This window comes from Nicotiana tomentosiformis, chromosome 10 (genome assembly GCF_000390325.3).
Source record: "Nicotiana tomentosiformis chromosome 10, ASM39032v3, whole genome shotgun sequence".
Lineage (NCBI taxonomy): Eukaryota > Viridiplantae > Streptophyta > Magnoliopsida > Solanales > Solanaceae > Nicotiana > Nicotiana tomentosiformis.
Window position 1 is genome coordinate 66211022 of NC_090821.1, and position 72089 is coordinate 66283110.

Consider the following 72089-nt stretch of genomic DNA (forward strand, 5'->3'; position numbering starts at 1 on the left):
TGCAACCCGATCCTTCAATATAGACTTTTAATAAGTCCATTGCGGCATGCAACCCGATCCTCCAATATATTCATTATAATCAATCCTGTTGCGGCGTGCAACCCGCTCCTCCAACATATTCATTTACCAATTCTTATAGAAGAAATTTTCCCAATAAATGTAACAATTAATATAAAATTATAAGACAACAAGCATACAATAATTATGGTTTAATTATGAAGCAAACAATGACAAATAGCAAATTATTATGGAAATCAGGGAGCAAATAGGCAGTTTAATATTTAATATGCTAAATGTCAAATAACAATTAAGGCACATAATTCAATTAGCATGTAACAATTAATACAAGAATTCAAGAATTAATATTTGACAAAGAATAAGAGAGAAACTATTATTATAATAATTAATTTATGATTAAAAACAATTTATGATTTTTTAAGTAAGCAGGCAAATAATTAATTTGACGACGTATATATACTCGTCACCTCGCCTATACGTCGTTCACATGCAATTCACATAACAAATAATTTAAGGGTTCTATTCCCTCAAGTCAAGGTTAATCACGACACTTACCTCGCTTTGTAAATTCCAATCAATTATTCAACCACAGCTCTTCCTTTTAAATTTGCCTCCGAAAGCTTCAAATCTATTCACAAACAATTCGATATATTCAATACGAATCATAGGAATTAATTCCATATGAATTTATAAAGTTTTCGGATAAAAAACCAAAATTTATTAAAATATTCGGTAGTAGGACCCATGTCTCAAATACCGAAATCCAAATACCCGTTCCGATACGAGTTCAACCATACAAAATTTGTCAAATTCTGATATTAAATAGACCTTCAAATCTTAATTTTTCATTTTTGGAAAGGTTTACAAAAATGTCAATTTCTTCCATCTAAATCCGAAATAAATGATGGATATAGGCTTTGATTTATGAAATACAATCACCATATGATAAAAAACACTTACCCAGTTCGAAATCGTGAAAAACTCCTTTGAAATCACCCCTAAGACGAGTTATAATTGAGGGTTTGTGAAAAATGGGAAAAATCCCGTTTTGGTTCTGTTTTAAGTCACAGAGGTCAGGCCTTCTTCGCGTTCGCGAAGGGCCTGTCGCATTCGCGATGAGTAGCAGCCCGTGGCTTTCACGTTCGCGAGTCCTCCTTCGCATTCGCAAAGGCTTTCCCCCCCTGGCTTTCGCGTTTGCGAGGCATTGCTCGCGTTCACGATGAAGGAATGATCAACCCTCCCCCAGGTGTGCCTAACACTATGCGTTCGCGAGGAGCTGGTCGCGTTCGCGAAGGGTAATGCCCACATCGCTTCGCGACCAAGCCTTCGCGTTCATGAAGAAGAAAACTTCAGCTGCCCAGTTTACTCTTCGCGTTCGTGAGAATGCCTTCGTGAACGCGAAGAAGGACATGCTGGAACACCTGCTGCAGCAAAATACCAGATTTTCAAGTCCAAAACATCTCGTTGCCTATCCGAAACTCACCTGAGCCCTCGGGGCTCCAAACCAAACATGCACACAAGTCCTAAAATATGATACGAACTTACTCGCGTGATCAAATCGCCAAAATAACACCTAGAACTACGAAGCTGACACCAAATCAAAGGAAGTTTTCAAGAAAACTTTAAAACTTATATTTTTACAACCGGACGACCGAATCACGTAAAAATAACTCCGATTCTCACCAAATTCAGCAGACAAGTCATACATATTATAGTGGACCTATACCGGACTCCGAAACCAAAATACGGACACGAGGTCAATAAATCCAACATCAGTAATTTCATAGAAATCATTAAGCTTTCAAGTTTTTAATTTTTAATCAAAATTCCATATCTCGGGCTAGGGACCTCGGAATTCGATTTCGGACATACGCCTAAGTCCCAAATCACGATACGGTCCTACCGGAATTGTCAAAGCACTGATCCGAGTCTTTTTGCTCAAAATGTTGACCAAAGTCAACTTAGTTGAGTTTTAAAGCTCTATTTCACATTTTAATCCATTTTTCACATAAAAACTTTCCGGAAAATTGTACGGACTACGCACGCGAGTTGAGGAATGATAAATGGTTCTTTTTGAGGTCTTAGAACACAGAATTACTTATTAAATTTAAAGATGATATTTTGGGTCATCACAGCAAGGTGTAGAAGTGTAGTATGAGTACAACCGACCCCATGTACTCAATAAGTAACAAACCTAACCTTAGGTTGAAAGTAGTGACGAGCTGGGACAAGGGTCAGAGTCCAACTCCAATAACTAATAACATCTTATAACAACACAATTTATGGCAACACAGGTAATAACTCAATAATAAAATGCTCAGCTCATATAAAATTCCGAAAAAATAAATATTTTATTTTCAATATAATAGTAAAACTCAAATCGTTTTCCGAAAGCCACCAAAAATATGAGTAAGTCTGAAACCTGTGATTTTTCTCAAAACCTTTAACGACATATAAGAAATCTCATTATCAGATGGCATGAGGAAAAATACTTCTCTACACCTACATATCAAGTATGAATGTCTAATGCAATGCAGCACAATGATGAACTCATGTACTCACACTCTCTGAAAACTCAATCTCACAGTGGGAAGATCCATCCCAAATATATACATAATAACTGACACTCAGTCACTCAGTACTGTACAGGGCCAATCCAGCCCAAGGAACTCTATCCCAAATATAATAAAATCAAATGCGCTCACTGTGTGGGGTGCAGACTCCAGAGGGGCTCCTTCAGCCCAAACGCTATAATTCACATGAACAACTCACGCACCACACGGACAACTCTTGTGCTATAGTATCAATATCTGGATAATAAACAATAGGGGCGCTCCCAAGGTACTGCCTCGTAGTCCCAAAAATAAATATGCAATAGGAGAGTTCCTGAGGTACCGCCTCGTAGTCCCAAAAGTAAATATACAACATGGGAGCTCCCGAGGTACCGCCTCCTAGTCCCAAAAGTAAATATGCAACAGAGGAGCTCCTGAGGTACTACCTCGTAGTTCCAAAAGTAAATATACAACAGGGGAGCTCCCGAGGTACCGCCTCGTAGTCCCAAAAGTAAATACACCATTCATAACCTATGGAACAATGAATTTACAGCAAGGAGACCTACAGTTAAAAACTGAATACGAAATCAAGGAAACATGTAATTTAACTAAGCATTTTGCATAAATTGCAAATAAGAGTTAAAACACGTAGACATGCGATATTAGGCTAAACATGATGACTACACAATTCAACGGGATCAATTACGCCATATTTTCTACGGTGCATGCCCACACGCCCGCCACCTAGCATGTGCGTCACCCTCAAACAAATCATATAACACGTATTTTTAGGGTTTATACCCTCAGCTCCATGTTTAGAAATGTTACTTACCTCGAACAAGACGAATCCAATACCGAGCAAGATAAACAATACTCCAAAAATTCTATTCCACGCATATCAACCTCCGAACGCCTTCATATATCCTCAATTACAAGCCAAACGATTTGAATTTGGTCAAACAACGTACAAATTAATCAAAATATACTCCAATGCTTACAATTTAACAATTTATAAAAATTTCCAACTCCGCTCGAAAGGTTGACAGTGGAACCTGCTCCACGGAACCCGACAAAACTCACAAAATCCGGAAACCTATTCAATTACGAGTCTAACAATACTAATTTCATTCAAATTCGACTTAGAATCGGTGTTCAAAGCTAGAAAATTTATTTTATGGAATTGTGGAAATTTCCTCCGATATTTCTCAAAAAATCAATAATCTTTCGTGGAATACATAGATTAATTTATGAAATATAATCATAATCGAGTCACGAATACTTGCCCCACGCCGTGTGGTGAAATTCCTCTCCAAGGTCGCCCAAACCGAAATCCAAATTCCGATAATGAAGAAATAAACCAAAGACCCCGAATTATAGGTTCTGCCTAGCAATATTTGCTTTTGTGAACCATGGGCCTCTTCCTCGGCGTCGCATGTGTGACCAAATTTACGCTTCTGCGGACAGTCAATGGAATTCCACCATCGCATGTGCAGGCAAATTTTTTGCTTCTGCGCACACGAAAGTGCGATCGTTGCTTCCGCTTCTGCGATGAATCTTGCTTCTGTGACCTATTACCCCGCTTCGGCAGCCTCCACGCTAAGCTGCCCAGTCCACATAGCGATGGGCAGCTCGATTTTGCGGAGTCGCTTCTGCGGCTAAGGTTCCACAGAAGCGATGGCACCAGCACCATCACCGAAATTCTTTAGCATTTTCCTAAGTCCAAAATTTGATTTGTTTGCCATTCGAAACTCACCCGAGGCCCCCGGGACCTCAACCAATAATACCAATAAATCCCAAAATATCATACGAACTTAGTTGAGGCCTCAAATCACATCAAACAACGTTAAACCATGAATCACACCTCAATTAAAGCCTAATGAAAACTAACAAATTCAAACTTCTACATTCGATACCGAAACCTATCAAATGAAGTCCGATTGACCTCAAAATTTTGCACACAAATCATAAAGGACCTATGAAAATATTCAAAACTGGATTCTGACCCCAATATCAAAAAGTCAACTCCCGATCAAACTTCCAAACTTTAAATTTCCTATTTTTGCTATTTCAAGCCTAATTTAACTACGTACTTTAAAATAAATATCAAGACACACTCCTAAGTGTGAAATCACCATACAGAGCTATTGGAACTATCAAAACTCCATTTCGGAGTCATTTGCACAAATATCAAACTTCGGTCAACCCTTTTCATTTAAGCTTCCAACATCAAATTTATTCTTCCGAACTAATCCTAAAGCACCTGAAACATCAAAACTGACGATTCACACACGTCATAATACATCATATGAAGTTATTCAAGACTTTGAATAATTGAAAGGAGCATAAATGCCTAAAACGACTGGTCGGGTCATTATAGTTATTCAGATTTTCCTTATTCATTTTTGGAATATTTTCTAGAAACTACAAATTACATTCTGAATTTAGTTCCTTCTAAGTTAGTACCTATGATATCTATAGAACAACGGACTGAATGTAAGCTCAGTCTGCAGCATATTCATATATAGGATTGTCTAGCATATGTGCTGAAAGGGAAAGCAAATATGTAAGTTGGAACCAAGAATGGATAGGTGTATGTTTATTGAATATCCAAGAAAACGAATGAAGGTTTATTTTATTGTCCTAAAGAACATAAGGCAATTGTTAAAACAAATGCAGTTTTCTAGATAAGGACTGGTTAATAAACCATGTTCCTAGAAGTAAACTAGTTTTACAGGAACTAGGCAAAGATATAATTGGATGTTCAAGAACATCAAAACCCAAACGTTGGAATTGACGTTCCATTACATTTAAGTAGTGGGAAAACATTAATAGGTAGAATATACCTTTATCGAGTGGGAGTGATATTTGAACAGTGAACACTATAGTAAGAAGTTGCTAATATTTCAATATTGTAAGGTAATGAAGGTAATATTAGTAGTACTTCATCGTAGTGGGAGAATACTAAGGAAAATCATAGTTCTGTGTACACTTTTGGGATAGTTTCGGTAGTAGGATCCCTGAAGAGTTTTATACCAAACTAGATAGTTACTACAAAGCATTACTGGACAAAGATTGCATAAGAAAATAACTTGACAAGATTCTTTAACAAAACCTTATTTGGTGATGACTTTTAATAGTCATGTAAAAGAATGCCTGAGAAAGTTGTAGATGCATGGTTACGAGTCTAAGTGGGAGAGTGTTGGGGCATATACTATTAACTATACTTTTAGATATAGTATATTCTAATAATTATCATGGTTAAAAGTCTAAGTGGGAGATTGTTGGGATATATACTATTAACCGTGGGTTTGGTTTAGATATTGTATTTATTATGAAATAATTGTTTATTAAGTTTTAATAAAGTTTTAAATAGATCATATATTAGTCTGTGTCCTTTGCTTATATAGTAGATGATTTAGTGTATAGAATTTAGCTTATACACGAAAGATTAAATCGTCGGTTCTTATAAGTATAAAGTTTGAAAGCGCAATCAAATGATGGAATTGGACAAACCATCATGGATGATTGTAGCACAGGATTAAATATAATTTATCTTGATTATGGGAATGGTTTAATTCAAACTTCTTGTGCTAGTATATTTTGTATGTATTAAACAGACCAATTAGAGATAAGTATTTTATACTGACTTAATAAAATAAACTCTCTAGCCATTAAATGTACTTATACTCTTAATCTTGATATAATTATTATTAGTTATGTATATTATTATTGTTTTGATTTATTAAAAGGCGACATCCTTTCGTGGTTCAATATGCCTGGTAAATTGAATAGCACATTCAATTTTGTGCTCTGAGACCTCGAATAGCACCATCCAGAATTCCTCGACTTGCGTGCACAATCCATATATTTTTTCATAAAACTTTTATGTGAAAACTTGATAAAATTGTGAAATAATGCTTTAAACTCATTTAAGTTAACTTCGGTCAACGTTTTAAGCAAACGGTCCCCCGGATCAATATGTTGACGGTCCCGATGGGTCCGTATCGTGATTTGGGACTTGGGCGTATGCCCTGAATAAAATTCGGACGTCCCTAGCTCGAATTATTGCCATTTGACAAAAACTAGAAACTTAAAGGATAAAGATTTCCAAAGTTTGACCGTAGATTTGACTTTATCGATATCAGACTAGGTTTGATATTCTGAGACTTGGAATAGCTTTGTTATGTCATTTGGAACTTACCTGCAAAATTTGAGGTTATTCCGGATTGATTTGACATGTTTCGACGTGAGTTTTAGAATTGAAAATTTCATAAACTGATAAATCTGAATCGTGGTACGGTTCATAGTATCGACGTTTTTTGACGTGATTTGAGACTTCGAGTTGGTCCGGGTTATTTTACATGACTACTTGGTATATTTAGACGGGGTTCCAAGTGGCTTGGGTGAGTTTCGGGGTGGTTTCAGACCATTTCTAGGCCATTTTTAGCTGCTGGTTTTTAGCTATAGCAGTGTGTAGTGCGATCGTGTGGAATTGGCCGTGATCGCGATGAGTAAAATGGGAAACATTTGCCAGTGAATTGTGATTGCGGAAGGCCTTTCGCGATCGCGTAGAGAAACACCCTACTGTCACAGATCCGATTTTGGAAGCCTATATCTTGCAATCTATAAGGAACTTGGAGATGATCCAAATATGAAAGTTGTAGTCCTTGATGTCTAATTTTCAGAAAAGCAAACCATTTGTAATTTTGAGTTTGTACAAAACGTTATGACCAATATACTACATACTGTCTTAGAATAATTTGGGAAGAGTAATAGAAGTTTGTGCTTTGTGATCGCGGGGAAATGGCCGCGATCGCATATAGTAAAAATGTTCTGGAAATATTTGTGCTTCGCGATCATGAAGGGTAAATACCAGGGCAACAGAACTTATGTTCCTTAAATGAGACATTTTTTACGATTTGGAGCTCGGGGAGAAGCGATTTTCAGGATATTTTAAAGGAAAACATCGGGGTAAGAGTTACTAACTCAATTTTGGTTAAATTACTCGAATCTATTATTATTTTTATCAACAAATTAGTGTTTTGGATTGAAACTGATAGAAAATTTCATAGATTTTAATTGAGAATTTGAAGGTTGCATTGTGGTCGAATTTGAGAATGTTTTGTATGTTTGAACTCGTAACGGAATGGGTGTTCAGATTCCGTAAATTTTCATCGGGTTTCGAAAAGTGGGCCCTACGTTGACTTTTGGTTGACTTTTTCAAAAATAACTTAAATTAAGTTTTTGTCGAATTATGAATACTTTCTAAAGCTCAAATTGAATTGTTGGTAAGTAAATTGCTAGGTTTGATTGGTTTGGAAACTAATTCGAAAGAAAAATCCGTGGTCGAGTGATCACTTGAATTGCAAAGCAAGGTAAGTATCGTGGTTAACTTTGACTTGAGGTAATAGAACCCTTGAACTATGTGTTATGTGAATTTCATGTGTAGCGACATATAGACGAGGTTACGAGTGCCTATACGTCGTCAAATTGCTTGTTTCCATATTTTTTTTTACGTATTTCACTAATTGCCTTATTTCATGAATTAATTGTTATATTAATTGACTCTTTTATTTACATTGCCTACTATTATGCCTTGATTTCATGCCTTAAATTGCTACCTGCTTAATAGACTTTTGTGTCATATTTTATACTTGATATTTAACATTTTATATATTAAATTGCCTATCTCCTCCCTGATTTTATACTCATTTATTACCTGTCCCTATTTGTTTCCTACATAAATTATAATTATTGTATACCTTGTTGCCTAATAGTTTCATATTAATTGTGGCATTTATTAAAATTGTCTTACATATAAGTGTATTAATTTACATTGTGGGATCAAGTTGCACGCTACAATGAAATTTATTTGAAAGATTATATTGTGGGATCGGGTTGCACAAAGCAACGGAATTTATTTAAAGTTTATATTGAAGGATCGGGTTGCACGCCGCAACGAAATTTGATTGCAGGATTATATTGGGGAATGTCAAAACCCTAAACTCAAACATGGCGTGATGGCGCCTATCGATGGTACTAGGCCAGCCGACTCTCACAATACTGCACAATTCATTCAAAGATATGCCAAAAGGCGTTTTGTATAGCAGAATTTCATAAAAAAAACAAGGGTTGAACTCAAAAAAAAATGCGGAATGAAAAGCCCCAAACATCGGGTGTCATTGAGTCATGAGCAACTACTAAAAACTGGTCCAACAACAACAAGACTTACATTGTCTAGGAAAAAAAATACAACTAATGGGAAGATAAAGAAGAAGAAAATAAGGTTGCGATCGTCGGGCAACTGCCTTGCTAACTCCGATGATCAGCTACAGGAATATCAACAGCTGCTACCGTGACCAAAAATGCCTAGATCTGCATACAAGGTGCAGGGAGTAACGTGAGTACACCAACTCAGTAAGCAACAGAAGTAAATAAAGGCTGAGAAGTAGTGATGAGCTAAATGCAAGTACCATTCATATCACAAGAATTTAGTAAAGTGCGACATGCTATGCAACCAGAGTTTAAGTCAAATTAGTTTGTTTAAAACAAGTTCAAGTAAGACAATCAGAAATATCTTTCAACAGTTCTCAAACAAGGACTCAAATCAACCATGAGCATGAATAATAAAATCATATACTTGTCACGACCCAATTTCCCCTCTGTGTGACGTCGTGACGGCACCTAATCTCTACAACTAGGTAAGCCTAACATCTTTTTTGAGGAATAATGAAATAAAAATATAAATTTAACCAACTATTCAAAAATACACAACAAATCCCAAAACCCGGAACATCGTAAATCACAAACTACAGAAGGAAAAATCTAGTGTCCATATACATTAGAATCTATCAAGGAAAATACAGAAGATAATGGACATGAGAAAGAGTAGAAGGGGACTCTGAGGTCTGCGGACGCGGCAGATATACCTTGAAGTCTCCAAAGCTGCCCCGGCTCACTGATAGTGCGGCTAATAATGTGCACCTAGATCTGCACATGAAAAACATGTGCAGAGAGTAGCATGAGTACACCACAATCGGTACCCAGTAAGTGCCAAGCCTAACCTCGGTCGAGTAGTGACGAGGTCAGGTCAAGGCCCTACTGGTAAATATATAATAAAACAATATAGAGTGGACTACCGCAATAAAACAAAGGCTAAAATTTAACAACAATGAAATCATAGAAGGTAACAACTTAGTACATAGAAACATAACAGGGGATCTCCCGAGATACCGTCTCGTAGTCCCAAACGTAAATGTGCAGGGGGATCTCCCGTAATACCGTTCCGTAGTCCCAAAGTAAATATGCAAGGCAGGGGGGGGATCTTTCGGAATACCGTTCCATAGTCCCAAAGTAAATATGCATCACAGGGGGATCTCCCGGAATACCGTTCCGTAGTCCTAAAGTAAATATGCAGTACATAGGGATCTCCCAGAATACCATTCCATAGTCCCAAAGTAAATATGCAGTACAAAGGAATCTCCTGGAATACCGTTCTGTAGTCCCAAAGTAAATATACAGTACATGAAAATCTCCCGGAATACCGTTCCATAGTCCCAAAGAAAATATACAGCGCGAACGATAGAAATACAACTACATCACAAAATTCTTACGATTTAGACTAGGTACCAGTAAGGGAAGAAGCAGAAAATTCACTAAGCATGATGCACAGAATTCACATAAACAATTAAGACACGTAGATATGTTGTATTAGACTAAACATGATAGCTACACATATTGGAATAACTCAATTAAGAATGAAAATAGATTAGTACTCATTAAAATGGTATAACTCAAAATAATAGGAAAACATGTTGCTGCTCAGTAAGAAAATCGGGTTTTACCACAACTAGTCCGTGTACGTACTTGTCACCTCACGTATACGGAGCTCACATATCACAATAGTTCCAAATATTAAGGGGATTTCCCCCACCCAAAGATAGGCAAGCCACTTACCTCGAGTCAAGCTCAATTAATCAGTCACAATGCCTTTCCCATGAATATCCGGCTTCGAATGGCCCAAATCTAGGCAAGAGCAATTACATATCATAAATACAACAATAATAGACTCATCTAATTAACGAAATCAACATTTTAACAAAAATTCCGAAATTAACTCAAAAATCGCCTGTGGGGCTCACTTCTCGGAATCGGAAAAAAGTCGTAAAATACGAATGCCCGTTCACTCACGAGTTCACTCATACCAAAATTCACCAAATCCGATGTCTAAATCCCAATCAAAACTCAAAATTTTGTTTAGGGAACTTTCCCCCCATTTTTCCTAACTTTTCATCCAAACTGAAATTAAATGAAGAAAACAACTATAGATTAATGAAATACAACCAAAAATGAGTTAGGAATCGTTACCCCAAAGCTCTCTCTGAAAATCCCTCAAAGAATCGCCAATTTCCGAGCTCCCAAGTCAAAAAATGGAGAATGACTCAAGCCCTCGAAAATCTCTCTTTTCTACCCAGCGAACTCGCTTCTGCGAGCCCAGAACCGCACATGCGGTAACGCTTCTACGGCTAGGACGCCGCATCTGTGAATTTTCATAAAACTCCAGAGCCCGCACCTGCGCGCCTAAGTCCGCACCTGCAGATGCGCATCTACGCTCAATCATCTGCTTCTGCGGAACCTTGGGTCCTACTCATCTCCGCATCTGCGACTGCTCTTCTGCAGATACGGCTCTGCTCCTGCGGCTCACTCGTCGCATCTGCGACCACTGACTCCCCGGCCTAAAAGCGCACCTGCGATCCCAGCCTCGCTTCTGCGAGGCCGCACCTGCGGACTTCCTACCACATGTGCGAAAACACCAGAACCAGCAACTTCAAAATTCTTCTAAGTCCAAGCTTTCACCCGTTAAGCACCCTAAACTCACCCGAGGCCCCCGGGACCTCAATCAAACATACCAACCAATCATAAAACACCATACGAACTAAGTCGAGCCCTCAAATCACATCAACTAATGCTAAAATCACAAATCATCCTCTGCTTCAAACTTAAAGAACTTGAAATATCCAAATTCGACAACCGACGCCGAAACCAACCAAACCACGTCCGATTGACTCCAAATTTTACACACAAGTCATATTCAACATTACAAACCTACTCCAACTTCCGGAATCTTAAAGCGACCGCGATATCAAAAATTCCACTACCGGCCCAAAACTCTAAAAATTCAACTTTCTCTATTTGAATCCTAAATGAGCTACGAACCTCTAAAATACAATCCGGACACGTCCCTAAGTCCAAAATCACCTAACGGAGCTAACGAAACTGACGGAACTCCATTCCGGGGTCATCTTCACACAGTTCCGACTACGGTCAAAAATCCTAAGACTTAAGCTCTCGTTTTAGGGACTTAGTGTCCCAAATCATTCCGAAACCCAAAACGAAGCCTCCCGGCAAGTCACAATAGCAAAAAATAGATATGGGAGAAACAGTAAATAGGGGATCGGGGCTATTACTCTCAAAATGACCGGTCGGGTCGTTACAATACTGCCCCTCGGCCTAACATCACTCAGTCCTCCCAATCACTCCAACCTCACTATCTCTCAAGCCTCACAATCACTCAATCCTCGCAATCACTCATGCCTTACAATCACTCATGCCTGACAATCGCTCAGCACTCGACACTCACACTCAGTAGGTACCTGCACTCACTGGAGGTGTTCAGACTCCGAAGGGGCTCCTACAGCCCAAGCGCTATAATTTGCACAGATAACTCACGTGCTGCATGGACAACTCACGTGCTATAATATCATATCAAAATCCGCACGGACAACTCACGTGCTATAATATCATATCAGAATCTTCACGGATAACTCACGTGCTAAGGTACAATACCTCACAAACAGGCCCTCGGCCTCATTCGGTCATAAATCTCTCCAGTCTCTCATGGTCTCAGAAATCAATAAAATCAGCCCAAACAACATTAACGTGATGCAACAAATAGAATAATGGAGACTGAGCTATGATGTAAGAATGCATGAACATGACTGAGTACGGGATATCAACTAAAGCGGTGAGAGGACAGCAAGAAACGGCCTCTAAGGGTCCAAACAATACTGGCATAAGGCCTAGACATTGTATCTAGCATGATTTACAATAAATCTTTCTAAAGCACATAAAAAGCATATAGTTACAACAGGTTGTTCAACTATACAGTTGCTACGGAACAAACCAAATCACGAATCCCCAATGGTGCACGCCCACACGCCTATCACCTAGCATGTGCGTCACCTCCATATAGTCACATGACACAAAAATCCAGTGTTTCATACCCTCAGGACTAGATTTACAACCGTTACTTACCTCAATCCGAGCAAACCTCTACTCCGCAATGCCCTTGCCACTCGAATCAATTAGACTCAAAACCCGAAATCGACTCAAATCCGACCCCCGAGCCCACGTCTCGAAATCCGACAAAAGTCACAAAATCTGAAAGCGTGTTCACTCACAAGCCTAACCATACGAAATTCATCAAAATCCGACATTATTTGGTCCCTCAAATCCTCAAATTACACTCTCCAAAATCCCAAGCCCTAACCCCTCATTTCCCTTCAAAAATCATACTAATTAGGTGGGAAAACAATGAAAAAACACCATAGCTAATGATAATAGAGCTCAAGCAACTTACCTCAGTGAATATCCTTGAATCCCCTTCTAAAATCACGAAGTCCTCAATTTATACATTCTGCCCAGTGAAACCGCACCTGTGACCCCTTTTTTCGCTTCTGCGACGCCGCACATGCAGAATTTCCATTGCAGGTGCAGAACTCACTTAAGATCATAGGTTCCGCATCTGCGGCCAAATCTCGCACCTGCGAAAGCGCACCTGTGCATCTTCCTCCTCTTCTGCGACGCCAGCCAAATTCCTCTCTCCGCATCTATGCCCCAGGTCTTGCACCTGCGGGCTCGCAGATGCGACAGCCTTCTCGCACCAACGCCTTCTGTCCAGCTCCTCCAATCTCAGATCTGCGATCTCCCGCTCGGTTCTGCGGGCTCGCACATGCGATGAGACATCCGTAGGTGCGATTATGACAGCTGAGTTCAATTTCAGCAATTCCTTCAATTTCCAAACTTGTTCCGTTAATCACCCGAAATCACCCTGAGGCCCTCGGGACCACAACCAAACATACCAACATAACCCACAACATCATACGAACTTAGACAAATCATCAAATCACTCAAAACAACATCAAAACACCAAATTACACTCGAATTCAAGCCCAAGGACTTCTAAACTTTCGAATTCCACCAACGATGCCGAAACCCGCTAAACCACGTTCGAATGACCTCACATTTTCCACACGAGTCAAAATTAACATCACGAACCTATTTCAACTTCCGGAATTCCATTCCGACCCCGATATCAAAATTTCCACTACCGACCAAAATCGCCAAAATTATAACTTTCTCCAACTCAAGCCAAATTCTACCACGGGCCTCCAAATCTCATTCCGAACGTGCCCCCAAGTCCAAAATCACCTAACGGAGCTAAAGGAAACATCAAAATTTAAATCCGAGGTCGTTTACACATAAGTTATCATCCGGTTGACTTTTCTAACTTAAACTTCTACTTTAGAGACTAAGTATCTCAATTCACTTTGAAACCACTCCAGACCCGAACCGACTAACCCGGTATAACATAATATAGCTGAGTAACACAAAAGAAGCAGAAATGGGGGAAACAGGGCTATAACTCTCAAAGCGACCCGCCGGGTCGTTACATCCTCCCCCTCTTAAACAAACGTTCATCCTCGAATGGGTCTAGAAACATACCTGGAGCCTAAAATAGGTGTGGATACCTGGTCCGCATCTCCCGCTCGGTCACCCAGGTGGCCTCCTCCACAGGCTGACCTCTCCACTGCACCTTTACTGAAGCTATAACTTTTGACCACAACTTCCGAATCTGCCGATCCAAAATGGCCACCGGCTTCACATCATAAGTCATGTCACCCTCCAACTGAACCGTGCTAAAGTCCAAAACATGGGACGGATCACCAACATACTTTCGGAGCATGGAAACATGAAACTTTAGATGCACACTCGACAAGCTGGGTGGCAAGGCAAGCTTATAAGCCATCTCCCCTATCCTCTGAAGCACCTCAAAAGGCCCAATGAATCGGGGGCTCAACTTGCCCCTCTTCCCAAACCTCATAACACGCTTCATGGGTGATACAATCAGCAAAACCTTCTCCTCAACCATAAAATACACATCACAGACCTTCCTATCCGCGTAGCTCTTCTGCCTAGACTGCGCCATGCGAAGCCACTCCTAAATCAATTTCACCTTATCTAATGCATCCTGGACCAAGTCTATACCCAAGAGCCTAGCCTCACCCGGCTCAAACCATCCTACCGGAGATCTACACCTCCTCCCATATAAAGCCTCGTACGGAGCCATTTGGATACTCGACTGGTAATTGTTGTTATATGAAAACTCTGCGAGCGGCAAGAACTGGTCCCATGAACCCCCCAAAGTCAATGACACAAGCGTGCAACATGTCCTCCAATATCTGAATAGTGCGCTCTGACTGCCCATCCGTCTGGGGGTGAATAGCTGTGCTCAACTCAACCTGAGTACCCAACTCTCGCTGCACGGCCCTCTAAAACTGCGATGTAAATTGAGTGCCCCTATCTGAAATGATGGAAACTGGGACACCATGTAGGCGAACAATCTCTCGGATGTAAATCTCAGCCAATCGCTCTGAAATGTAAGTAGTACCAACCGGAATGAAGTGCGCGGACTTGGTCAGATGATCCACAATCACCCAAATAGCATCAAACTTCCTCGAAGTCGGTGGGAGCCCAACTACGAAGTCCATGGTGATTCGCTCCCAGTTCCACTCTGGGATCTCTAACCTCTGAAGCAAGCCACCCGGGATCTCTAACCTCTGAAGCAAGCTCACTGGGATCTCTGATGTTCATACTTAACCTGCTAACAGTTGAGACACCAAGCCACAAACCCAACTATATCCTTCTTCATTCGCCTCCACCAATAGTGCTGCCTCAAATCCTGGTACATCTTCGCAGCACCCCGATGGATGGAATACCGCGAGTTGTGGGCCTCCTCAAGAATCAACTCCTTGAGCCCACCTACATTAGGAACACATATCCGGCCCGGCATTCTCAACACGCCGTCATCACCAATGGTCATATCCCTAGCGTCACCTCGCTGAACCCTGTCCTAAAGAACGAGCAGGTGGGGGTCATCATATTAACGCTCACTGATACGTTCATAAAGAGAAGACTTGGATAACACACAAGCCAGTACCCGACTCGGCTCCGAAATATTCAATCTGACAAGCTGGCCTGCTAAGGCCTGAACATCCAATGCCAAGGGTCTCTCTGCTGCTGGGAGATATGCTAAACTCCCCAAACTTTCTGCCCGGCGACTCAAAGTATCGGCCACCATATTGGCCTTCCCCGGATTGTACAAAATAGTGATATCGTAGTCCTTAAGAAGCTATAACCATCTTCATTGATGCAAGTTAAGATCCTTCTGCTTCAACTGATACTGCAAACTCCGGTGATCAGTATAGATCTCATAATGAACCCCATACAAATAATGATGCCAAATCTTCGAGGCATGAACGATGGCTACTAACTCAAGATCATGGACAAGATAGTTCTGCTTATGGGTCTTCAACTGGCACGAGGCATAGGCAATCACCCTACCCTCCTGTATCAGAACACATCCAATACCTACCCTCGAGGCATCACAATACACGATGTAAGAACCTGAAGCTGATGGAAGAACTAACACTGGAGATGTGGTCAAAGCAGTCTTGAGCTCCCGAAAGCTCTCCTCACACACATCCGGCCGCCTGAATGGAGCACCCTTTTGGGTCAATTTGGTCAATGAGATGTAATAGATTAGAAACCCTGAACGAACCGACAGTAATAACCATCCAAACCGAGAAAGCTCCGAATCTCTGTAGCTGAGGATGGTCTGGGCCAACTCTGAACCGCCTCTATCTTCTTCGAATCCACCTGAATACCCTAACGGGATAACACGTGCCCCAAGAGTGCTACAGAACCGAGCCAGAACTCACACTTGGAGAACTTTGAATAAAGCTTCTCCTCCCTCAATCTCTGTAATATAATCCTCAAGTGATGGGCATGCTCCTCCTAGCTACGAGAGTACACTAGGATGTCATCAATGAATACAATAACGAATGAGTCCAAATAGGGCTGGAATACACTATTCATCAAATGCATGAACGATGTTGGGGCATTGGTTAGCCCAAAAGACATCACCAAGAACTCATAATGGCCATATCGGGTCCTAAAAGCTGTCTTAAGAATATTGGAATCCTGAATCTTCAGCTGGTGATACCCGGACCTCAAATAAATCTTGGAGAACACCGTCGCTCCCTGAAGCTGGTCAAATAAATCATCAATATGAGGCAAAGGATACTTGTTCTTGACTGTGACCTTGTTCAACTATCTGTAATCAATGCACATCCTCATGGAACTATCATTCTTCTTTACAAATAGAACCGGTGCACCCCAAGGTGACACACTAGGCTGAATAAACCCCTTATCAAGGAGTTCCTGAAGTTGTTCCTTCAACTCTTTCAACTCCATCGGTGCTATACGATACGGTGGAATAGAAATAGGCTGAGTACCTGACACCAAATCAATAACAAAGTCAATATCCCTGTCAGGCGGCATGCCCGACAGGTCTGTAGGAAACACGTCTGGAAAATCACGTACCACCAAAACAGAATCAATGGCAGGAGGCTCTGCACTAACATCCCTCACAAATGTCAAATAAGATAGGAAACCCTTCTCAACCATACGCTGAGCCTTCAAATATGAAATTATCCTACTAGGTACATAATCTATAGAACCGCTCCACTCAACCCTCGAAAATCCCGGCATCGCCAATGTCACGGTCTTAGCGTGACAATCCAGAATAGCATGATATGGAGATAACCAATCCATACCCAATATCATATCAAAGTCAACCATACTATGCAGCAAAAGGTCCACTCGGGTCTCCAGACCCCCAATAGTCACCACACATGACCGATATACACAGTCCACAACAATAGTATTGCCCACAGGAGTAGATACATGAATACTTGGAACTAGGGTTAAATAATACAGAGGCATCTCTGTGACAAACTAAGACAATACCTGTAACCACAGCATCTGAAGAAATAGCATCTGGTCTGGAAATGAGAGTATAGAAACGGCATTGGTCACCCCCTGATCTGCCTTCCCCTCTAGGGCGACCCCTAGCTGACTGACCTCCACCCCGAGCTGACTGGGCGGGTGGTGAAGTAACTGGTGCTGTATTCGAAGGCTGACTCTTCTGTTGAGATAGACCTCCATGACGACGAGGACACTGCCTCCATATATTCCCAAACTCCCCACACTCAAAACAACTCCCTGGTGCTAGTGGCGGGGACTGATGGGAGCCCCGAGCACTGGGATAACTGGTAGAAGAACCTGGCATAGAGGAACGCTGAACTGATAGAGCACGGGATGAACTCTGGGCTGGAAAAGCACTGAGTGATGAGTGGCCCTGATGAGAACTGTGAGAACCATGGCCACATGACACACCATGGTGAAATGGCCGAGCTGACTGAGCCTGTCTGAAATGACGACCTCTATCGTGCTGGAACTGACCCCCAGAAGGAGCACCACTGAATCCTCCCTATTCTCGAGGCGTCTTGGCCTTCCTCTCAATCCTTTCCTGACTACGAAACATCTCAATCTATCAAGCAATGTCGACAACCTCATCAAAAGTAGCACCAGACACCCTCTCTCTGGTCATAAGCAAACGTAGCTGAAAAGTGAGACCATCTATAAACCTCATAATCCTCTCCCTATCTGTGGGAACCAACCAGATAGCATGACGGGCCAACTCCAAGAATCGCATCTCATACAATGTCACAGACATATCACCCTGACGAAGCTGCTCAAACTATCTACACAGCTCCTCTCTGCGGGATTGAGGCATGAACTTCTCCAAAAATACCACGGAGAACTGATGCCAAATAAGGGGTGTTGTGCCAACAGGCCTACATCTCTCGTAAGTCTCCCACCATCTGCGTGCAGCCCCAGAAAACTAAAAAGTAGTGAATGAGACCCCACAAGTCTCCAGAATACCAGTTGTACGGAGTATCCTCTAACACATGTCCAAGAAGTCCTGGGCATCCTCTCTCTATGTGCCACTAAAATGTTGAGGCTAGAGTCTCCCAAACCTCTCCAACCTACGCTGATCATCCTCAGGCATAGCAGGAACCACATAGTCCTGAGCATCTGCAACCGGCTGGGCTGGTGGTGCCCCGGTGTCTGGAGTCCCTGAACAACCTGCTCGGGTGTGCGAGCAGCAGGAGTCTGAGTGCCTCCCCCAACCTGAGAAGTGGATGCGGCCGTTGAGATAGAGACCGCCTGAGCAATGCTGGTACACGCTACCAGAATCTGAGCTAGGGCCTCCTGAAGGCCTGGAATCACAGTAGACACAGGTGGTGCCTAAGTTGGTGCATCAACAACTGGAATCTGATCCTTATCTAGGGCAACTGGTGGGTCTACAGGTACTGCCCAGCTGATGTGCGGGTTGCACCTATGCCCTTACCACGGCCTCTACAATGACCTTGGGCTCTCGCGGCCCTGGCTGGTGGTGCTGGTGGTTGTCCATCCTGACCGGTAGTACGAGTCATCACCATCTGTGAGAGAATGAAACAACAAAAGTTTAGTTACCAGAATCAACAGATTCGCACGACAAGAATTCAAGAATGTGAGATTTCCTAAAGATTCTGCAGCCTCTCAAAGATAAGTACAGACGTCTCCGTGCCGATCTGTAAGACTCTACTAAACCCGCTCATGACTCATGAGACCTATGTAACCTAGGCTCTGATACCAACTTGTCACAACCCTAAACTCAAACATGTTGTGATGGCACCTATCGATGGTACTAGGCCAGCCGACTCCCACACTACTACATAATTCATTCAAAGATATGCCAAAAGGCATCTTGTATAGCAAAATTTCTTAAAAGAAACAAGGGTTGAACTTAGAAAAAAATAGAAATGCGGAATGAAAATCCCCAAACATCAGGGTATCACTGAGTCATGAGAAACTACTAAAAACTGGTCCGACAACAACAAGACTAACATAGTCTGGGAAAAATCCAAAAAATACAACTAATGGGAAGATAAAGAAAAAGAAAATAAGGTTGCGATCGCCGGACAGCTACCTTGCTAACTCCAATGATCAGCTACAGGAATATCAACAGCCGCTACCGTGACCAAAAATGCCTGGATCTGCACACAAGGTGTAGGGATTAACGTGAGTACACCAACTTAGTAAGCAATAGAAGTAAATAAAGGCGGAGAAGTAGTGATGAGCTAAATGCAAGTACCGTTCATATCACAAGAATTAAGTAAAGTGCGGCATGCTATGCAACTAGAGTTTAAGTCAAATCAGTTTGTTTAAATCAAGTTCAAGTAAGACAATTAGAAATATCTTTCAACCTTTCTCAAACAAGGACTCAAAGCAACAATGAGCATGGATAATGAAATCATGTATTGCCCCTCGTGCTAACATCACTCTATCCGCCCAATCACTCCAACCTCACTATCTCTCAAGCCTCACGATCACTCAAGCCTCGCAATCACTCATGCCTCACAATCGCTCAGCACTCGGCACTCGGCACTCGGCACTCGCACTCAGTAGGTACCTGCGCTCACTGGGGGTGTTCAGACTCCAGAGGGGCTCCTACAGCCCAAGTGCTATAATCTTCACGGACAACTCTCGTGCTGCACGGACAACTCACGTGCTATAATATCATATCAGAATCCGCACGCACAACTCACATGCTAAGGTACAATACCTCACAAACAAGCCCTCGGCATCACTCGGTCATAAACCTCTCCAGTCTCTCGGGCTCTCAGAAATCAAAGAAATCAGCCCAAACAACATTAACATGATGCAACAAATAGAATAACAGAGACTGAGCTATGATGTAAGAATGCATGAACATGACTGAGTACGGGATATCAACTAAAGAAGTGAGAGGACAGCAAGAAACGGCCTCTAAGGTTCCAAACAATACCGGCATAAGTCCTAGACATGGTATCTAGCATGATTTACAGTAAATCTTTCTAAAGCACATAAAGAGAATATAGCTACAACAGGTTGTTCAACTTTATAGTTGCTACGGGACGGACCAAGTCACGAATCCCCAATGGTGCACGCCCACACGCCCGTCACCTAGTATGTGCGTCACCTCCAAATAGTCACATGACACAAAAATCCAGGATTTCATACCCTCGGGACTAGATTTACAACTGTTACTTACCTCAATCCGAGCAAATCTCTACTCTCCAATGCCATTGCCTCTCGAATCAGCCTCCGAGCGTCCCGAATCTAGCCACAAGTAGTACAATACCATTAATATATGCTAAAGGAATAAATTCCACAAGAAAACTACTAAAGTAGACTCAAAACCCGAAATCGACTCAAATCCGATCCCCAGGCCCACGTCTCGAAATCCGACAAAAGTCACAAAACCCGAAAGTCCATTCACTCACGAGTCTAACAATACGAAATTCATCAAAATATGACATCATTTGGTCCCTCAAATCCTCAAATTCACTCTCCAAAATTCCAAGCCCTAACCCCTTATTTCACTTCAAAAATCCTACTAATTAGGTGGGAAAACAACTGAAAAATACCATAACGAATGATAATAGAGCTCAAGCAACTTACCTTAGTGAATATCCTTGAATCCCCTTCAAAGATCGCCCCAAAAGCTAAAAGGTCCGAATTGAAAATGGTGGAAATGAGCAAAAATCACGAAGTCCTCAATTTATACATTCTGCCAAGTGAAACTGCACCTGCGGCCCCTTTTTCCGCTTCTACGATGCCGCACCTGCGGAATTTCCATCGCAGGTGCGGAACTCACTTAAGATCCCAGGTTCCATATCTTCGGGCAAATCTCGCACCTGCGCATCTCCTTCCGCTTCTGCGACGCCAGCCAAATTCCTCATCTCTGCATCTGCGCCCCAGGTCTCCCATCTACGGGCTCGCAGATGCGATAGCCTTCTCGCACCTGCGCCTTCTACCCAGCTCCTCCAATCTCGCATGTGCGATCTCCCGCTCACTTCTGCGGGCTCGCACCTGCGATGAGACATCCGCAGGTGCGATTATGACAGCTGAGTTCAACTTTAGCAATTCCTCTAATTTCCAAACTTGTTCCGTTAATCACCCGGACCACAAACAAACATACCAACATAACCCACAACATCATACGAACTTAGACAAATCATTAAATCATTCTAAAAAATATCAAAACACAAAATTACACTCGAATTCAAGCCTAAGGACTTCTAAACTTCCGAATTCCACCAACGATGCCGGAACCTACTAAACCATGTCCGAATGACCTCAAATTTTATACACAAGTCAAAAATAATACCACGAACCTATTCCAACTTCTGTAATTGCATTCCGACCCCGATATCAAAATTTCCACTACCGACCAAAATCGCCAAAATTCTAACTTTTGCCAATTCAAGCCTAATTCTACCATGGGCCTCCAAATCTCATTTCGAACGCGCTCCCAAGTCTAAAATCACCTAACGGAGCTAACGAAACCATCAAAATTTAAATCTGAGGTCGTTTACATATAAGTCAACATCCAGTTGACTTTTCCAACTTAAGCTTTTACTTTAGTGACTAAGTATCTCAATTCACTCCGAAACCACTCTGGACCTGAACTGACTAACCCGGTATAACACAATATAGCTGAGTAACACAAAAAGAAATAGAAATGGGGGAAACAGGGATATAACTCTCGAAGCGACCGACCGGGTCGTTACAGGGAATGGGTTACACGCTACAATAGAATGATAAAAGAAATACTTGATTGTTGAAATGACTTACATGTCTTACCTCTATTCCTATTATTATTATTGATATTGCATACATGTTAATGTAAGCGACCTGCCTTAGCCTCATCACTACTTCATCGAGGTTAGGCTTGGCACTTAAAGAGTACATGGGGTTGGTTGTACTATACTCTACACTTCTTGTGCAGATACCAAAATTGGTCCCAGCGGCGTACTGCAGACTTTCTCGGATTCAGCTATCGGAGGAGACTTGAGGTATAGCTGCACAACGTTCACAGCTCTAAAGTCCCTTTCCGCTTTATCTTAGTTGTGTACTATCTTTCAGATAGCTTTATGTTTATTCACACCCTTATTTGTATTATTATAGAAGTTCGTGCACTTGTGACACCAGTTCTGGGATAGTATTTTGTCATCGTTATTATTTTGATTTGTTCATTTTAATTCAGACTTTATTTCAGTTGTTTGGTTTATTTATTATTAATTAAAATGAATCATTTAAAATAGTTAAATTTATTCTAACGTTGGCTTTCCTAGCAAGTGAAATGTTAGGTGCCATCATGGTCCCGAAGGTGGGAATTTTGGGTCATGGCAAGTTGGTATCAGAGCACTAGGTTACCTATGTATCACGAGTCACGAGCAAGCTTAGTAGTGTTTGAAGGATCGGTACAGAGACGTATGTACTTATCTTTCAGAGGTTATGGAGTTTAGGAACAATTTCACTTCTATTATTCTCTTTCGTGCGATTTTATTCTATCATTGATGATTGAAATCTTATATTCTTTTTCTCTCATAGATGGCAAGAACACGCACTACACCTATAGTCAGGCAGGACCCGGAGCCCCCAGTGACATCTATGATAAGGGGCAGAGCCATGAAGTGCTACTAAACATGGGAATAGTTGAAAGCAACGAGGTTGACTTTGTTGTGTTTCTGATGAATGGTTCCGCCAAGAGGTGGTGGAGAGATTATGTATTTACTAGACCAGATGATTTGCCTGCACTTACTTGGGAGCAATTCTCACAGCTATTTCTGGAGAAGTTTGTTCCTATTACACTAAGAGAGGATTACTGCAGGCAGTTTGAGCATCTCCAGCACGGTAGTATGACTATTACCCAGATTTGTGGACTTAGCATGTCATGTCATCACCTTGCTTCCTACTGAAAATGAGAGAGTGAGGAGATTCATTAATGGACTCACTTATACTATCAAGCTTCAAATGGCCAAGGAGACAGTGAGTTATATTTATTTCTAGACAGCCGTGAATATTGCTAAGTGGATCAAGTTAGTTCGTGCTCAGGAGAGAGGACCAGTGTCATATAAGAGGCTCCATCATTCTGGTAATTTTAGAGGCGCATCATCTGGAGGCTAGGGTACTTATGGTAGGGGTCATCCTCCCAAGCCATTTTATTCAGCACTTCAAGCATCTCACGGTGCTTCAAGAAGTCATGGTCCGTATATGTCTTACTCTGGGCAGCCAACATTTATTGCATGTTCAGCTCCTATCAGTGCACCACCACTCCAGAGTCACTACAACAGTAATCCGACCCGTTCAGGTCAGCTTTAGCTTTAGCAGCCACGGTAGCAGGATGGGTGCTATGAGTATGGGAACCTTGGTCACATCAGGAGGCATTGCCCTAGGTTGTCCAGCAACAGATCTCAGTAGGATTCTCGTGCCATCGTACCAGCACCGGTTGTGCCACCGCCCGCCCAGCCAGCTAGGGGCAGGGGTCAGGTAGCTAGAGGTTGAGGTCAGACTATTAGAGGTGGAGGCCAACTAGCTAGGACCTGTCCTAGAGATGTAGTTCGGAGTAGTGGGGCCCAACCCTAATTTTATGCTTTTCCAGCTAGGCCTGAGGCTAAGTCATCCGATGCCGTGATCACAGGTATTGTTCCAGTTTCACATAGAGATGCTTCAGTTCTATTTGATCCAGAATCTACTTATTCATAAGTGTTCTCCTACTTTGTTTCATATTTGGTTTTGCCTCGTGATCCTCTGAGTGCTTTTGTGCACGTGTCCATGCTGGTGGGATATTCTATCATTGTAGGTCATTTCTATCATTCATGTGTGGTTACTATGGGAAGTCTTGAGACTAGCATGGATCTTCTACTTCTCGATATTGTAGTTTTTGATGTTATCTTGGGTATGGATTGGTTGTCACCTTATCGTGCTATATTAGATTGTCACTCCATGACTGTGACCTTAGCCATGCCGGGGTTACCTCGAATAGAGTGGAAAGGGACTCTTGGCCATTCCACTAGTAGGGTTATCTCTTACGTGAAAGATCGGCATATGGTCAAGAAGGGGTGTCTAGCTTATTTGGCTTATATTCACGAACCTAGTGTGGATGTTCCTTCTATGGATTTGGTCCAAGTTGTCCGTGAGTTTCCAGATGTATTTCCTGCAAATTTGCCGGGGATGCCACCCGACAGAGAGATTGACTTCTATATTGATTTGGCTACGGGCACCTAGCCCGTTTCTATTCCACCATACCGTATGGCCCCGCCGGAGCTAAAAGAAGTTTAGGAGAAGTTACAAGACGTGCTTGACAAGGGATTCATTAGACCTAGCGTCTCATCCTAGGATGCACCAATGTTATTTGTAAAGAAGAAAAATGGTTCAATGCGGATGTGTATAGATTATCGATAATTGAACAGGGCTACTATCAAGAACAAGTATTTGTTGCAAAGAATTGATGACTTATTCGATTAGCTTCAAGGTGCCAAGGTGTTTTCAAAGATAGATTTGAGGTCTGGTTACCATTAGTTGAAGATTAGGTCATTCGATGTCCCTAAGACAGCCTTTCGGACTTGGTATGGGCATTATGAATTCCTAGTAATGTCATTCGGGCTGACAAATGCCCTAGCAGCATTTATGGATTTGATGAAACGGGTGTTCAAGATCTATTTGGATTCTTTTGTAGTTGTATTCATTGATGATATCTCGATTTACTCCAGCAGTCGAGAGGAGTATGAACAACATCTTCGGATTGTGCTTCAGACTTTGAAGAATAATCAGTTATATGCGAAATTTTTAAAATGCGAATTTTGCTTAGACTCAGCTGCCTTTTTGGGGTATGTTGTATCGGCATAAGAATAAAAGTGGTTCCTAAAAAGATTGAGGTAGTTCAGAATTAGCCTAGAACTACTTCAGCTACAGAGATCCGGAATTTCCTTGGTTTGGTAGGTTATTATCGTCGGTTCGTAGACGGATTTTCATCCATAGCAGCCCCATTGACCAAATTGACTCATAAGGGTGCCCCATTCAGATGGTCAGATGAGTGTGAGTTGAGCTTTCAAAAGCTCAAGAATTCTTTGACTACGACGCCAGTGTTGGTATTGCCCACAGGTTCAGGATCTTATATTGTGTATTGTGATGCATCTGGCGCTGGGCTTGGTGCAGTATTAATTCAAGATGGCAGGGTGATTGCATATGCAGCCATTGTTCTTGCATTGAAGATTTGGAGGCACTACCTTTACGGCATTTTGTGTGAGGTATTCACTGATCATCATAGTCTACAGTATCTGTTCAAACAAAAAATCTCAAATTGAGGCAAAGAAGATGGTTGGAGCTGTTGAAAGACTATGATATCACCATTTTGTATCACCCCAGAAAGGCTAATGTTGTGGCCGATTCTTTGAGTGGAAAGGTTGTGAGTATGGGCAGCCTTGAGTATATTCCGGTTGGTGAGAGGCCGTTAGCTACAGATGTTCTGACTTTGGCCAATCATATAGTGAGGTTAGATGTTTTAGAGTCCAGTCATTTTCTAGCTCGCACATTCGCTCGGTCTTCCTTTTATATCAGAGAGCGATAGTATGATGATCCTCATTTGCTTATCCTTAAGGACACAGTGCGGCATGGTGGTGCTAAGGACGTTGTTGTGGGGGTAGATTGAGTTCTGCAGATGCAGGGTCATATTCGTGTGCTTAATATGGATGGACTTCATGAATTAATTCATGAGGAGGCCCATAGTTCCCGGTATTCTATTCATCCAGGTGCCGCCAAAATATATCAAGATTTGGAGCAACATTATTGGTGGAGGAGAATGAAGAAGGATATAGCTGCATATGTAGCTCGGTGTCTAAATTGTCAGCAAGTCAAGTACAAGCATCAAAGACCTGGTGGTTTGCTTCAGAAGTTAGAAATTCATGAGTGGAAGTGGGAGCGCATCACTATGGATTTTGTTGTTGGGCTCCCACGGACTCAGAGAAAGTTCGACGAAGTATGGGTCATTGTGGACAGGTTGACCAAGTTAGGACATTTCATTCCAGTAGCTATTACCTATTATTCAAAGTGGTTAGTGGAGATTTACATCCGGAGATTGTCCGCCTTCCCGGTGTGCCCGTGTCTATCATTTCTGATCGAGGTACGCAGTTCACCTTGCACTTCTGGATGGCTGTACAACATGAGTTAGGAATGCGGGTTGAGTTGATTACATCATTTCATCCTCAGACGGACGGACAATCCGAGAGCACTATTCAAATATTGGAAGACATGATTTGCGCTTGTGTTATGGATTTCGGAGGTTCTTGGGATCGATTCTTGCCGGCTTGCGGAGTTTGCCTATAATAACAGCTACTGGTCGAGCATTTAAATTGCTCCATATGAAGCATTATACGGGAGGCGATGTAGTTCGCCAGTTGGCTGGTTTGAACCGGGAGAGGCTCGGTTGTTGGGTACCGATTTGGTATAGGGTGCCTTGGATAAGGTCAAGATTATTCAGGATTGATATCGCACAGCTTTGTCACGACCCAAAATCCAAAAAAGGGCCGTGATGGTGCCGGACACCACTGTCAGGCAAGCCAACTATAATCAATTAACTTAATTACCCATTTTAATATTTCTGAAATAAAAATTTCTTTAATAAAATTGTAGAGATAAAACTCATCGAGTAAATGATAAATATTTTTGCAGCTAAATTTCTAAACAATTCACAACCATTCCCAAAACCCGATGTCACAAGTGCATGAGCATTTACTAGGGAATTAAAAATAAAATACAGCATCTGTCCAGAATAAAAATTAGACAGGAAAATATAATAACTCTAAAAGAGACTCTGTTAGCTATGGATCGTAATATAGAATACAGCTCATCCATGCTCCCACAATTATTAACCACACCTTTGCGCCCACAAGGCCGCTATACATATATGTACCTGCATAATAAATATGCAGCAAGTGTAGTATAAGTACGAAAACATGTACCCAATAAGTATCAAGCCTAATCTCGAAGTGATAGAGACGAGATAGCCGACTTTGACACTCACTATGGGTCAATAATAATAATTAAAATAAATTATAATTATTCAAATCAGCATGGTTCACAGAGTTAACAATAATTTTATTCAATTAGCAGAAATAATAAGAATCCTTCAAATGCAACAATTTTCCAATTTATTAATTAAATCATGCAATTTCAATAAAACTTCCAATTTATCAAATAGCTTTACAAGCTGCAATTCAATTTAAATAAATTTTCAATTTATCAACTAGTCTCATTTACAGGAATAACAATAATTCCTTAACAAGCAGGAATAATAATTCATTAAATTTCAAAGATTTCCAATTTATCAATTAGCTTCGCAAGCTGAAATAAACTATTAAGGTATCGTGTAATTATTATTATTAAGCACGATCTCTGCCGAGGACGTACGGCCCGATCCAGAGTGTTGTGTACACTACCGAGGGACGTGCGGCGCGATCCATAGATGCATCTATCCTGCCGAGACGTTTGGCCCACTCCACAAGAAAGGAGGATATTTTCTTATGTACCTCCGGAAGGAGAGTATATTTATTATAGGATAAATTCAGCAGGAAGAACAATTTCTTTTGATAATTAATTAATTTAAACAGAAAATTAAGCATATGAGATTTTCATCCTTTAATACCTTTATCTAACAATTCACAATATATTTATATATACATATCAATTAATATTAATTAAACAAAGAATACAATTTACAGAAGTAATTCATGCTTTGAGTCCTAAACTACTCGGACTTTAGCATTAATAGTAGCTACGCACGGACTCTCGTCACCTCGTGCGTACGCAGCCCCCGAAATTAGCAACAATTATTTAATTTAATCCCTATGGGGTAATTTTTCCCTCACAAGATTATACAAGAGACTTACCTCGTCTCAAAGTCCACTTTCCGATTACCACGTCGCGTTGAATTCTCGATTCGACGCCGAAAAATCTGAAACTATCCAAATATTATACAAAATAATTAATATATGCTAAATGATTCGAAATTTATCTATTAAATAAATTACCTTATACAAAATGGTAAAATTCCTAAAATTCACCCCGGGCCCATGTGCTCGGATTCTAGAAATATTTGGATGAAAGCATTACCCATAGTTTCAAGAATTTGAATATATAATTTCTACCCAATTCCGTAACTATTTTCGTGGTTAAAATCTTATTTTTATAAAAGTCTAGGTTTTTCATCTAAATTTTTGATTTCTAAGGTTTACTAGTTATTATCTACCTATAATCTATGTATTTAACTCAAGGTATGTAGAATTAACTTACCTCCAAGTTGTTAGTTTAAATCCCCCTCTCAAAAGCTCTGAAATCGCCCGGAAATGGAGGAAAAATGGGCTCAAAATGTCTAAGCCCCGATTTTTAACCATTCTGCCCAACAGTGATTTTCGCAGCTGCGGAAGAGGTACCGCACCTATGGAAAAGCCTCGCGGGTGAGAGTTTTCCCTTGCCTGCCAAGCCTCGCATCTGCAAAAAATGCTCGCACCTGCGCGTTCATAGGTGCGCCCGAGATTCCGCACCTGCGATGGCAGACCTCCCTTTCTCTTTTTTGCTTCTGCGCATAAACCTCGCATCTGCGAGAGTCGCACCTGCGCCAGTCCAAGCGCAGGTGCGAACGTACCAGAAGCAGAAGGCTTCAGATCTTCTTCAAAATTCCAAAATTAATCTGAGCCTCGTCCGATTAACATTCGAGGCCTCCGGGGCCCCGCCCTAACATACCAACAGGTTTGAAATCATAAAACGGACTCGCTCGAACTCACGGAGCATGTAAAACAACATCAAATCTAAGAATCATACCCCATACCCCAAACCAAATTGATTCAAACTTAAAATTTTCAAGTTCATTAATTTACTTCCAATGCGCCGAAACATACCTTGAACTACTCGGAATGACACGAAAATTTGTGTGCAAGTCTTAAAACACTATACGGAACTATTCCCAAACTTGGAATTTCAAACGGACTTCAATTACTCAAAATCGTACTCCAAACCAAATTTAAAGAATTTTAAACCTTCAAATAGTTGATTTTTACTATTAAGCGTCAAAATGCTCCCGATTTATCAAAAACCCGATTCGGACATACGCCCAAGTCCAAATCATCATACAAACCTATTGGAACCGTGAAATACTGATTCCGGGGTCATTTTCTCAAAGTGTTGGCCGAAGTCAAACTTGGCCTTTTAAGGTTAACTTAAGGAACCAAGTATTCCGATTTCAACCCAAACACATCCAAATCCCGAACCAACCATCTCCACAAGTCATAAATCATTAAAAACACATTCAGGGAGTTTTATTTAAGGGAAAGGGGTTCTAAAAGTCAAAACGACCGGTTGGGTCGTTACAAGCTTAGTCTAGGCAAAAGAGATATGTTGACCGTAAAGTTCGGGATGTTGCATTCATGGTTGGAGAAAGAGTATTGCTTCGGGTTTCACCTATGAATGGTGTAATGAGGTTCGGAAAGAAGGGCAAGTTGATCCCTAGGTATATCGGACCCTTTGAAATTCTTGAAAGGGTAGGTGAAGTAGCCTACACACTTGCACTATCGCCTAGTTTATCAGCAGTTCATCCGGTGTTCCATGTGTCTATGCTCCGGAAATATCATGGTGATCTGTCCCATGTGTTAGATTTCAGCTCAGTCCAACTGGACAAAGATTTGACTTATGTGGTAGAGCCAGTAGCTATTCTATCCCGGCAGGTCCGACAATTGAGGTCCAAAATTTATCCATCAGTACTAGTACAATGGAGAGGACAGGCGGTTGAAGCATCTACCAGGGTGTCCGAGTCAAACATGAGGAGTAGATATCCACACCTTTTCACCAGCCCAGGTACTTTTCTAATTTAGTTCAAGGATGAACGTTTATTTTAGAGGTAGAGAATGTGATGACCCGATAAGTCATCTTTAAATTTAACATCTAATTCTGTGCTCCGAGACCTCGAAGGTACCATTCAACATTCCTCGACTTGCGTGTGCAGTCCGTATATTTTTCCGAAAAACTTTTATGTGAAAAATTAATAAAAATGTAAAATAATGCTTTAACACACATTTAAGTTGACTTCGGTCAGTATCTTGACAGTCCCGGCGGGTTCATAACATTATTTGGGACTTGGGCATATGCCCGGAATCAAATTCAGAAGTCCCTAGATCGATTTATCGCCATTTAATGAAAACTAGAAACTTAAAGGTTAAAGATTTCCAAAGTTTGACCGTAGATTTGACTTTGTCGATATCAGACTCGGATTAAGATTTTGAGAGTTGAAATAGCTCTGTTATGTCATTTGGAACTTACCTCCAAAATTTGAGGTTATTCCGGATTGATTTGACATGTTTCAACGCGAGTTATAGAATTGTATATTTCATAAATTAATAAGTCCAAATCGAGGTGCGATTTGTAGTATCAACATTGTTTAATGTGATTTGAGACCTCGAGTAGGTCCGCGTTATGTTACATGACTGCTTGGTATATTTGGACGGGGTTCTGAGTGGCTCAGGTGAGTTTTGGGGTGGTTTTGGACCATTTCTAGGCCATTTTTAGTTATTGGTTTTTGGCTACAGCAGCATGCAGTGCGATTGCATGGAATTGGCCGCGATGAGTAAAATGGGAAAAATTGGCAAGTGAATCGCGATCGCGGAAGTCCTTTCGCGATCGCGTAGAGAAAAATCCTGCTGTCACTTACCCGACTTTGGAAGCTTTTATCTTGCAATCTATAAGGAATCTGAAGATGAACCAAGAATGAAAGATGTAGCACTTTATGTCTAGTATTCAGAAAATTAAATCATTTATTATTTGGACTTTTGTACCAAACGTTATGAACAATAAACTATATGTTATCTGAGAAGAATTTGGGTAGAGTAATAGAAGTTTGTGTTTCGCGATCACGATGAAATGGCCGCGATCGCATAGAGTAAAAATGTTCTGGATATTTTTGTGCTTCACAATCGCGGAGAGTAAATACCTGGGCAGCAGAACTTAAGTTCTGAAAATGAGACATTTTTGATGATTTGGAGCTCGGAGAGAGGCAATATTCGGGAAATTTTCAAGGAAAATATCGGGATAAGAGTTCCTAACTCAATTTTGGTTAAATTACACAAATCTATTATTATTTACATCAATAAATTAGTGTTTTGATTGAAAATGGTAGAAAATCTCATAGCTTTTAATTGAGGTTTTAAAGGCCGAGTTGTGGTCGAATTTGAATAATTATGGTATGGTTGAACTCGTAACGGAATTGGTGTTCAGATTTCGTTAATTTTCGTCGGGTTCCGAAAAGTGGGCCCTACGTTGACTTTTGATTGACTTTTCCGAAAATAACTTAAATTAAGTCTCTGTCGAATTGTGAATAATTTTTAAAACTCAAATTGAATTGTTGATAAATAAATTGCTAGCTTTGATTGGTTTGGAGACTAATTCGAAAGGAAAAACCGTGGTCGAGTGATCACTTGAATTGCAAAGCAAGGTAAGTGTCGTGGTTAATTTTGACTCGAGGGAATAGAACCCTTGAACCATATGTTATGTGAATTTCATGTATAGCAACGCATAGACGAGGTTACAAGTGCCTATACGTCGTCAAATTGCTTGTTTCCATATTTTTTACGTATTTCACTAATTGCCTTATTTCATGAATTAATTGTTATATTAATTGATTCTCTTATTTTCATTGCCTACTATTATGCCTTGATTTCATGCCTTAAATTGCTACCTGCTTAATAGACTTTTGTGTCATCAAATCCCAGTTTTGAAGTCGTTTCCAAAAAGACAAGCGTCGCACAATTAATTGGGATGGTTGATTGATGGTATCCCATGCACCATGTTCTTTTCTCCCATTGATTTGAGCGTTTCAAAATTCAAGTGTCCAAATCGCATGTGCCAATACCATGATTCATCTTGCACATTAGCCTTCAAACACTTTGCATCAATTGTCTTAAGATTCAGAGAGAATAATCTATTCTTAGCCATATGCAATTTAGCAATTAGAATTCCATTTGAATCTCTAAGCCAAAGATGCATATTTTTCATGTGGATGTCATATTCCTTTTCAAGAAGTTGGCCCAAACTCAAAATATTACTTTTTAAATTTGGGACATAATAAACATCTTGAATTAACTTGTGACTATCATTTTTTACAGGAGATCAGAATCGTACATATCCCTTTAATTTGAATCTTACGTAATCTCCAAAGGACAAATTACTTCTCACCGTTTTATTGATCTCCGCAAACTTTTCTTTATATCCATACATATGATTGCTTGCTCCATTGTCCAAATACCACGAGCTGCAATCATCCCTATCTTCTTCCTTGAGTGTCATCAACAACGTTGACTCAATTTTTTCTTTCTTGTTGTCAACAAGGTTAGCTTTTTCTTCAACATTTCTACGACATTCCCAAGAGTAATGGCCAAATTTATGACAATTATAATACTAAAATTTTGATTTTTCATACCTTGTCCATTATTTTCTTGATAGTAGCCACGTCCTCTTCCTCCTCTATGTCCATGACCATGACCTCTGAATGTCTGGTGGATTTTAACTTCATTGTTGAAGTTGTTACAGTTGCTTCTTCCTCTTCCATGACTGCCACGGCCTCACCCCCGTCCATTCTCTCGATAGCTCTTTTCACCTCCATAATCCTTGAAGGATGCCTTGAGTTTTAAGAAGTTTCTCTAATGGCACTTCTTGTCTCCTTTTGATCTTTTCTTCGTGTGCCTGTAAAGAGCCCTTCAATTGCTCTACCAGCATAGAGTCTAAATCTTTAGACTCCTCAATAGCACACACCACAAAATCAAATTTATGTGTTAAAGTGCGAAGGATCTTTTCTACCACACGGACATCTTCTATGTCCTCCCCATATCTTCTTAATTGATTTACAACAGCCTTCACTTTTGAACAATAATCTGAAATGCACTCGGATTCTTTCATTTTTATAACTTCAAAATCAGCCCTTAAGTTTAAAGTTTTACCTTCCTCACCTTGTCAACTCCTTGAAGAGAATTTTGTAAAATCCCCCAAGCTTCTTTTGAGGTGGTAGCATCTACCGCCTTCTCAAACATGTCATCATCCAAACATTGGTGGATGAGCGTGATGGCTTGTTGATCATTCTTCCTCATCTTTGCCAAGACATCTTTTTCATTTTGAGGCAAAGCTTCCTCATTATCAGGTTTTGCATATCCTTTATCTACGATTTTTCACACATCCTGAGAGCCAAGAATGGCTTTCATACGTAGACACCATTTCTCATAATTAACTTTTGTGAGACGGGGGTATTGAAAAGACAGCGTACCATTATTTTTTATGGCTCTGATACCACGTTGTTGGGAAAATAAATATATCCCGCCCAGGAATAATATCCACAGCAAATAATAATAACACAAGAGAGTAACAATAACACCAAATCTTTTGACGGGGTAAAATACAATATCCGAGCGGAGCAATATTACCACTATAATATTATAACTTAGTAGTGTCAAGAGACTACTACAACTTCGAAAGAAATAAGACTCTTTATTTTAAAACACATCACTACAATAATATTGCCACTCACTATTTATCTCACAGACAATAATCTGTGGATTACTCTCACTGCTTTGCTTTCTATTTAGCTTCTCTTTGTTTTTGGTGTATTAAACATGGAGGGAAGCATCTCTATTTATAGGCAAAATTGCCAACCTCTCAGCCAATCCAAATTGTCGAATCAGCCGCCTAACTTGGCTTCAGCCACCCACCTGCTTCTTCGACTTTTCAATCCTTTTATTTGTTTCATTTATGGGTCCCACATTATGTTCGGTTGACAGTGGGAGGGGATGGTTAAATATTTATTTGGTTCGATATATCAAAGATATCTTGTTTACCATCATAGTTCTTTTCTACTTCTTAATTCAGAAGACGATTTCGATAAGAGTGGGTTGCTCTAGATGGTGAGTACCCTCCATTTCCAACTAAGAGGTTGTGAGTTCGAGTCACTCCAACAGCAAGGTGGGGAGTTCTTGGAGGAAGGGAGCCTAGGATCTATCGGAAACAACCTCTCTGCCTCAGGGTAGGGGTAAGGTCTGCGTACACACTACCCTTCCCAGACTCCACTAGTGGGATTATACTGGGTTGTTGTTATTGTTGTAATTCAGAAGACGATTTCATCATTTACTATAGTTTCAAAGTTTTAGAATATATCATTTTCGGGAGTTTCCCTATTAAATTTCATAGGTTCTTAATTTTGTGGTGTTCAGTTATTAAGGTTTCAATCTTAACATTGGGGCAGAAATCGACGTAGATCTCCACCAGAGAGCTTGTTGAGCAATTTGAGTTGGCCTTAAATGCAGTGTTGTGAAAACTGGACGTTTCCTCACTTAAAGCGAGAAGCGAAGCGAGGCGACCCATCGAGCGCTTCTGCTATCTAAAGCGTAGCAGGTATTCAAAAGCGATTGCTTAATTCCCACTAAAAAGTGAGAAGCGAGGATGTGAATCGATACGTAAGAATCGTGTGTTTCTCTGTTTTAAAGGGTTGCCCACCTATTTAATTAAAAAGGATGTTCGTTTTTTAAAACATATCGACCTGCAGCAGCAGAGAAAGAAAGAGGCGATTATGGTTCAAGTTTTCTACACGTTTCAAGTCCAGGTATGTGATTTCTTTTTCTTTCTTCTTCTTTTTCTTTTTTTTTTCACTGTTTTAGCGTCCAAATAGCACTGTTTCAGCGTCCAAATAGCAGCGAAGTACTATCGAATTTGTTTTTTCCCTTCAATTCCTATTTCTCATTCTTCTCCTCTTTTTCTTCTTCATTTTCTTGCCCAGTTTTTTCGTTTGAAATGCTGCCCATTTTTTACTGGAATGGTATACTGCCCTTACTCTTATTTTTATATTCTTTATTCTTAGTTCTTATTAGTTGATGAAGAAGAAGAAGTTGAAGAATATGACCAGCAATATAATAATGATAGTGGAATATAAGAATTTGACAATCTTCTAGAAGAATAGAATTCTCATTTTGTGCTTTAAATGGTGCTACTCTTTAGTTTTTACATTGAAATATTGAATGTTGTCTATGCAGTATTTATTTTAATATTGTTTTTAAAATATTCGGCTTCACTTCAAAAAAGCGAGCGCTTCGATTCTCACTTTAAGCTAGAAGGGGTTGTCGTTTTTCCTCGCTTTACGCTCTTCACAACACTGCTCTAAAGCCTCTCTATTGGTGATCATAACCTCTAAAGGTTTCAATCTTAACATTGGGGCAGAAATCGACGTAGATCTCCACCAGAGAGCTTGTTAAGCAATTTGAGTTGGCCTTAAATGCAGTGTTGTGAAAACTGGGCGTTTCCTCACTTAAAGCGAGAAGCGAAGCAAGGCGACCCATCGAGCGCTTCTGCTATCTAAAGCGTAACAGGTATTCAAAAGCGATTGCTTAATTCCCACTAAAAAGCGAGAAGCGAGGATGCGAATCGATACGTAAGAATCGTGTGTTTCTCTATTTTAATGGGCTGCCCACCTATTTAATTAAAAAGGATGTTCGTTTTTTAAAACATATCGACCTGCAACAACAGAGAAAGAAAGAGGCGATTATGGTTCAAGTTTTCTACACGTTTCAAGTCCAGGTATGTGATTTCTTCTTCTTTCTTCTTCTTTTTCTTTTTTTTTTCACTGTTTCAGCGTCCAAATAGCACTGTTTCAGCGTCCAAATAGCAGCGAAGTGCTATCGAATTTGTTTTTTCCCTTCAATTCCTATTTCTCATTCTTCTCCTCTTTTTCTTCTTCATTTTCTTGCCCATTTTTTCGTTTGAAATGCTATCCATTTTTTACTGGAATGGTATACTGCCCTTACTCTTATTTTTATATTCTTTATTCTTAGTTCTTATTAGTTGATGAAGAAGAAGAAGTTGAAGAATATGACCAGCAATATAATAATGATAGTGGAATATAAGAATTTGAGAATCTTCTAGAAGAATAGGATTCTCATTTTGTGCTTTAAATGGTACTACTCTTTTGTTTTTACATTGAAATATTGAATGTTGTCTATGCAGTATTTATTAAAATATTCGGCTTCACTTCAAAAAAGCGAGCGCTTCGTTTCTCACTTTAAGCGAGAAGGGGTTGTCGTTTTTCCTCGCTTTACGCTCTTCACAATACTGCTCTAAAGCCTCTCTATTGGTGATCATAACCTCTAAAGGTTTCAATCTTAACATTGGGGCAGAAATCGACGTAGATCTCCACCAGAGAGCTTGTTAAGCAATTTGAGTTGGCCTTAAATGCAGTGTTATGAAAACTGGGCGTTTCCTCACTTAAAGCGAGAAGCGAAGCGAGGCGACCCATCGAGCGCTTCTGCTATCTAAAGCGTAGCAGGTATTCAAAAGCGATTGCTTAATTCCCACTAAAAAGCGAGAAGCGAGGATGCGAATCGATACGTAAGAATCGTGTGTTTCTCTGTTTTAAAGGGCTGCCCACCTATTTAATTAAAAAGGATGTTCGTTTTTTAAAACATATCGACCTGCAGCAACAGAGAAAGAAAGAGGCGATTATGGTTCAAGTTTTCTACACGTTTCAAGTCCAGGTATGTGATTTCTTCTTCTTTCTTCTTCTTTTTCTTTTTTTTTTCACTGTTTCAGCGTCCAAATAGCACTGTTTCAGCGTCCAAATAGCAGCGAAGTGCTATCGAATTTGTTTTTTCCCTTCAATTCCTATTTCTCATTCTTCTCCTCTTTTTCTTCTTCATTTTCTTGCCTAGTTTTTTCGTTTGAAATGCTGCCCATTTTTTACTGGAATGGTATACTGCCCTTACTCTTATTTTTATATTCTTTATTCTTAGTTCTTATTAGTTGATGAAGAAGAAGAAGTTGAAGAATATGACCAGCAATATAATAATGATAGTGGAATATAAGAATTTGACAATCTTCTAGAAGAATAGGATTCTCATTTTGTGCTTTAAATGGTGCTACTCTTTAGTTTTTACATTGAAATATTGAATGTTGTCTATGCAGTATTTATTTTAATATTGTTTTTAAAATATTCGGCTTCACTTCAAAAAAGCGAGCGCTTCGCTTCTCACTTTAAGCGAGAAGGGGTTGTCGTTTTTCCTCGCTTTACGCTCTTCACAACACTGCTCTAAAGCCTCTCTATTGGTGATCATAACCTGTATATGGTTTGATTTCACTCACCATGTCGCTGGTCCCTATTTAAATTTCCATGCAATTCAAATAAAGCGAACCAGTAATTTGCTTAATGATGTCTATTTAGAATAAAATCGATAGCTGAAAGATTGAAATAGCTTTAATTTCGGATTTCCAAAAGAGGACAAGATTTTATTAACTTTTCTGAAAGTTTATGCTTGAAAGAGTAAATTGTTCTCTCTTTTCTTTTTACATCTTGTGATATTATGTACTATTTGCAATAATTTGACTGGTATCATATGTTACATTTACTGTATTCTCATAGCTACAAAGAAGGTTCATTGGGTTTCAGGAGAAAGACCTTTTTTGCCTCAATAATATAGAAGCCTCAACTTTGTATGCCATGCGCGTATCTCTTGGTCTATTATCTTGGGTATTATCTGTCTTCAATTCGATATACAATGGGGGCGAAAGTTAGCTACTTCACAAGATCAGAAAGACTGAAAAAATTCTTTTTTTCAAGGACAGGATGATATCATATCATTTACTACTTTTTTTACAGGAATGGTCACTAGGAAATGTTAATCGTCAGGACTCAAGTATTACTTCAATCTAAGTCATGTGTTGCAGCTGCACTGCCCGGACTTCCGTCAAGGTAGGAAATGGTTCAGACATTAATTTTTGAGTCGAACAAGATATGCAACAACCTATAATACTAGATGACTTGATCACAAACAATTTTTGGGCAACTGTCAAGTACAACAGAATGCAGATAATGAGACAACCTTACAACAAGCAGCAAATTGAAAAAATATACCACAACTGAAGTTTTGGATTACATGTTAGGAAGGGCACAATTCTTATGTCCTTTTTGGCACATATTAGAGAGAATAAACATATACCCCATATTGTATATAAAATTCTTTTGAATATGATTATTTATTTTAATTTTATATGGAGCACTTTGTCTAATAGCACGATTGCAATTTGAAATCACTTCTCTAGTAATAATATCATACAATATTGTGCCTCCAGTTCTATCATCCTTTTATCTTTATCTAATGGTTAAATATTTTTGTCATTAACCATATCTTTTCTTGGCATTCTAGAATTTTCCACTACATGTCATATAATCTCAGCAGATAATATGTGTTTGTTTAATTCTAGATATGACTGGTTCAACTTAATTAAATGGGAAAGTGAATCAAAGGAAACAAGACTAGAAATTAATAACACAAGAAAACAAGCTCAAGTAAAAATCATTTAATATTGTGATACACTTTAATTAGAACTTAATCTTCATTAGCCAATAATTAGGCATTAGATTCACGTGAACAAATTCCAATAGCTTTTAACAACTACGAAGAGTCTTCCAAAGTCAATATTTTGCGACCGAGGTCAATGCTTTCTTCATCAGCAGAGCATGATTCGGAAAAACAACACTTACAAACGCCATTAACACATTGGCGAATTCCAATTCTGCATCTAAAAGGACAATCATTTACGAAAACACAGTGCTGTCCCTCTCCCATTACAGCATCTGTGGATTAAAAATTTATTAGCACAAGCATATTTCAAGAGAAAACATAATTCATGAGATATTAAAAGTATTTGTATGATTGAGGTAGACCTATGTCAGTATATTCAGAGCACATACAATTAATTGTTTATACATTCTAAAAAGAATATTACACCATTATTTTATGGTCTGATTGAAAATAAAATACTGAGTGCGAGCGCACCTGCCATTGGCAATGCAAAGCTTATGGAAAGCAAAAAGTGCTAATTTTTTTTAAAAGTGCTTATTTTAAAGAGTTAGGTGTTTCGTAAATCTTTTAGGGAAAAAATTAAGTGCTTTTGAGTAATAGCATAATTCACTTTTCAAAATAAAAAAAATTAGTTTTCACTAAAATCACGTTTGGAACCTTGACAAATACAAATTACTGGTCTAATATTGGCAAAATTGTTTTAAATTGATTAGCCAACAATAAATTATTATTGACCAAAAATATTTTTAACAATATCCACTTTCAAATTAAGAAAAGTTTGAAAATTTAGCCATAGAGGCTATTGAGTAAGAGAGACCTAGGAGAGACAGAGAGAGAGAGGTGGCTAGGAAAAGCAAAGTCATCGAAGCCTTATCCATGGTGTACAAAGGAAATTGTAGTATTGTTTTCACTTTAGAGTGCTTCTTATTGTAACTATATATAGTACCTAGTTAATTAAGAACTTGCAAAATTTTGATATGGTCATTTCCAATTGTTGAATTTTGTTTTCGATCTTGAATTTTGGTTAGTGGATCAAAGAATATATTTTGCCTGTGGTAGGTTAGCCAATGAAATATTGTCTTAGTATATATAATCTACCTATCGAGATTTGCCTGCATATATTTTAATGAGTCTCCTGTAATGAAATTTACATTTAGTGGAATTTGCTAGTAATTGATAGGGGTTAAATCATTTGTTGAGAATTGCTAGTAATTTACATGATTTATATATTTTACGAGAAAAAAATACATAAACCCGTTTGCACCAAATCAATATATGAAAAACACGTGTTAGCCATATGCATTCTTAATTTGTTTGTTACTCTTAAGAGTAAATTATTTTGTGCGAGTAAGTATTTTTTTTTTTTCGTGTTAGGGGTGCAAAACACAACGGGGCCTGCTTTATAGCATTCATTCATTTTTATTGACTTTTCGAAAATGCGGATATGATATACCCTAGCTTTCAGGAAATAAATAGATACGGACAGCCGAGGGTTGCTTAGGTAAGCATCCTCCATCTCTATCTAAAGATTGTGGGTTCGAATCATCAAGAGAGCAAATATCATATGACTTGTACATGCATGACCCATTTATAAGAAAAAATCTAGCGCTAACTTTTAGTAAACACACAAATTTTAGTCCTCTTAGCATACTAATAATAATAATACGCTGTCTTTTGTTTTAAGATAATACATTAGAAAATTTATTTCTTTTTTATTTTCATCGAAATAGCTAGCAAATTTGAAAACAATGATATACTGTTTTACAGTATGAAATTAACTAGAAAAACGAACATAAATTCGAAGGTTGAACTCCAAAATTCATTTTAGGATAGAAAGAATAAGATTTACACTGGGTATCCCACTTGGAAACATATTTACACTAAGACAAATTTATTACTTGTTCAATATGTCGTTAGTGAATATAGTAGAAATATTTATTTTTAGTCGCTCTAAACAACAATAGCCGATATATATATATATATATATATATATATATATATATATATATATATATATATATATGTGTGTGTGTGTATGTGTGTGTGTGTGTGTGTATTATATATAAATAATATACATATTTTTATTTTTTACCTAACAAATACAATTAAGCTCCGATGACCAACTAATTTTATATTATTTTTCCAAAAAAGGTGCATGTGCGAAAAAAGGAATTTGCTTTTGAAAAAAAACAGGATTTATATTAATTGTGATACATTGGTAGAAATTATCTTTGAAATAAAAAATATAATATGCATTGCATGGTTTCAGAAAGGTACGTAATTCTATTTTTCATGATTTAATTTCATACTCGGTTTGTCCTAATTTAGTTATATATAGCTTATGTTGTTTCTCGCAAAGTTGTGTGACTGCCCCAGTGCCGAATGTAGTGTTAGAACCGATGGGTTTAATTGAACTAATAACTTTTGATGCGAAGTGAAAATTTATATGTAAATATTTATTTAAATTGTAAAAATAGTAGATATGACACTACTAGAAATTCGGTAAAAACCGACCAAAAAAACCGACCAACGTTGGTCGGTAATGGCCAAAAATCGACCAAAACGCGACCATTTACGTGTGGACAGTATTTTTGTGGTCGGAAAGGAATACCGACCAAAGTTGGTCGGAAATTACCGACCAACTTTGGTCGGTCAATTAAATTTAAAAAAAAAATATTGCAAAAAAAACGGACCAAAGTTGGTCGGTATTTTAATTATGTAAAAAAAAGATTCACCATCTGGGAATTAAATCGGGGTCTGTACTGTGGCAGGATACTATTCTACCACTAGACCATTGGTACATTTTGTTTTAAGACTGTCTTTTATTTGATTTATACTCTTTAATTGTATTTTCGCACGAAAATAACCGACCAAAGTTGGTCGGTTTTATTAAAAAGTAAAATTACCGACCAAAGTTGGTCGGTTTTTTTAAATGACCCGCCGAATTAACCGACCAATTTTGGTCGGTTTTTTTAATATTAATTTTTATTTATATTAATTGAAAAACCGACCAAAGTTGGTCAGTTTCTTGAAACATAAATTTCGCGGGACTCAAAAATAGTTTCCCGCATTTTTGCGCCAAAGAAAACCGACCAAAGTTGGTCGGTTTTGTAAAAAAAAAAAAATTTGAAAAACCGACCAACTTTGGTCGGTTTTTTGGTCGGTTTTTTTTACCGATCAAAGTTGGTCGGTCGACCTTGGTCGGTTTTTGCCGAATTTCTAGTAGTGTGAACCCATAACTTTAAAACTATAATGAGATTAATACTAATTAAAATTTTAAAAGTTGAACCCATATAATTTAAATATTGGATCCGCTTCTAAACAACGCACTACTCTATTCTATTTCATATTCTATTAGTTGTGCAGATCCTTCGTTAGTTCACTCTCTATCAAATTATATATGCTTCCTCTAATATCTCTATCTCCAAAAATATTATGCTTCTTTTATCTCATTTTATGTGAACGTGTAATTATTTAGTGAATCAAACAACTTTTCTTTAAATACGATTTTCTCAAACTCTTTTAAATATAATTCTTTCAAATAATATTTTAAATATAATCCTTTCAAATAAAAGTCACCTTGTGACACCTCATCTCATAATCATACAATACGGGTCTCAGCTCACTTTCATATTTTCACGGCACCTCGTGCCAATATTTCTATCACAACCGCACGGATAACTCACGTGTCAATATCATCATCATTTACTCACGGCACCTCATGCCCACATTTCATATCATAACCGTACGGACAATTCACGTGCCAATAGCATTTTCATTGCATTTTCGCGGTACCTCGTGCCCATATCATAATCCGCCCGACAATATCCACAGGCTCATAATTTTAACATATATCTGACTATTATCAAATTTACTGAATTTATAAAATAAATTGCACAATATATAAAATAAGTCACAAGGAAATCATAACATCACATAAAAATTACAACACATTAATCCCACATCATCACATATCACCCCTAACAATAGCCACCCTTATCCCTTCTCCCTGATAATATCAATAGCCACCCTTCTCACTCATATAGCCACCCTTACCACTCATATAATAGCGACCCTTATTGCTCTTATAATAGCCTCCCTTAAAATAGCTCCCAACACATATAACCACAGTAAAATGCCACCCTTATACCCGCATAATATCAACAGTCATGGTATATAAGGACCATGACTCCCTTAAGCACAGTGAGATGCCTGAAGTGCTGAATAAAATAGCCTGGAATGATGACCTCTACCATAAGTACCCCTGCCTCCAGATGAGGCTCCTATGAAACTACCGGAATGATGGGGCCTCTTATATGACACTGGCCCTCTCTCCTCAGCATAAACTAACTCGATCCGCCGAGCAATATTCACGGCCGTCTGGAAGGAAATATTACTCCCTGTCTCCTTGGCCATCTGAAGCTTGATAGTATAAGTGATTCCATCAATGAATCTACTCACTCTCTCTCTTTCAGTAGGAAGAAAGATAATGACATGACGTACTAAGTCCACAAATCGAGTCTTATACTGGGTGACGGTCATGCTACCCTACTGAAGGCGTTCGAATACCTTACGGTACTCCTCTTTTAGAGTAATAGGAACAAACTTCTCCAGAAATAGCTGTGAGAACTGCTCCCAGGTAAGTGCAGGTGAACCAGTTGGTCTAGTGAATATATAATCTCTCCACCACCTCTTGGCGGAGCAAGTCATCTGAAACTCAGCAAAATCGACCTCGTTGCTTTCAACTATTCACATGTTTCGCAATACCTCATAGCAATGGTCCAGATAGTCCTGTGGGTCCTCAAAAGGTTCACCATTGAAATGAATGAGAAATAGCTTCGAAAACAACAACAAGGAAGGAAACTGGGGCATCTCTATGGCAAACTGGAACAATACCTGTGATCACGGCATTGGATGACTCGGCCTCAGGCCTAGCTGGGAAAGCATAAAATCGGGGTTGGGCCCTACCACTATGAACTATATATCTAGGATAGGCCCTAGATGGCTAGCCTCCACCTCTAACAGTCTGACCTCCCACCTCTAACAGTCTGGCCTCCACCTCTAGCTACCTGACCCCTTCCCCTAGCTGGCTGGGCAGGCCGTGGAGCAACCGGTGCCAGTATGATGGCACGAGAATCCTGCTGAGATCTACTGCTCAACAACCTAGGGCAATACCTCCTGATGTGACCAATGTTCCCACACTCATAGCACCAATCCTTTGCCGTAGCTGCTGAAGCTGAAGCTGACCCGAATGGGCCGGATAACTGCTGTAATGACTCTGGAGTGGTGGTGCACTGATAGGATCTGAATGTGCACTAAATGTTGGTTGCCTAGGGTAAGGTATATAAGGACCATGACTCCCTTAAGCACCGTGAGATGCCTGAAGTGCTGAATAAAATGGCCTGGGAAGATGACCCCTACCATAAGTACCCCTGCCTCCAGATGAGGCTCCTATGAAATTACCGGAATGATGGGGCCTCTTATATGACACTGGCCCTCTCTCCTCAGCATAAACTAACTCGATCCGCCGAGCAATATTCACGGCCGTCTGGAAGGAAATATTACTCCCTGTCTCCTTGGCCATCTGAAGCTTGATAGTATAAGTGATTCCATCAATGAATCTACTCACTCTCTGTCTTTCAGTAGGAAGAAAGATAATGACATGACGTACTAAGTCCACAAATCGAGTCTTATACTGGGTGACGGTCATGCTACCCTACTGAAGGCGCTCGAATACCTTACGGTACTCCTCTTTCAGAGTAATAGGAACAAACTTCTCCAGAAATAGCTGTGAGAACTGCTCCCAGGTAAGTGCAGGTAAACCAGTTGGTCTAGTGAATACATAATCTCTCCACCACCTCTTGGCGGAGCAAGTCATCTGAAACTCAGCAAAATCGACCTCGTTGCTTTCAACTATTCACATGTTTCGCAATACCTCATAGCAATGGTCCAGATAGTCATGTGGGTCCTCAAAAGGTTCACCATTGAAATGAATGAGAAATAGCTTTGAAAACAACAACAAGGAAGGAAACTGGGGCATCTCTATGGCAAACTGGAACAATACCTGTGATCACGGCATTGGATGACTCGGCCTCAGGCCTAGCTGGGAAAGCATAAAATCGGGGTTGGGCCCTACCACTATGAACTATATATCTAGGATAGGCCCTAGATGGCTAGCCTCCACCTCTAACAGTCTGACCTCCCACCTCTAACAGTCTGACCTCCACCTCTAGCTACCTGACCCCTTCCCCTAGCTGGCTGGGCAGGCCGTGGAGCAACCGGTGCCAGTATGATGGCACGAGAATCCTGCTGAGATCTACTGCTCAACAACCTAGGGCAATACCTCCTGATGTGACCAATGTTCCCACACTCATAGCATCAATCCTTTGCCGTAGCTGCTGAAGCTGAAGCTGACCCGAATGGGCCGGATAACTGCTGTAATGACTCTGGAGTGGTGGTGCACTGATAGGATCTGAATGTGCACTAAATGTTGGTTGCCTAGGGTAAGGTATATAAGGACCATGACTCCCTTAAGCACCGTGAGATGCCTGAAGTGCTGAATAAAATGGCCTGGGAGGATGACCCCTACCATAAGTACCCCTGCCTCCAGATGAGGCTCCTATGAAATTACCGGAATGATGGGGCCTCTTATATGACACTGGCCCTCTCTCCTCAGCATAAACTAACTCGATCCGCCGAGCAATATTCACGGCCGTCTGGAAGGAAATATTACTCCCTGTCTCCTTGGCCATCTGAAGCTTGATAGTATAAGTGATTCCATCAATGAATCTCCCCACTCTCTCCCTTTCAGTAGGAAGAATGACATGACGTGCTAAGTCCACAAATCAAGTCTTATACTGGGTGACGGTCATGCTACCCTACTGAAGGCGCTCGAATACCCTACGGTACTCCTCTTTCAGAGTAATAGGAACAAAATTCTCCAGAAATAGCTGTGAGAACTGCCCCCCGGTAAGTGCAGGTGAACCCGTTGGTCTAGTAAATACATAATCTCTCCACCACTTCTTGGTGGAGCCAGTCATCTGAAACTCAGCAAAATCAACCTCGTTGCTTTCACCTATTCACATGTTTCGCAATACCTCATAGCAATGGTCCAGATAGTCCTGTGGGTCCTCAAAAGTTTCACCACTGAAATGAATTGGAAATAGCTTGGTAAACTTGTCCAACCTCAACAAATCCTTAGAGGACAAAACGGGCCTATCATCGGCCTGTGCCGCAACAATTCGCTGAACTACCCTAACTGGCAGGGCTGCTGGAGCCTGATACTAGGGAGCTATCTACTCCGAGGTAGGAGTAGTGGGAGTTTGTGCTCCTCCCCCAGCCTGTGAGATGGCTGGTTCCACTGGAAATGTACCATTCTGGGCCACACCCTCTATAAGGCTCCACAACATGTGCAACTGCTTGAGCTCGAGGTTGAGCTCTGCCTCTGCCTCTGGTGCGACCTCGACGTCGGCCTCTGCCCCTAGTCGCAGCTGTCACTGGGGGCTCGAGCTCCTGTCTGGCTTTAGATGCAGTGCGTGTTCTCGCCATCTGTGAGAGAACAAGAATAGAAGAGTTCAATCATCAATGATAGAATAAAATCGCATGACAGAGAAGAATATAAGTGAAATTGTTCCTAAACTCCATAGCCTCTGAAAGATAAGTACAGACGTCTCCGTACCGATCCTTCAGACTCTATGAATCTTGATCGTGACTCGTGAGACCTAGGTAACCTGGCTCTGATACCAACTTGTCATGATCCAAAATTCCCACCTTCGGGACCGTGATGGTGTATAATATTTCACTTGTTAGGCTAGGCAACGTTAGAAAACTTTTAGCCATTTTATTTACAATTCAATTTAATTAATAATAAAGAAACCAAATAACTAGAATAAAACCTGAACTAAAGTGAATAAACCAAAATAATAGCGATGTCTAAATACCATTCCAGAACTGGTGTCACAAGTGCACGAGCTACTAGAATAATACAAATAAAGGTATGAATAAAAATAAAGTTATCTGAAAGAAAATACACATCTAAGATAAAGTAGAAGAGGACTTCAGAACTGCGAAAGCCTTGCAGCTATACCTCAAGTCTTCTCTGGTGGCTGAATCCGAGCAAGTCTACGGTACGCCGCTGGGACCAACTACGGTATCTGCACAAGAAGTGTAGTGTGCAGTATGAGTATAACCGATCCCATGTACTCTGTAAGTGTCGAGCCTAACCTCGATGAAGTAGTGACTAGGCTAAGGCAGGTCGCTTATATTAACCTGTACATAATAATAATAATAACAAGAATAGAGGTAAAACAGATAACTCGTATCAACAATCGAGGCCAATTCGGCAGTCACAATCAATTATTTCTTTTATCATTTTATTGCGGCATGCAACACGTTCCCACAATATAGTCTTTCAATCAATTCTGTTGCGGCGTGCAACACGATCCCACAATACAAACTTTTATTCAATTATGTTGTGGCGTGCAACCTGATCCCCAATATATCTTTCAATCAATTCTGTTGCGGTGTGCAACCCGCTCCTCAAAACAATATATATATCATTATTTTTATTTCTGTTGCGGCGTGCAACCCGCTCCTCAACAATATCAATTAACAACACTTATACGTAAGATTACTTCAATAAATGCCACAATTAATATGAAACTACAAGGTAACAAGGTATACAACAATTATGATTTATGTAGGAAACAAATAGGAACAAGTAACAAATAGGTGTGGAATCGGGGAGGAGATAGGTAATTTAATATATGAAATGCTAAATGTCAAGTAGCAATTATGACACAAAAGTCAAATAAGCATGTAGCAATAGTAGGCAATAAAAATAAGGGAATCAATTAATATAACAATTAAGTCATGAAATAAGCCAATTATTATAATACATAAAAGCATGGAAACAAGCAATTTGATGACGTATAGACACTCGTCACCTCGTCTATATGCCACTACACATGGAATTTACGTAACATATAGTTCAAGGGTTCTATTCCATCAAGTCAAGGTTAACCACGATATTTACCTTGCTTTGCAATTTAAGTGATCATTCGACCACGGACTTTTCTTTCGAATTAGTCTCCAAATCAATCAAACCTAGCAATTTATTGGCCAACAATTCAATTGGAGCTTTAGAAATTATTCACAATTCGAAAGAGAATAAATTTAAGTCATTTTCGAAAAAGTCAACTGAAGCTCAACATGGGACCCACTTTTCGGAACTCGGCAAAAATTCATGGAATCCGAACACCCGTTCCGATATGAGTTCAACCATATAAAAATTATCGAATTCCGACATCGGATCACTTTTCAAATCTTCATTTTTCATTTTTGGAAGATTTTATAAAAACTCAATTTTCTTCCATTCATTTTACTAATTAATGATGTAAATAAGTATGAAATCAAGAAATACAACTAATTTCGGATAAATAATACTTACCCAACTCAAACTTGTGAAGAATCCCTCTGCAATCACCCAAAACCGAGTTATAAAACTCTACAAATGAACAACAATGTCGAACTCCGAACTTAAGCATTCTGCCCAGGTAAGTCACATCTTTAAAATGCGACTTGTCTCATTATTTCCAAAGGGGCGACCTACTTCAGCAACTTTCTAGGCAAAAACTGCAGTACTAGTCTTTAGTAAATCAATCATCATTTTCTGTATAAATATCCAAATGATGAATGGTTTACCTTTCTGAAAACTAGACTCAAAGAGATACAACTTTTATTTTTTGATCATCTCCAAATTCCTTATAGATTGCGAGATATAAGCTTCCAAAATCAGCCTTGTGCAGCAGAAATTTCCCGGGATGCACACTGATGTAGCCAAAAACCAGTAATTAAAAATGGCGTAGAAATGGTCTGAAACCACTCCGAAACTCACCCGAGCCCCTCAGGACCTCGCCCGAATATACCAACAATTCTCAAATATATTACGGACTTACTCGAAGTCTCAAATCATACATAACAATGGCGAAACTACAAATCGCGCGTCGATTCAAACTTATGAGTTTATGAAATTTTCAATTTTATAACTCGCGCCGAAACATGTCACAATTCAGAATGAACTCAAATTTTTGCGTACAAGTACCAAATGACATTAACGAAGCTACTGAAATTTCCGGAACTATAATCCGAACCCGATATCATAAAAATCAACTCTCGGTCAAACTTATAAATATTTCAAAACTTCAACTTTCCAATTTTTCGCCAAAATGCGCCGAATTGTCCTACGGACTTCCAAATCCAAATCCGGACACACGCCTAAGTCTGAAATTACCATACGAAACTATTGAAATTCTCAAAACATCATTCCAGAATTATTTACATGAAAGTCAAATCCCTGGTCAAACTTTAGAAATTCAAGCTTTATAAAATCAAACCTTTTATTTTTTTTCAAAAACTAACGGAAAACATGCCTACGCACCTCGGAATAACTTCAAATTTTGTACACAAGTTATAAATATTGTTGCGAAGCTGATCGAACTCTCAGAATCCAAATCAGGACCAAGTATCAATAAAATTCAATTATGGCCAATTTAGGAATTTTTTAAACCTTTAAATTCCTAGTTTTTGTCAAATGGCGATAATTCGAGTTAGGAACTTCCGAATTCGATTCCGGGCATACGCCCAAGTGCTAAATCACGATACGGATCCACCGGGACCATTTGCTCAAAACGTTGACCGAAATCAACTCAAATGAGTTTTGAAGCACTATCTTACATTTTTATAAATTTTTCACATACAAGTTTTTCGGAAAAATATATAGACTATACACGCAAGTCGAGGAATGCTGAATGGTGCTATTCGAGATCTCGTAGCACAGAATTGAATGTTAAATTTAAAGATGACCTATCTGGTCATCAGACAATGAAGTAATTTTGTTGTTCATAATTTCATTCTCGTCTTGTCCCAATTCAATTACAGTATATTTTACTGTTTATGTTATTTCTCACTGAGTTGTGTGGCTCATATTACTCTTCTTCTATTTCGTTTGAGATTCTAGAGTATTTGTTTAAAGAAATCCATCAAAAATACAAAAATTATTGATTTAGAACCCAATAATTTTAAAAAGATTAAAATTGCACATTCATAAGCTTCAAATTTCGACTTTGCCCCTGAGACTCGATAGCTGGAAAGGAGCGATCATTTCTTCTGGTACAACCCAACATATCTGACAGGCCTATATCATGAACATAATAGCAGAAACAAATTGCTGACTCTGCACGCATATTTGTTTTTTAATGTTATAGCATTTGAAGGTTGAAGGGATCTGATTAGTATGGGTAGATGACAAGAATTCATTGTTGAGCAACTAGCTATAAGCATTTATATTGTTACAACCCAAGCATATGGCCCACATGGATTTGTCTTCCGGGCTATCTTAAAAGCGTGTATATTATGTGAACTTGTGTCATGTCTTATAAAACTCTTCACTTTTCTCTTCCATTCCGATGTGGAATTCGCGTAAGGTGACATGTCTTGACATCCTAAAAGCCTGACAGTCATGTATGACCCGTCCTCATCAGTCCGCCCTCTTTCATAGGTGTCACATATATGGAGCAAAATGTTTTTTTTAAACTTCGTGTTCGGTCAAAAACTTCCACACCAAATTGGAAGAAGGGAGTAATAACATTGTCACGACCCAATTTTCCCTCTGTGTGACATCGTGACGGCGCCTAGTCTCTACAACTAGGTAAACCTAATATTTTACGAAATAATGAAATAAAAATATAAATTTAACCAACGATTAAAAAATACACAATAATTCCAAAACCCGAAACATCGTGAATCACAAACTATAGGAGGAAAATCTAGTGTCTCTATACATCAGAGTCTAACAAAAGAAAATACAGAAGATAATGGACAAGGGGAAGAGTAGAAGGGGACTCAGAGGTCTGCGTACGCGACAGATATACCTTGAAGTCTCCAAAGCTGTCCCGGCTCACTGATAGTGCGGCTGATAAGGAGTACCTATATATGGACATGAAAAATATGTGCAGAGAGTAGCATAATTACACCACAATCGGTACTCAGTAAGTGTCAAGCCTAACCTCAGTCGAGTAGTGACGAGGTCAGGTCAGGGCCCTACTGGTACATATATAATAAAACAAGGTAGAGTTTAATATCACAGAAAGATAAAGGCTGAAATTTACAAGGATGAAATCATAGAAGATAACAGCTCATTACACAAAAACACAACAGGGGATCTACCGAGATACCATCTCGTAGTCCCAAACATAAATATGCAGCACAAGGGGATCTCCCGGAATACCGTTCCATAGTCCCAAAGTAAATATGCAGTACAGGGGGATCTCCCAGAATACCGTTCCGTAGTCTCAAAGTAAATATGCAGTACAAGGGGATCTCCCAGAATACCGTTTCGTAGTCCCAAAGTAAATATGCAGTACAGGAGGATCTTCCGGAATACCGTTCCGTAGTCCCAAAGTAAATATGCAGTACAAGGAGGATCTCCCGGAATACCGTTTCGTAGTCCCAAAGTAAATATGCAGTACAGGGGGATCTCCCGGAATACAGTTCCGTAGTCACAAAGTAAATATGCAGCGAAAATAATAGAATTCAATAATTACGGCACGAAATTCTACAGTTCAATCTAAGTATCAGTTAAGGAAAAGACAGGTAAATTCACTAAACATGCTGCACGTAGTTCAAGTAAACAGTTAAGGCAAATAAGCATGCTATTCTAATCTAGAAGGATACTACACATGCTAATGAAACTCAAATAAGAAAAACATCAGGTTATTACTTAGTAGAAAATCGAGTTTTTACACAATTAGCCCGTGTACGTTCTCGTCACCTCACGAACACGGCGCTCATATATAAAAAAATAGTACAATTCTTACGGGGAGTTCCCCCACACAAGGTTAGGCAAGCCACTTACCTCGAACCAAGCTCAATCAATCGGTCACAATGCCCTTTCCACGAATATTCGACTATGAATGGTCCAAATCTTGCCAAATGCCATTACATATCATAAATACAACCATAATAAACTCATCTAATTAATGAAATCAACACTTTAACAAAAATTCTGAAATTTATTAAAAATCGCTCGTGGGACCCACGTCTCGAAATCGGGTAAAAGTTACAAAATACGAACACCCATTCACTCACGAGTTCACTCGTACCAAAATTACTCAAATCCGATACCAAAATCTCAATTAAAACTGGAAAATTCGGCCTAAGAACTTTTCTCATTTTTTCTCACATTTTTCACCCCAAATCCGAAATTAAATGATGAATTCAAGCATAGATTAGTTGAATATATCCATAAAGGAGTTAGGAATCGTTACCCAAAGATTTTCTCTGAAACACTCTCGAAAATTGCCTTCCTTTGAGCTAAAATATCGATTTTTTTGTGAAATGAACATCAAATCCTCGAATCTGCCCCTTTTCTGCCCAGTTATTATGCATCTGCGGACTAAGGATCGCATCTGCGGAATTTTCATCGCAGGTGCGACTTTTCACTTAAAGCACCCCGTTCGCATCTGCGATTAAGAGGTCGCACCTGCGGACCCTTGTCCGCTTCTGCGGTCCCAAACCGCTCATGCGATTCCTTCTTTCGCAGATGCGGAAGTCCCCTCGCACCTGCGATCCCAGACCTCCTTCCCCTTTCTGCTTCTGTGGCGCAAAGTGCGCATGTGCGGACACAACAGATACAGTAGCATCCGAATTTCTCCTAAGTCAAATGTTTACCCGTTAAGCACCCGAAACACCAGAGGCCCCCGGTACCTCAACCAAACATACCAACCAATCCTAAAATACCATACGAACTTAGTCGAGCCTTCAAACCGCATCGAACAACATCAAAAACACGAATTATGCACGGATTCAAGCCTAATGAATTTTGAAATTTCCAAATCTCCAAACTACGTCGAAACATATCAAATCTCGTCCGAATGACCTCAAATTTTATACACAAGTCAAAAATGACCCTACGACTCTACTCCCACTTCCGAAATTCCATTCCGGGTTCGATGTCAAAATTTCCATTGTCGGTCCAAATCTTCAAAAATTTGACTTTCGCCATTTCAAGCCTAAATAAGCTACGGACCTCCAAAACACAATCCGGACATGCCCCTAAACCCAAAATCACCTAACGGAGCTAACGGAACCGACGAAATTCCATTCCGGAGTCGTCTACATACAGTTCCGACTATGGTCCAAATCTTAAGACTTAAGCTGCCATTTTTAGGGACCAAGTGTCCCAAATCACTCCAAAACCAAAAATAAAACCTCCCGACAAGTCACATAAGCAGAAAAAAGGTACGGGGGAAATAGTAAATAGGGGATCGGGGCTAATACACTTAAAACGATCGGCCGGATCGTTACAAACATATATAAGAAATCAAATATCCAAAATAGAAAGGAACAAAAAATATTGTCATGAACCAACCAACAAGTAATGCATTTTTATTCATCATTTGTTTCAACAAGCACAAGTAAACATCTAGTACCATGATACTCCTTAATTAAAACACAATATCTTTATCAGCTAGCCAATAATTAAGGCAATAGATTCACATGAATAAACTCCAATAGCTTTAATAGAACTACGAAGATTCTACCAAGATCAATAATTTGCGACTGATGCCACTGCCTTTTTTATCAGTGGTGTATGTCTTGGAATTACTACAAATACAAGTTCCATTAAGATAAATAAGAACAACCCCAACTTCGCATGTGATATGGCAATCTGCTGTAGTCTTACACTTCTCCCCTATCACTACATCTGAGGATTAAAAATTTGTTAGCACCATTGCAAAGGCATAAATTTGTAAAAGACCTAGTTTTGTGTGAGTGTGTGTGAGTGAATCAATAAGAGAGAGGAGGGAGAGACAGAGAACCCGATGCACGAAGCATCTCACATTTATACAGGGTCCCGAGAAGAGCCGTACCGCAGGGGGTGTGATGCAGGCAACCTATCCTGATGCAAGTATTAGTGGCTGATTTCACGACTCGGACCCGTGACCTATAAGTCATACAGAGATAACTTTACCGTTACTCCAAGGCCCGCGTGTGAGTGAATTAGTAAGAGAGAGGGAGGGAGAGAGAGACTAACCACATGAAAAGATCAATGAGGTGACTACGAAAAACCGAGTGATTGCTTGTCCATGTTGTGTAAAAGGAAGTCATTTTAGACTGCTTTAGATAGTGTAGCAATGTATAATACCTAATTCATTAAGAACTTGTTAATGTTTTTTTGTCAATTGAAAAGATTAATGTAGCTATTTAATTTCCAGTTATGATTTGTGAACTCTGATTTCCATCTTGTGTTTATGGAAGGGTAGTCAATGAAAAATGTCCGGTATATATAACCTACCTTATATAGATGCATCCTCAATTTGCAAAGATTGTCTCCTTAGGTAGTTAAATAGGTTAGATTTATTTGTAATTGTGTAGCATAGTTACTTTCACCCAAATATATTTTCTCATGTAGTAATCAAGCAATACAAATTTGCATAGTTAACCAAGCCACTAGTCGGAAGCCCTTACTGTTACTATTATGATGTTGAATGCCAAAGTTTGGAGTTGACGAAACACAATTAAGAAGGAGAACTGCTATGAGCCATATACAAAAAAAAAATAAAAAAAATTCAGAAACCACTATTGTTTAGTGGCTATTAGCTTTCTATAGCTACTATATACATAATTACTTCCTATAGCTACTATTCAGTTGTTACGGTAGTGTATTCGCGCTACTGTCAATACAGTAGCAAAAGTCGCCTAAAAAACAGGGGGTTACAGTTGTATGCGACTGTATTCACATTTATTCGCGCCATGTATTCATGAATACAGTAACGACAATCACCATAAAATAGGTTTGTCCAGCTGTCTAGTAACGCAAATATGATCAATTAGCGTGATACACTCCTAGTATAACTCAACAAAATCAATTCCAACTCGCCTCATTATTAACATAATTAATTAGAATAATGTTTCAGTTGTATATAACTGTTGTATTTAGTGTGTTTCAATATTTATTTTTTACTTTTGCATTCATTAGATTCAATGTTTGTATTTACTGTATTCACTATTTTATATTCAGTGTATTCAATTGTATTTGTATTAACAGTATTTTAGTTATTCCTAATATATTTTATTACTGTTGTATTCAGTATATTTTATTGGTTGTTTTCATTGTATTTTTATTTGTATTCAGTGTATTTTACTGTATTTTAAAATTAAATATATTCACTGTTTATATCTTATTCTATTTCAATGTTTGTATTCCATGTATTTCAATGTTTATATCATGTATTCATGTATACTGTATGTACAATATGCATGAATACATGTGTATTCAGCTGTATTAAAAAATACAAACATTCAAAATACATAAATATAGGAAAAATATATTTATACAAAAATATAATATGTTTGAGTGAATTTGTACAGAATACAATGTATTTTATCATTGTATGTCACTAAATATCAAAGAAGAGAAGAAAGTTCGCCGGAGATGGCGTTTTCCGGCCAAGCAAAATATTGTATACATTGTATTAAAATTTAAAATGGAGACAAACAAAAATTTCGGCCCTCAAATCTTCTCCGACATAGAAAATATTGTAGTATCCGCCGTTCATGTTATAGTACCCATGCTCTACTCGGATTATTCCGACGTCGTTTGTTCTCCCCGCGCAGCGGCCATAGCCTCAGAGCGACGAGCCCCTCTTTGCTATAGAGGAATCTGATTTTGAAGAAAATGTCTGTCTTTCCCCTCTTTCTCCCAACAATTTAAAAGTATTTTTAATTGCAGTAACCCTAAAGGATTCGGCAAGAGAATTCACAATTAGACGCAGTTATTTTGCTTGAAGAGAGAGAGAAAGAAGAAAAATTATGAGAGAGAATCGTGTGTTAATTGAAAGAAAGAGAGAGAAAATATATAAATACCGTATTTCACACCTTAATGGTAGTATATACCATAAATATCTATTTTGCTATCAAATATAAAAGGTAGCTATAGAAAATAATATTTTAAAATAATTTTGGTTTATTATAAGTAGGGTGTATACCTTTGCTATAGGAGGTAAAATTTTCATACAAAAATAACTTTGGCCCATTAAAAAGGTAAGACAAAAAGGGGCGAAGTGCACCAATAGCCACTTTTAAGCCCGCTATTTAAAATATATTCACAATTTATAATTTATTTAAAGATTAGTCAATTCGCCGAAACTTTAAGATATTCTGAATTTTGTATCCTGAATTTTTGAGCTACTAATTTGAAATTCAGGACATCGTGTCCTAAACTTTTAAGCTGCTAATTTAAATTCAGCACTAAGTGAACTGAATTTCTGAACTACTAATTTAAAATTCAACACATAAAATTTAAATATTTGCATACAATTTTCGAACTTTAGGACACGATTCCTAAGTTTGAACCTTGAGGTTTAAACTTCAGGAAGTTGTGTCCTGATGATTGAGTGAATTTCTAATCTTTAAATATATTATAAATTATACATATATTTTAATCGGTATACTCAAAAATAGATTAATGGTGTCATTTCCCCGACAAAAGGGCAATAGGCCCATCAGCTATACAAAAAGGTTTTAAAAAGTTCTTAGCTATGTATATTTCTCTTTATTATTTTGGTTGAACCTTGGCGGTAGTTGTGTTAACTTAATTAATCATAAAGTATATATATACCTAATTTTGGGATACCATTAAAATCATACCTGTATTGTGCAAATATTTGCAACTTTATCCACCTTGAGAACACAATTAAAACATATGCCTATGAAGTTTTAAAAATTGACGTCTGAACTGTTACTAGTATGATCAAAAATTTGAAGTCCAAAGAACCTATCCATGAGTAAAGTGTAGAGCAAGTTGAAGTATATATAAGAGATTTTTGATTTATCAGGGATGATTTAAAGACATTGTCTTATGTACATATATATGCTGTAATTTTACTTTTTCCCTTTTTAGGAATTGTTAAAAATGATGTCTTACAATTTGGATTGGTTTCTGATAAATATGATACTTTAGTTCTTTATATTAACAAGATATCAAGTATTTGATTTGTTTTTCAATATTGTTGAGCATATATGAAAGGATATAAAGAATTATTACTATTCATATAATTTAAATTTTCGTAATTATATTGATTACATTTTCATATTAGCGAAGAAAAAAAAATGTGGTCATTAAAACTCTTTAACGACAAGTTTCTCAAGTAGATAAGTGACAATTAACGAAGGGAATTTTGAATGTTAAGAGTAATTATACAATCAACGAAGGGAATATCTGTCGCTAAAAGCACTTCAATTGACTTAATTAGTTGTTGTCATTAGAGATTTTTAATGACCGGGCAACAATTTAGCGAGGGGAAAATCCTGTCGCTAAAAGCATGTATAACGACCGCAAATAATGCCGTCGCTAAAGAATCTTTAACGACCGTATTGTAAAACCGGTCGTTAACTCTTAACGTCGGGGCTTTTAACGACCGAATTTTTTCCGGTCGTTATCAACTTATAACGACCGGAATTGAATTTTTAACTGCCAAATTTTCCCTCGCTAAAGGCCTATTTTCTTGTAGTGCTAGAAGATGTAAATTGTAATGAATGAAATTATCAGAATACCGTAATCTAACTTTGGAAATCGTTAGGCTTGTTGTACCTTGTACAGTATAATATCAATATTAGTCCTGGAAGCTACTGGTGGTTTTGTAACAATTATCTTTGTCTAATTGTTAAATTTTTTGTCATTAACCATATCTTTTCTTGGCATTCTAGCATTTTCCACTACGTGTCGTATAATCTCAACAGATAAAACGAGTTTGTTTAATTCTACATATGAATTGGTTCAACTTAATTAAATGGAAAAGTGTATCAAAGGAAACAAGACTAGAGATTTAAAAAACGAGACAACAATTTCAACAAGCTCAAGTAAAAATCATTTAATATTGTGATACTCTTTAATTAGAACACAATCTTCGTTAGCCAATAATTAGGCATTAGATTCACGTGAACAAATTCCAATAGCTATTAACTACTACGAAGAGTCTTCCAAAGTCAACATTTTGCGACCGAGGTCAATGCTCTCTTCATTAGCAGAGCATGATTCGGAAAAACAACACTTACAAACGCCATTAATACATAGGCGAATTCCAATTCTGCATCTAAAAGGACAATCATTTACTAAAGAACAGTGCTCTCCCTCTCCCATTACAGCATCTGTGGATTACAAAACTTATTAGCACAAGCATAATTTCAAGAGAAAACATAATTCATGAGATATTAAAAGTATTTGTATGATTGAGGTAGACCTATATTCATAACACATGCAATTAATTGTTTATACATTCTAAAAAGAATATTATTATTATTTTATGGTCTGATTGAAAATAAAATAGTGAGTTCGAGCGCACATGCCATTGGCAACCCAAAGCTTATGCAAAGCCAAAAGTACTAATTCTTTTTTTCTTCTTTTAAAGTGCTTATTTTAAAGAATTGAGATGTTTCGTCGATCTTTTAGGGAAAACAATTAAGTGCTTTTGAGTAATACTTTTCATAAATTGGAAATATCAGGTGTCATTAAAACAATGTTTGGAACCTTGGCAAATACAAATTATTGCTCTAATATTGGCAAAAATATTTTAAATTGATTAACCAACAATAAATTACTATTGACCAAAAATATTTTTATTAAAAATACTTTTAACAATATCCACCATCAAATTAAGAAAATTTTGAAAATTTAGCCATAGAGGCTATTGAGTAAGAGAGACCTAGGAGGGAGAGAGAGACTAACCACATGAAAAGATCAATAAGGTGGCTAGGAAAAGCAAAGTCATCGAAGCCTTATCCATGGTGTACAAAGGAAATTGTAATATTGTTTTTACTTTAGAGTGCTTCTTATTGTAACTATATATAGTACCTAGTTAATTAAGAACTTGCAAAATTTTGATATGGTCATTTCCAATTGTTGAATTTTGTTTTCGATCTTGAATTTTGGTTAGTGGATCAAAGAATATATTTTGCCTGTGGTAGGTTAGCCAATGAAATATTGTCTTAGTATATATAATCTACCTATCGAGATTTGCCTGCATATATTTTAATGAGTCTCCTGTAATGAAATTTACATTTAGTGGAATTTGCTAGTAATTGATAGGGGTTATATCATTTGTTGAGAATTGCTAGTAATTTACATGGTTTATATATTTTATGAGAAAAAAATACATAAACCCGTTTGCACCAAATCAATATATGAAAAACACGTGTTAGCCATATGCATTCTTAATTTGTTTGTTACTCTTAAGAGTAAATTATTTTGTGCGAGTAAGTATTTTTTTTTTTTCGTGTTAGGGGTGCAAAACACAACGGGGCCTGCTTTATAGCATTCATTCATTTTTATTGACTTTTCGAAAATGCGGATATGATATACCCTAGCTTTCAGGAAATAAATAGATACAGACAGCCGAGGGTTGCTTAGGTAAGCATCCTCCATCTCTATCCAAAGATTGTGGGTTCGAATCACCAAGAGAGCAAAAATCATATGACTTGTACATGCAAGACCCATTTATAAGAAAAAAATCTAGCGCTAACTTTTAGTAAACATACAAATTTTAGTCCTCTTAGCATACTAATAATAATAAGCTGTCTTTTGTTTTAAGATAATACATTAGAAAATTTATTTCTTTTTTATTTTCATCGAAATAGCTAGCAAATTTGAAAACAAATATATTCTAATTAACAGTATGAAATTAACTAGAAAAACGAACATAAATCCGAAGGTTGAACTCCAAAATTCATTTTAGGAAAGAAAGAATAAGATTTACACTGGGTATCCCAGTTAGAAACATATTTACACTAAGACAAATTTATTACTTGTTCAATATGTCTTTAGCGAATATAGTAGAAATATTTATTTTTAGTCGCTCTAAAAAATAATAGCGGATAATATACATGTATATATATATATATATATATATATATATATATATATATATATATGTATGTATATATATATGTATGTATATATATATTTAGCGAATATAGTAGAAATATTTATTTTTAGTCGCTCTAAAAAATAATAGCGGATAATATGTATATATATATATATATATATATATATATATATATATATGTGTGTGTGTGTGTGTGTGTGTGTGTGTGTGTGTGTGTGTGTTATATTCAAATAATATACACATTTTTATTTTTTACCTAACAAATGCAATTAATTAAGTTCTGCCGACCAACCAATTATACATTTATTTTTTCAAAAATGGTGCATGTGCGTAAAAAGGAATTTGCTTTTGAAAAAAACCAGGATTTATATTATATTGTGATACCTTGGTAGAAATTATCTTTGAAATAAAAAATATAATATGCATTGCATGGTTTCAGAAAGGTACGTAATTCTATTTTTCATGATTTAATTTCATACTCGGTTTGTCCTAATTTAGTTATATATAGCTTATGTTATTTCTCGCAAAGTTGTGTGACTGCCCCAGTGCCGAATGTAATGTTGAACCGACGGGTTTAATTGAACTCATAACTTTTGACGTAAAATAAAAATTTATATGTAAAAATCTATTTAAATTATATAAATAATAGATATGAACTTATAACTTTAAAACTATAATGGGTTTAATGGTAATTATAACTTTGAAAGTTGAACCCGAATTAAATCCCGGCCTCTAGACAGCGCACTACTCTATTCTATTTCATATTCTATTAGTTGTGCAGATCCTTCGTTAGTTCACTCTCTATCAAATTATGCTACCTCTAATATCTCTATCTCCAAAAATATTATACTTTTTTTTTATCTCATTTTATGTGAACGTGTAATTAGTGAATCAAACAACTTTTCTTTAAATACGATTTACTCAAACTCTTTTAAATATTTTGAATTATTTACTATGTTGTCTTATATATTTCCCACGTAGTGTATTAATATGTAATTTTTATTTGGGCAAAGGCATAAATATCCTCGTGAACTTCAATCAAATTTTAAGTTACACGCTCCATCTTTACGGGTCTTATCACCCGTTGGACTTTTTCGAAATAGAATAAATACACGTTTGAGTGATGACATGACATAAAATTGTGCTCGCTCTAATGAAAGCGTGTGGTCGTGGAAGGCAAAAAAATAAGGTTAATAGAAAGTGTTATTTCGTAACGGTGACTATACCATTAATTATACTTAAATTTGGAGCTTTGAAGTATAAGTAAGAAATTAAACTGGGATCGTGTTCGGGAGTCAAAGATCAAGTTTGAATGTGAAAAGATTGAGAAAAATTCCGATTCTGGAAAATTTGCACTATCGCATCGTATGGAGCGCAACATGGCACGGTGCGGCAGTGTAGATGCGGACTTCTAACAAAAAATTAACTCTCTAAAAAGGTCTATTAGCGTGGCGCATGGTGCGGCGCGCCTGTATATTTTGATGTCTATTTTTTCCACTTCAACTTGGAAAGGGTAGTTTCATTCGGGCCCGTTCTTACATGGTATATATACAAAATAACAATATGATTTTTAGAGGAACTTTTGACCTACAGAGACTTGAGAGAGCATATGATGCTTCAAAACACAAGATTTCATCATCCTTCCACCAATTCAATACGTGAGTTTGGATTGTAACGTTGGACTTAAATTTTTTTTTTCTTTAACTCTATTTTTGATGACTTTCTCCATATTTATGGAGTACTTTACCTTAGGGTTTGACATGAATTGGTGACTTGAATGTTGTTTATAGATTTGATTATTGTTTAAGTACTTGAATTTGTTGGAGGAGCTTTAATGTTAGTTGTAATTTTATTTGTTATCTTGTTTAATAGGAAGAGGAACAAAATATTGAATATTGTTGCAATGTATGCCGAAATTTATTTTAGTAGTTTTTTTAAAGAAATCGAAAAATCTTTGCTATCCATTATTTGAATTAAGATTGGGAAATATTCACGAGAAGTTTCTCTTAGATCATTCCTACTAAAAGATTCTTGCATGTTCACTGTACTTCACATTACTTATTTGAATGGTTTAGGCTTAATCGAGAGAGCAATCTAAATCAGAATAAAAAGATAATAACCTGATGAATTCGTGACAATCAATGGAACCTTAAGAGTGAAATTTAATAATATTCAATCCAGGATAGCAATCGTGCATGTAACCTGACCAATCGTTTTGCTTTTTACATTTCCGTTCCGCTAATTAAGACGCATGTACGTGCTTTTATTATTTTATGACTTGCAGGGAAGGTTGGTTCGAGTTTGGAAGGATTCAGGTTGAAATCAGACACTTAGTTCCTTAATAGTGACCTAAGATGACCAAGTTTGACTTGAGTCAATATTTTAAGTAAAGGACTTCAAAACTGGGATTTGATGGTTCCAATATGTTCGTGTGATGATTTTGGACTTGGGTGTGTCTTCGGATCGAGTTTCAGGTGACCCGGGAGCGTTTCAGTGTTTAATGTTGAAAGTTGGCGCATTGAAGGTTTTTAAGTTATTTAAATTTGGTTTGTAGACTTTGGTGTAATCGAGGTCCGTTTGGAATTCCGAGCCTAGGAATATGTCCGTATGGTGATTTATGACTTCTGCGTAAAATTTAACGTCATTCTGAGTTGTCTAAGTATGTTTCGATGCGTTCGGAGTTGGTTGAAATGAGTTTGAATCTTAGAAGTTGATTAATCAGGTTTTGAGGTGTGATTCTTGATTCCAGTGTTATTTTATGTATTTTGAGGCTTAGAATAAGCCCGTAATGTATTTATGGACTTAATGGTATATTTGGACGGGATTCGGGGTGGTTCGGATGTGTTTCGGACCACTTAGAGCATGTTTGAACTTGGCTAAAAACTCTTGGTGTGCTGGTGTGCTTCGTGATCGCGAAGATAGTCCCGCGATCGCGTAAAAGGAAATTAGAGGGGCAGGTGATTGACTTACGCGAACACGAAGAAGGGTCCGCGATCGCGAAGGTTGGCCTAGCAGTGCTTCGCGAACGCGGAGGCCCAACCGCGATCGCGAAGAGGAATTGGAGGAGCTAGGCATGGAGGCCTTTGGCCTTCCCGGACACGACTTGAGAATCATGAACGCGAAAGGCTGGGAAATAATGCATCGCGAACGCGACCCGAAGTTGTTTCTTCCCATTTCTCCAATACTACACCGTAGACCCGATGATAACATAGAGCACTCCAAGTCCCTTTCATAACCCACTGCAAAAACTCGATCCTTAACCACACAACGGGCCCGAAATTCCTAGGCACTGCACTTTAATTCTTGAACCCACTAGAACCGTTGTTGAAAGTCACCCACTCTGACCTGGTCCCGAATATAATCAAATTTCAACGCTCTGTTAGCACATGATCACCCCCAAAGAAGTAACCGGATGAATCACATCCACAAGAAGCATAAACAAAACCTGCACATGAATCGATAAGGCGAACTATAGCACACATTCATCAAGTTCTTTGCTCGAATTACCCCTAACATTTTCTTTTTCTTAGTCATAAATAATCCACCAATGCATCGATAACAAGAAACCGCACAAGCAGACAACCACGCGATCCAATCGTAGGCATAGGGCTCCCCCACTTAGCTTTAAGATAACATCACATAATGTAGAACCCATAAGGATTCCTCCTTCTCATTTACCATGATCTCGCACCATCAACCCGACATCTTCCAACGACATTGCCCTGGTTACAACTACCACGAGATTAGCAAACCCCTCATAAGCCAATGCTGTCATATTAATCCTTCCTCAGTGCGGTAGCCACCGTCCCAAATGGCATTTACGGACATGGTCATTGTCCACCATGATTCCCAAATCTCTCTAAACTTTTCTCAAGGCATGTGGTATCCTACAACAGAATCCATATGCCACTGTGCCACTCCCACTTCGGTTAAACCATCTTCTATAAGGAACTTTTCGACCTCTGTTTTTCATAATTGACCTACTAGCAATTCGACCACCGCGAGACACCTCCCACTATGTCCTTCCTCATCCTTCGCTACCCCAAATGCTGCCTCAAATCAAAATCCATCTCTATAGCACCTGGACTAATAAATTTCTACCAACTCTAAGCCTACTCGAAGATAATCTTTCTCGATCCATCAACATTAGAAATACCAATTCGATTATGAAACTACTATACAACGCCATCTCTGACAATCGCTTCTTAGGCACTATTTCACAACACCCTACCCCGAAGGCAAATCAAAGAAGACCATAATACCGGCTAAACTTAATACGTTCAAACAAGGACGACGACACCACATCAAAAATGAGAATTCCAACACGCTCGAAAATATCAAGTCTCATTACTCCATCAACCAAAGCCTGAACATCTATAGTCCGATTGCCTTTTTTTTTTGTTGGAATTAAATGTCAAACCTCCAAACCATGGACCGAATAATCCTCCTTCCGTGGTATTCATTACCGCGACACATAAATAAGCACCCTACCATTTATACCAACAATGCACAATAACCACTCATGAACATCATAATACATTGTATGTAGCAGCGAAACTGTAGGCAACACTAACATTGCGCCGAAATGATAGAACATGCCTCCACGAGGCAACGACAATAGCCCAATCAAATACGCAGGGAGAAACATCCTGCACCACATCTGTAGTACCATTACAACTCCTCGATGCCCAATTGATAACTAGTTCCCACGTCGCATAAGATTGAGTAGAAAGGAAATAAAGGCATAAGCTTCAATGGAATCAAATCGCACGACGAGGAATCAAGAAGGGAAATGCTCCTAACAACCATGTAGCCTCTCGAAGATAAGTACAGATATCTCCATACCGATCCGCAAGACTTTACTAGACTTGCTCATGACTCGTGAGACCCAAGGGAACATAGAGATCTAATACCAAGCTGTCACGACCCAAAATCCACTATAGGTCGTGATGACGCCTAACGCCGTCGTCAGGAAAGCCAACGTGCTTAATCAACTTAGTTACTCATTTTATTATTTTTCAATTAATGAATCCCATTAAATAATTAAAGTAAGGTCTGGTACTCCTAGAAAGCGCTCGATTATTATGTCCAACTTCTGTATAAAATATAATATTAAGGTGAAATGATAAGAATTATGTGATCTACAATAATGAACATCTAGTAGGAACCCTCCAAACCCGGTGTCACAACTACATGAGCATCTACTAAGGAGTACAATAATAATACAATATCTGTCTAGAATACAAGTTAGACAGGAGAATATAAATAACTCTGATGGAGACTCTATATGTTGCGGATCGTAACATGGAGTGCAGCTCACTGTAAAGTCCCTGCAACAGCCGCAAGTGTAGCATGAGTACATAAATCAACGCGTACCCAGTAAGTATCTAGCCTAACCCCGGAGAAGTAGTGACGAGGGGTCGACGCCGACACTTACTAGAGGTCCAATAAAAAAGTATGCAAAATCCTAAACATATATGAAGCACAACAATAATAGTAGGATGAAACGGTAACTAGCATAATCTTTCAAAATTTCTTTTACCGATATAAACTTCTCAATCTCGTATCCTATCTCAACAGCTCAGAAAATATCAAGTGCCAATATCAAATTAATAAGAAATACCATATAAAATGCAAGGCAACAATGGAAGGAAAATCTCCTGAATATTCGAACTGCTAGCGATATAACGAACGATTATGCCGAGATCGTATGGCCGTTCCCATAAGGAATATGATACTGCTGAGGCGAATGACCCGATCCCATATTACTGTGTATACTGCCGAGTGTCGAGTGGCATGAACCATAGATACATTTATTATACTCCCGAGGCAAACGGCCCGCTCCCATAAGAGTGTTGCACAAAAGCTTACCGAGGCGAACGACCCGATCTCATTAGAATAAAAAGCTTTAACGGGTCCTTGACCTCACTCACAAATATACGTGTGAGTTATGAAATTTAAGGAAAACTTAGCAATGAGTACGCACAACTGATAAGTAGGTATTTTAACTACTTATTTGCACTCTTTTACTTTCGTTCTAGCTCAAAATTGCTTAAAGGTATTTCCGCAAACTGATGAAATGTACTTTCTTGCAGGAGTGTTAGAATATGAGTCAAAGAGATGAAAATCAACTCAAGAAGGAGTAATTTTGGACAAGGACCAAACCAAAGCTAAAAGGGCAAAATGCGGACCGCACAATATTGAGTGCGGCCGCAGAACATGAGAAAACCTCTGACAAAATTTCCATGCAAAGTGCGGACCACACAATTATTGTGCGGCCGCAGAAGATGAGGTTCAGAGAGATGGATTCTGGGTTCATGAAGAAGTGCAGACCGCACCATTATTGTGCGGCCACATAATCAAACGTGCGGCCACACTCAGAAATGTGTGGTCCGCAGAAGTCTTGCATGTCCAAGCTAAAACTCAAGAGTGCGGCCGCACTCATAAATGTGCGGACCGCGGAATTTGAAGAAGTGCGGCTGCAACCTAGAAATGTGCGGTCTGCATATGTCCATCCTGTCAAGCTAGTGTCAAAGTGCGAAACACCCACAAAATTGTGCGACCGCAGAATCTCTGCAGGGGCAATTTTGTTCGATAATTTTAGCTGGGTATAAATAGATCATTTTGTCATTTTTAGGTCAAGTTTTGTAAGTTTGAACTCCAGAAAGTAGATAGCCATTTTTCCTTTACTGTTTTGGGCAACTTTATAATAGTTTATTATTTTAACATTAGATTTTTTCCCCTTAATCATCTATTATGAATTTTATCTTAATTTCTTCTTTAATTTCTTCATTTTCTATGAGTAGCTAAACCTTAGCTAGGTTTGTGACTCAACCCTAGTATGGATACTTAATGGGTGATTGATTTAGGGCTTATTTATGATTATGTATATTATATTTAGCTTAGTTCTTGCTTGAATTTGAGAATTGATGGTTGCAAACATTGATTCATGCCTAATTAACTTAGTCTCTACTTGAGAAAGAGAGACTAAGTCTAGAAAAACTTGGCTAGCAAGAAATTGGGGTGAACTCGAGAAATTGATAACCTCGATTAAAGGGTCGAATCTAGAGATAGTAAGACCCGACTTGAGCATCTTTATTTTGTGAGATACCCATTTGGACTTGAGAAAATCAAATTGGGCAAAATCGCTCAAACTACCGAGAGGTATAGAGTGAGTAATCGCATGTGATTGCTATATTGTATCCCGACCAACCAAACATTCCCTAAAGCTCTCAATCAGTTAGGTAAACAACTAGGTGGAAGTTACAACCCTAGATCTTTTATAACCTATAAAACAACAATACCAAAAAAATTGTCCCTTAGCTTTACAATTACAAGCATTAGCATAAACATTAGAAGTAGAAAAGAAACAACCGAAAATATGGATGTTCAATCTTGGGTATGTCATATACTTAGACTAGGTATATTCCTAATTCAACATAAAGCTCTTTTTGGAATCGACCCTGACTCGCGTTGGGTATTTATAATTACATCGACCGCCTCACAATCCCAATTAGTGGTGTGAGTTTGGGCGACATCAATTTTTGACGCCATTGCCGGGGAGCTAAAAAATGGATTTAGCTATATATTTAATTTTGTGTGTGACTTGTCTTCTTTTCCTTCCGGGTTACTAACTTTTTTTGTGAATTGATTATAGGTACAAAAATGGCTCTCAACAATGATCCTCTCGAAAATTTTCCATTGGGGGAGGAAGTGGACGATGACCAAGGTGATGAGGTTCATCCTGAACCTCAAGAAAATTGGCGAGGCCGACTGCCTTATGATAATATTCCCGTCCCTACCCCACCTCCACCAAGAGCGGCTGCACACCGGGTGTTGCCGAACAAAGGTTATGCAAGTTCCAGAGTCCCACCCCGCATTAGGGTGGGGAACTTCCAAATCACCAATGTGATGCTTATATTTCTTGAGCAACGAGGATTTTTCACTAGGTCTCCGGGTCCAAATGCATACAAGCACCTCAAAGGGTTTGTGGACACTTCTTGGGGGAGCAAACAAACCAACGTCTCCGAGGATGTGCTGAGGTTGAGGCTATTTCCCTTCTCTCTACGAGGAAAGGTATTGGATTTGTTAGAAAGATTTCCTAACCATTCCATCCATACATGGGATGAGTTGGCGGAAAAATTAATTTCCAAGTTCTTTTCTCCCGGGCATATGGCTACACTTCGGGATGAGATTCTAGCTTTCAAACAAGAAACCAACGAGAATTTGCATGAGATATGGTAAAGGTACCAAACAATGGTCAAAGAGTGCCCCAATAATGGCATGACATATGCTATGTTACAACAAACTTTCTATAGGGGGTCAACACTACCAATCAATGCGTGGTCAACCAACTTGCTGGTGGAAATTTCATGACAATGCCATATGCGGAAGCTTGTGAAATTTTGGATGAGATGGAAGATACTTCATCGGCATGGAAAAGTAGAGCAAATGTTCCTCAAGGTGATCCAAATGTCATTCACTTACACAAAGAATTACATGAATATGGGCAAGCAATTGCCGAGTTGACCACAATAACATGTTGATAAGCAAGTGAATGCGATGGAAAGTGTCAATATGTTGATAAACAAAAGAAGGCAAAAAGGTCAACAAGTACAAAATCGTGTGGAACAATTTGTGCAAGATGATAGTGGGTTTGACCAAGGTGATTCGTATGATGAGCAAGATGAAGAAGTGCAATATGTCAACAACTACCAAGGGCAAAGAAACAATTCACAAGTCCCAAATCAACAACAATGGCGATCACAAGGAAATCAAAGAAATTGGAACAATCAAAGCCACCAAGGCAATTGGAGTGGTGGTAATAACAATCAAGGTAATTTGAGCAATAACAATAATCAAGGCAATTGGAATAATCAAGGCAACTAAGGAGACTGGGGAGGCAATAACCAAGGCAATTGGGGAGGCCACAACCAAGGGGGTTGGAATAATAATAACCAAGGGAATCGGGGTCGGGATTTCAAAGGCCCCTAATGTTTCAACAATCTAGCAACCCGCCTCCTTTTCCTTCCCAAGGGCCGAGCTCTTCTAGCAATGAGATGGGTAGAATTCAAAATATGTTCAAGCAAATGATGGAGAAAAATTCCAACTTCGATGCTCAATTAGCCTCTCACAACACTTCAATCCGCAATTTGGAAGTTCAATTGGGGAAAATCTCACAATCTTTAAACACTCGTCCTAAGGGGACACTACCTAGGGATACAGTGGTGAACCTGAAGGGTGGGAACAACACGGGACAATGCCATGGCCGTAACAACAAGGAGTGGAAGAGGTGGAGATGCAACCACCTCAAATCAAAGAAGAATTGTGGATGATGATGTGTTGGTTCAAGAAGATGAGACTCCAAGTAATGTGGTTCAAGCTAATGAAGAAGTGGGAATTGATATTGATGAAAGTGTGGAGGAGACCCAAGAAGAAGTGAACCCGTCTAGGGAGCACGTGATTAACATACCGGAACCAGTAGTGCCAAAGGCCAATGCACCAATGCCAAGGCCTCTTCCTACATACCCTCAAAGGCTCGCAAACCAAAATAGTGAGAACCAATGCAAGAAGTTTATTGACATGATGAAAAGTTTGTCCATTAATGTGTCGTTGGTTGAGGCATTGGAAAAAATGCCTGGTTATGCAAAGTTCACGAGGGATTTGGTGACAAAGAAAAGATCAATGAATTGTCAAAATATCAAGATGACACATCAAGTGAGTGCTATTGTGCACTCAATGGCTCCGAAATTGGAAGATCCCGGCGCTTTCACAATCCATTGAATTATTGGGAGCGCCGATTTTGCCAAAGTTCTATATGATTTGGGGGAAAGTATCAACTTGATGCCCTACTCAATTTTCAAAGCTTTGGGAATCGGGCAACCAAGGACCACATCTATGAGGTTGTAAATGGCGGATCGGGCTATGAAGAGACCATTGGGTATTATTGATGATGTGTTGGTTCGTGTTGATAAGTTCATCCTCCTAGCGGACTTTGTGATTCTTAATTGCGAGGTGGACTATGAGGTGCCTATTATTTTTGGTAGACCTTTTCTTTCTACGGGGAAGGCTCTTGTTGATGTGGAAGCCGGTGAGCTCACCTTCTGGGTGGGCAATGAAAAGGTGATTTTCCATGTGTGCAAATCGCTGAGGCAACCAAATAGCAATGAAGTATGTTCATTTGTGGACTTAGTGACCGAAGTGATTATTGATGATGCCAGTGCTATGATGAATGTTGAGGATATCTTGGAAGTCGTATTGCTTAATCATGATGATGATGAGAAGGAAGGCTTTGTGGAATGGGTAAATACATTACAAGAAGTGGGGTCGTATACTTATGAACCCCGAAAATTGTCCTTAGATCTTGAGAACCGGAAGACTCCTCCAACAAAGCCCTCAATCGAGGAGCCTCCTACGTTGGAGTTAAATTCTTTGCCTTCACATCTCAGGTATGAGTTTCTTGGCCCATGTTCTACTTTACCTGTTATTCTTTCCTCTTGCTTGACTAACGTGCAGGTAGATTCTACTTTGGCGGTGCTCCAAAAGAAGAAGAAAGTTATAGGATGGACATTGGCAGATATTCGGGGTATAAGCCCCCGCCTTTTGCATGCACAAGATTATTTTGTAGGAGGATGCCAAACCCTTCGTTGAACATCAAAAAAGATTAAATGAAGCAATGCAAGATGTAGTGAAGAAGGAGATCATAAAATGGTTGGATGCCGGGGTTGTTTACCCCATTTTCGATAGCTCGTGAACCTCTCTAGTGCAATGTGTCCCAAAGAAAGGGGGCATGACTGTGATAACAAATGACAAGAATGAATTGATCCCCACAAGAACTATCACTGGGTGGAGAGTGTGCATGGACTATAGTAAGCTCAACAAAGTCACTGGAAAAGGTCATTTTCTGCTTCCATTTCTTGATCAAATGCTTGATAGGTTGGCCGGACGTGCATTTTATTTTTTCCTTGATTAATATTCCGGCTACAATCAAATTCTTATTGCTCCTGAGGACCAAGAGAAGATTACTTTCACTTGTCCCTATGGTACTTTCGCATTCTCGCGGATGCCATTTGGGTTATGCAATGCACCGACAACTTTTCAAAGGTGTATGATTGTCATCTTCATCGATATGGTGGAGGATTTTCTTGAGGATTTTATGGATGATTTTTCCGTGGTGGGGAATTATTTTGATGAGTGCTTGGACAACTTAGACAAGGTCTTGGCAAGATGTGAGGAAACAAAGTTGGTTTTGAATTGGGAGAAATGTCACTTCATGGTCGAGGAAGGCATTGTCCTCGGTCACAAGATTTCGAAGCATGGTATTGAGGTTGATAAATCCAAAATTGAAGTGATCTCCAAACTCCCTCCCCTACATCCGTGAAGGGAGTGAGGAGCTTTTTGGGTCATGCGGGATTTTATCGCTGATTCATCAAGGACTTTTCTAAGGTGGTAAACCCCTTGTGCAAACTTTTGGAGAAGGATGCCAAGTTCCATTTCAACGAAGATTGTATGAAGGCATTAAAATTGTTTAAGTTCAAGTTGACTACTACTCCTATTATCACCGCACCGGATTGGAGCTTTCCTTTCGAGCTCATGTGTGATGCAAGTGATGTGGCGGTTGGAGCTGTGTTAGGGCAACGTATCAACAAAATCTTCCATCCGGTCTACTATGCTAGTAAGACCATGAATGATGCCCAAGTCAATTACATAGTGACCGAAAAAGAGCTCCTTGCTGTTGTCTTTGCTATGGAGAAGTTCCGCCCGTACTTGATGGGTACAAAGGTGATTGTACACACCGACCATGCGACGCTTCGATATTTGATGAGCAAGAAAGATTCTAAGGCAAGACTAATGCGGTGGGTGCTTCTTTTGCAAGAGTTCGATCAAGAAATCCAAGACCAAAAAGGTAGTGAAAACCAAGTGGCGGATCACTTATCTCGATTGGAGGAGGAGGGGAGGCCACATAACGGCTTTGAGATCAATGATTCCTTGCCCGACGAGCAACTTTTTTCCATTTCAATGACCGAGATGCCATGGTTCACTGATTTAGCAAATTATCTTGTGAGTGGAATTGTACCAAATGAGTTCTC

The 72089-nt window shown here is 38.9% G+C and overlaps 2 protein-coding genes and 1 long non-coding RNA gene across 3 annotated transcripts; 2 read left to right on the forward strand and 1 right to left on the reverse strand.

Annotated features, from left to right (window-relative positions):
• Window positions 1-15513: 15513 nt before the first annotated feature.
• Window positions 15514-33330, reverse strand: LOC138900323 (uncharacterized). Its single transcript, XM_070187050.1, has 7 exons — window positions 33148-33330; window positions 19186-19258; window positions 18216-18355; window positions 17721-18111; window positions 17102-17206; window positions 16340-16460; window positions 15514-15757 (listed from the first exon to the last, which is right to left on the reverse strand). The coding sequence occupies exons 1-7, from the start codon at window positions 33328-33330 to the stop codon at window positions 15514-15516; spliced, it is 1257 nt and encodes a 418-aa protein (XP_070043151.1).
• A 1865-nt stretch (window positions 33331-35195) lies between these two features.
• LOC117276992 (uncharacterized) lies at window positions 35196-38749 on the forward strand. The gene is made up of 2 exons (XR_004507264.2): window positions 35196-37234; window positions 38353-38749. It is a non-coding gene; the product is annotated as an uncharacterized lncRNA (long non-coding RNA).
• A 30515-nt stretch (window positions 38750-69264) lies between these two features.
• On the forward strand, window positions 69265-69783 carry LOC138900324 (uncharacterized). The gene has a single exon (XM_070187051.1). The coding sequence runs from the start codon at window positions 69265-69267 to the stop codon at window positions 69781-69783; it is 519 nt and encodes a 172-aa protein (XP_070043152.1).
• The last annotated feature ends 2306 nt before the right edge of the window (window positions 69784-72089 follow it).

Coding starts and splice junctions, on each gene's coding strand:
- LOC138900324 (XM_070187051.1), top strand. CDS start 69,265: ATGGCCGTAACAACAAGGAGTGGAAGAGGTGGAGATGCAACCACCTCA.
- LOC138900323 (XM_070187050.1), bottom strand. CDS start 33,330: ATGGAGGTGAAAAGAGCTATCGAGAGAATGGACGGGGGTGAGGCCGTG. Junction 19,259..33,147: donor TCAAGAAAATAATGGACAAG/GTATGAAAAATC, acceptor ATTCTCTCACAG/ATGGTGATGACTCGTACTAC. Junction 18,356..19,185: donor CAGGGCCGCGAGAGCCCAAG/GTCATTGTAGAG, acceptor GCTTATGACCAG/AGAGAGGGTGTCTGGTGCTA.